Consider the following 72,089-nt stretch of genomic DNA (forward strand, 5'->3'; position numbering starts at 1 on the left):
ATCAGAATTCGGTAGGTTCTTTAGTGGGTTTTTTGTTTTGATTTTGGCTTTGGTTTTATTTGAGGGGGGGTTGTTTGGTTTGGTTTTGCCTTACAGTTTGTAAACATGAATTCCTTGTCCACTGATAGCACAATAAAAACCTAAATTTCTGGCTTCTCTCAAAAAAGTGAACACCTGGCAACAGTGAACTCTCATTTCTCCATGGTAATAATTGGCTGGTACATGTATCCCCCAGTTAGCCAAGATCCCTGTCTCACTGGTTTGATGCATTTCACATGCCTTCCTGATCTTTGGAGGCATTTTAGTTTGTGATTTTGTCTTCAACCTTCCCATTGAGATTTCACTTATACAAGAAATCATTCCTCTTATTTGTTCCCCCATAGCTAGTGCGAAGAAAAGCCCCAAGCTAGTAGTGCATGAAATATTATCCCACCTTCTAAGTGAAGAGAATTTTGAGTCAGCCTGATGGGAGAGGAGGCAGCTTTGATTTTAAGTACTGACATATGTAAATTCAAGTTCCTAAGCTGAAGAACTATCATGTCTTTTTCTCATATCTCAGTTTTCTCATATCTAAAATGGAGGTAAAAAGACATGGTTATATTGAGGATTTTTTTTAAACATTTATTTATTTATTTATTCATTTACTAAAGATTTATTTATTTATTCATGAGAGACAGACTGAGAGAGAGGCAGAGATATAGGCAGAGGGAGAAGCAGGCCCCTCTCTGGGAGCCTGATGCAGGACTCGATCTCGGATCCCGGGATTGTGACCTGAGCCAAAGGCAGGTGCTCAACCACTGAGCCACCCAGGCATCCCTATATTGAGGAGTTAAATAATAAGTTAATTGCCTGACATGTGATAAGCACTCAAATAAAATTACTTTCCTTTCCCTTCTCCATACTATACTATTGCATTAAATATCCTCATTTCCAGACACATTTTTTCTCATTCACATTTCTATATTTCAAGTAAAACAACTAAACAAAAAAACCATTTAATTTAGTTAATTCTAGATCTAATAAAAAGAACTCCTAAAATATAAATATAAAGGATAATTAGAATTAGACAATCACTATTGCAAGGTTCTTGTGAACTGAAAACAATATGCATTTACACTGTTTAAGAAATTTGACCCATCATAAAATGAGTACAGAACGTCCACCTTGTGATAACACAGTTCCGTGTCACATCTGGAGTCTCATCTCGCCCTATCACAATTGTTGTGATTTTCTATTCTCTTAGGAAATCTTGAGTGTAGTTATTGGTTGGACCATGGTCTTCTGACAGTTGGAATAGAAAACATTCTCTTCCTGTACATCCTCATATCTGCTCTTGAACTAATCTTTTCTTGGGTTTAATAGTAGCAACTGTAAGTAACATTAGACTCAATTCTGCACTGGCCATGAGGGCAAGGACTTTGCATTTCATGTCCTCATCTGAATTGCTAGACCCTAACCCCTGGGATATAGCTGAGAGTCAATCATTTTCTATTGGAAGGATGAATGAATGAATGAAAGTACGGATTGTCTATTCTAGTGTGAAATACTGAAAAATACAAAACAAACTGTAACTTTTCATGTAAAGATGCAGAATGTATTCCTTCTAAATACTATTATGGAATATTTTATAAACCATTAAAATGGTTATTGACTCGCATAATAATGACTCAAAAGTACATACGCCTGGCTCACAGGTGAGTTACATCAGATTTTCAAAATCCCATGATTTTCTGTTCTCAATATCTGGAGTTTCTTCTCTGGTTAGCTCTCTCTAGAAGAAATAAATGAAATTTTTTACTATAAGCCCACACAAAGCCTTGTTTCTCATTGGCCTACAATGGGCCATATAATCAGCCCTACTACCAAAGAGAAGACGGTTTTCTACTTTTGGTTTAGAAGATTATAAATTCTAAAATAAGATGAGTTGATTCACCTTCTCTGGGAGAAGGGGAAGGTACAGGATGTCTGAATAATATTGAAATTTTATTGGCAAGGAATAAAGGGAAATGGGTGTCAATCACACTAAGAAATAAATTAATCAGAAAATAGATTAGTGTTTTCATAAAATATCATTTCTTAAAAAGGTAATTATTTTGTTAAAATATTTAAACAGTCGATTCCAAAAGCAGTGTTTTTAAAATACAATATAAGGCCCCCCCCCCCGCCCTTGCTGTTTTCCTAAATTACAGTCTCTTGTAAGAACCAGAAAAAAAAAGTTTTTGAGAAAAATGTACACGGTTAGCCTTACTCAATCACAAGAGTCACAGATATCTGTTGCATGTGTTTGCTAAAAACACAAGATTTACTCAAGGCCTCCTCCTACTGCCATGTAAACAGAATTTACTGGGAATATACCATTGTAACTCCCTATTTTTTTATAGATGAGGAAATTGAGTATTGAAAAGCTTAATTACCTTGGTCAAGGTTGTACAGCTAATAATGAAGGAGTTAGCTTCTAAGACCAGAATGGCTTGGCTCTGAAATCTAAGGTCAGCAGCCTCTAAATGAAACATATGTATACAGAAGAATTCTTTGGGTCCACCGTGAAGTGTTTTCAAAAGGAAATAGCAGTCAAAAGAATTGCAAATAAAGGACATTAACATTTCAACAATTCTCATGTATTCTATAAATGTTTTTTTCAGCATCTATTCTGGTGTGAAATACTGAAAAATACAAAACTGTAACGTTTCTTTTCATGTGAAGATGCAGAATACATTCCTTTTCAAGCTAGAGAGATAATTTCCAGTATAGCAGATAAATCCGTGGGAAGTGTTGAAAGAAATATGTAGACGATCATGGGCAAAAGTTCAGCATAATGTCATGGAGTAAATTTTATCTGGTGAGCTTTATGAAAGTACAAAATAGAAATCTAAATTAAACTCTAGGACTCAATAGAATATCTTTGGATTTTATTTTATTTTTTTCTCTTTTTTCTATAAGATTTTAAAATTTAGACTTTTTTTCTCTAGACTTTGTGCTTTGTTTATTCGTGTGTCATCCTAAAAAAAAAAAAAATCTCTATGAGAAAATAATATAAATTAGCTTCAATGATAGGTAACATACTAAATGGAGATATTAGAAGCCAATAACTATTTGCTTCCATAAAACGTAAGAACTATTTAAGAATTAGAATGGAGAAAAAATAATCAAAGGAAATTTGGATAAAGAAAGAAGTAATTAACAGAAGAGAAAAATTACGCTGGGAAAATCAGCATACGAACAAGTGCTTAATCAGGGGGAAGACAATGAAAGCAGTGATTTTGTTTGTGGAAAGTGAATTCTCTCATTCATTATCAGATGTATAACCTTGACCAAGGTAATTAAGTTTTTCAATATACACAATATGCACATACACACACAGACATGCATTTATGGGTGCACAGAAATATACAGACACCTACATACATACACACATCATATAGGTTTATGTACAGCTATTTATGCCTATAACATAGTAACATATAATTGCATATGCCCTTAGATTGGCACCCAAAAGGACTAACAATATTAATTATTTGGACAAATATAAATTGGAATGAGCTCCCTCACAGTGCTGGAAGGAGTTTAAATATTGAATATTGGTCCTGACATGATGAATAGGAATTTGGCAGTTTCTAAGAATCTTAATATTTATATCTCCAATTTTGAGAAATTGTATCTCTGAGTATATATATATATATATGGGATATTTGCTGCAGCATTGCATATGGTAAAACAAAATAAGATGGGCACAATATAAATACGTTTATATAGAATAGTAATTCGAGGAGATGTAGTATGTTGAAAAAATAAAAATATCCATCGAAAAATGGATTCCATTGATTGGCAGCTAGTTGCGGACAGCCAGGAGTTGATAGGTCAGCAGTATTCCCCACTGAACATTAAGAAATTTTATGGCATATGAACAATATCCATGATGGAACCAGAGAGAGGTAAGGTCACTCTGAAATCATCACTGAGAGAGAATGAGAATCCCCTGCAACCACACAAGTAAGCAAGCGGACTTGTTTTTTGATCAACCAACTTGTTTCTTGAAATGAAACTCTATAAACTCGAGGAACATAATAAAAATGCTAGCTCCTCTTCAATTCTCCCACCTTCTGTATACAAAATAAAAGTTACCCAATCCCTGGACTGTTCTTGGTCTGTTTTGTGATGTTTTGTTTTGGACTGTTCTTCTTTTTTAAGCACACCCAACTCCAACTGGTCATTGTTTCCCTATTTTTTTTTTTCAATGACACTCTGCAAGAGACAAGCTGAATCTTTCCTCATCATCATCATCGGTCCATGCATTTATGTTAGTCGTGGCACCCCTCACACCTTTTTTCTTGTGTTTTTGTATTGCAAGCCTGCTTGCTTGAAGACCATGAGCTCCTGGAAGAAATGGACCCTGTGTTGGTTTGACATTTTATGCCCAGCATAGTGACAAGCACATATATGCTCAAGTAACATTTTATTCACTAAGTAAACAAAAGAACAGACTCACCAATGCACTAATAACCCAAACAAAATCACTTGGAAACAATTTGCATTTAATTCCATGCATAGAATATTGCATACAAAGATGGTAACATTAAAACTTAGTTAAAGGCTAAGGGAAAGTAAACTTTTTTTTTTTTTTTACCTGACATTTCCTTACCATCATCTCACCTCTCACCCTTCTCTAATCCCACAAAAGGAAGTGAAAAAAATGAAAAGCGAAAGGAAGAAAAACACCTCAGTTTATTGATTTTCAAACATGCAACCTCTATTTTCAACTTCCAGAGCCTTATTTTAAAAGTTGTGTGCACAGTAGTGTATTAATTATGGGGATTGTGAAATCCTGAGGCTTGATGTATTGAAACAGAAGAGGGTTTTAATTCTAGGGAAACTGTCTCTAGATTTTGATGTGAAATAAAATTTCTTGCATCGACCCTGCGCTAATGAAGATCAGAATGTTCTCTTGGTGTGATCAGAGTTACTCCCAGGTTGATTACCTCTTGGTGAGTTGAGAGGAAATAGAAAAGCAAAAGCATTGATTTTGGAGAAATTTCTTGTCTTGCAAACCACATATTACCCAAATAGATTTACTCTTAATCTTTTAATAAACTGAAAACAGTTAGAGAGTTCTGCAAATGGTACCTCGGTCTAATCTCACAGAAGACTCTGCAGTTCCGCGGTGGATTAGAAAAGTCTCCCATCTTTCAATATTTGTCTTTGCTCCTTTCAGTAGCTGAATTTAATTCTTATTATCCTCAACGACAAGGCAATTTCAGATCATGAAATTTCTCATATGAAACCTACACCTTTCAAATAATAATTCGCAGCTCCAGATTGGATCTGTTGTTTATGTGTGCGTGCTCACGTGTATGTGTGCACACACAGCTTACCTGAAGACAGTGTGATTTGTGAACGTAGAATTCATCTCATAGATTCAACTGTTTTTAGATATGAGAAATGAGGCATTATTGTTTGCAAGAAAAGATTAGATTCGTATTATCCTCAGGTTCGTCATCAGGGATGAATAAATTGGCAAAAGTAGAAAACTAAAAATCGCTCAATAACAAAAACCAAACAAATGGAAAAAAAAATTATGTCACGTCCTAATCAATGCAATGAGTCGGTTGTGCCAGACAGGTTTGAAAACCCTCTTGCACCTCCCCGGGCTCAGATGTGCTTTATCTCTCACCAAGGTTACTATGTCACCTTCTTAATTCATTTCTCCCTGTGAAATTCACCAGTCCATCTATTCATTCCCCTCATTTGTTCCAGAGTGATTTTTCTAAAACAATATTTAGGATAAAACACAGCAAACATGTACTTTGCCTGCTAAAGTCTAAAGTGTTAAAGCTCTTCACTGCGTATCAGGCATTGTGATGCATGTTGCCATCCGTCTCACGTTTGACTGTCGTGACTCCCAGGTCGATAGGACTCTCCTCTCTTAACAAATGAGAAATCTGAGATTCAGAAAAATTGATTTGATACATATAAGATTGACAACAAGTTATGTCCAACAAGGACGTGTTGTGAGATACTGTCCTGGGCATTGTAGGGTGTTTTGTACCTTCCTTGACCTCAGGAACACGCCCCTGACCCAGGGATACGGAAACCCAAGATGTATCTAGACCTTGGGAAATGTTCCCTGGGAAAACTGACAAAATTGCCCCCAGTTGGGAACCATTTGCCTATACCGTGTCTCTTTCATAGTAACTTAATCCACATACTTTAGTTGCCTCACAGATGTGGGTTTTATCATTCCTAAATATTCAGTAATTAATGTATTCCTTAATTCAGCTTTGGGATATCTTTAAGAACTTAAACTCAGTGCCAGTCTGCTTATGTTTTTATCCTAGCTTTATGACTGATTTTATGACTTCAGGCAAATCTTCAACTCCTCTCTGCTTTACGTCCCTCATCTGTATTTGGGAACGATAATTATATTTAATTTATAGGTATGTTATGAACACCAAGTAAGGTTTTCTAGGTAAAGATCTCAGAAACAGTGCTATTCTGGATTGATGGGTATGGTGACCAAAGTGAAACATTCACAATTTTCCATCAAGACTCTTTTGTTTTTGTTTTTTGCCCAATTCTAATACCTGGCTTACCATGTCAAAGGGCAGAGAACCCGTTCAGCAAAGCAATTCCATCGCAGACAGAGGATCAGGCAGCCCCTTGCTTTCCTATAGGCCCTTTACTAGAATTCTTCCTCTAAACATACCATCGCTACAATGCCTAAGTCACCGTATAATCTTCCGCAATTACTCTTTTTCTCTTACTGCTCATCACATCAATCAACAATAGGGTTGCCCAGTGTTGTCAGATCCCAAGAAACAGAGAACAAGAATCTGCTATCATGTTTTTTTCCTCCTCAGACTTCTCAATGAATGTCTTATTCTGTATTGCATTGTGAACCATTTTCTACAAGGTAATTTTTGTGTAAACACGTGTGATTTGTTTATGCTCCTGGTAGATTTTCTCCATTTCCTGGAACTAATTATCTACTAATTATGCTTTCATCATCATCATCATCATCATCATCATCAAGAACACAGCATGAGATCTATAAAACAAAAATGTTAAGTGTACAATACAGTATTATTAACCATAGATATGATGTTGTAAAGTAGAGCTTCAGAACTTACTCATCTTGATTAACTGAGACCTTATGCTCATTCATTAGTAACTCCACATTCTGCTTACCTTCAGACTCTGCCAACCAGCATTCCCCACTTTGATTCCACGATTATGGTTATTGTGGATATATCATATACGTGGGATCGTGCAGCATCTGTCTTTCTGTGACTTGCTTATTTCACTTAGCTTGATGTCTTCAACACCTATCCCTGCTGTCTCATATAGTGGAATCTCCTTCTTCCTACAAGGCTGAATAATATTCCATTGCATATTTATATTACATTTTCTTTATCCGTTCATTTGTTGATAGACATGTAGGTTGTTTACACACGTTGGCAATTGTGAATAGTGCTGTAGTGAATGTGGGAATACGAATATTTCTTCCTTACATATCTCGAATGCTGACACATATTTATCTATAGCTTAAATATGGGAATGAGGTCAATAGAAGAAAAAGAAGACTCGTATATCCTTATACTCAAGAGTCATAGAAATCTTCCAGAGTGCATGATATCTGAATGTATGCCTAAAAAAAAGAGGTAGGTATTAGCCAAAAATAAAGGACTGAGCAGGTAAGAAAATGTGTGAGCAAGGGAAAGCCAACGAAATACCACCTGCATGGTTCTAGAGGTAAGACAGTATGCATAATAAAGGAATTGAAGCAAATTCAATGCACATATGTTTGTGAAATACGTAAATGCTTTGTCATTTGACATGTAAGAATTTCCTAATAAATAAATGTCTGCTTTAATATTGAACTCTCGGAAGTAGTTCACTCTCAGCCTCTCTACCTCCATTTTCTACTCTTGATATCGTCAGCTCTTATCTCATCTTTCGGTTGTTAGGTCAAAGCCCACCTTCCTGGGAAGTCGGCTCCGACTACTCACCAATTTTGAATAAGTGTTACAGAGAAAATTTTATAAATAGAAAACCCAGGGCACCTGGCCGGCTCAGTTGGAAGAGCATATAATTCTTGATTTTGGGATTGTGGGTTCAATCCTCACATTGAGTGTAGAGATTACCTGAATGAATGAATGAATGAATGAAACCTAAGTTTAAAAGAAAGGAAAGAAAATCTTCTGACATAGACTCTTAACTCTTTGCTGTTCATTTTCCAGACAGTAGATGCATGTTTCCAGAGGAATTCTTTATTTAGTTCACCTTTGTACTACTCGGGTTTAGAATATTGCCTCACACACCGTTGGCGCTCAAAAAATAGTTACTGAATGAATGAATGGATAAAAGTTGTCCTTATAATATCATTTACCGATTGTATTCTAATACCCTGAGGCCTTACCAACAGCTCAGTACCCTGGATACTAAGTACTTGACCCTGCTCCGAAAGGGAATGAAGGAGAAGTCTTTCTTTCGTTAAGAGGTTTTGTTTTTATTTTTGTTTTTACTTACTTAGCCATTAATCTGGCTATATTCTATCTTTATCCAAGGCCAAGAATATGTGAGTACGAGGCCAAGAGTACAGAGGCTTACGTTGGAATTGTAAAATACTAAATAAGTATTAAGTACTAAATAAGTATTAAATACTAAATAAGTATTAAAAAGTACTAAATAAGTATTAAAAAGTACTAAGCTCTACTAAAATAGTAGAGCTAACCAGTTTCATAGCAGATTTCGGAACAAGCATACATTTTTTTTTCTAACAAAAACAAAAATTGTTTATACACTTGATTTGCATTGAAATAAACACACGCTTGTTATAAAAATTGGTTGCCTCATTTTTTGGCTGGAGGTGGGGGTTGTGTACTTTAATTTTTTAAGACAGCGGACATCAAGCAAAACATATCTGGAGAGAAGTGTTGGTTCTGTCTTAAGCATGGGTAGGAAGCAAGCTTTAATTTTTTACTATGAAGGACACTTTGGCTATACTAATTTGCTCAGTTTCATGGGTCTTGTTTCGTTCTAATTAGCATTAGGGGTGAGAAATAAAAGCATGTGGAGCACATCTCGCTATGCGTCCAGATTTCTAAGGGTCTAATATAGTAAAATATATCATTTAAAATGCTTTTTTCAGTTACAATAATTTGAAAGCTCCATGAATACTGTACAACAATGAATTTTTTTTCAGCTAAAAACCAGTTAAAGTCCAGTTCGTACATTTACCATTTTAATTTCTGACCCTTTCTGCAGCTGTGGGTCCATGAAGTCGTGGTTTTGAATTCATTTTCTGTTATGCTTCCTAGTACAATGTTTTGACCACGTCTGATTATATAGCTCAATTGGAGTGGAGAAAATTACCCAGTAATTTAGAAAAGAATTCTCTTTCAAAGCCTGCAGGAATCTGCTCTTCAATTTAGAAAGAAATTTACAGAATCAGGTTGTTTGTATGAGTTGTAAGTATTGTTTAGTGTTTTGACCCGGGGTGCTTGATACATCATTCAACCAACTATGATTTTATGTCTGTCTCTTTTTTTCTTTCTGTGATACGAATTCAGATGAACTCAAAGTATCTTCCCTGCCATTGAGTCTCTTACACCCTCTTTCTCTAGTTTTGTTATACATTTCTAGGATGTATTTTCAAGCAATAACCATAGTGAATAAAGCTCTTACTATAACCCTGCTTAAAATAAGAGATGGGTGCATGTTCTTCCATTTTTTAAGACTGCTTTTTAGAAGCATTTCCACTTTTAGAAAAAAGAAATAAAAATTTAAAATGTATATGTTAATGGCCTGTGATGATTGGAAATGCCTAAAGGTGTTTGTGAAACTGAGGTTTCTGAGATCAATCTTTCTTCCTTTTATGTCTTAAACTTCATCTTTATTGCAAATTGCCTGACCCTTTACAGAAGATTGCTGTTGGGCACATATATGAAGAAGTTAATTACTACCTTGAACCCTATATATTTCTCTATTTTAAAGCACCATTCTCCTCTCCTTTTTTTGGTTGTTGTTGTTTTTTTTTGTTGTTGTTGTTGTTGTTGTTTTTGGGTTTTTTTTGTTACTCAATGAGGAGGTCTTAGATTTCTTCCTTCAAATGCTGCGAATTTTTCTGGTTTTCCTTTATAATTAAATAAAAGAACTTCTGCAAATCATAATCACATTTTGGGCTTTTGCCCTGCTTCCAAAGCCAAACTTTTAACATGAAATGCTAGGTACTATGTATTCACAGGTACCTAAAACATACCTTCTATTTAATGAAGAGATAAGGTAGGTAGATAGACAAAAAAAAAAAAAAAAAAAAAAAAAACATTAAAATCCTATAGTGTAGGGGACACCTGGGTGGTTCAGTGGTTGAGTATCTGCTTTTGGCTCAGGGCCTGATCCCGGGGTCCTGGGATCCAGTCCCATGTCGGGCTCCCTGCATGGAGCCTGCTTGTCCCTCTGCCTGTGTCTCTGCCTGTCTCTGTGTGTCTCTCATGAATAAATAAAATCTTAAAAAAAAATCCCATAGTAGAAATAGGTATCTGGCACAGCAGACAGAGATAAATGGAGAAAGATAGTTATTTTTCTTCCTGAAGAACTCATAAAGCCTATCATCTAGAGAAAGATATCTTGAGATGGTACTAAATGATAGGCAAAGGGAAGAAGGACATTCTGGAGAAAGGACCTAACATATGTAAAAGTATGAAAGCATGAAAGATAATAAGGTACATTTCTGGAACTACAAGTATTTTAGGATCTCAGGGCTTAAGGGGAAATGAGAGTATCAAAATGGAGAGCAAGGACCATATATATCATGGGTATGGGTCATACAATGTCCAGTTCTTATCAATCCATATCCAGAGTAGACCCCCAAAAAATCATAATTTCTACTGCCTTGGTGTAATAAAAAGAACACAGGGCTTGGAATCAGATGTTTTGTGCTCCCACCTGCCTGCTGAATCACTTCGGACTCATTGTCTTCTAAATTGAGCCTTCATTTCCTCAAATGAAATTAAGGATAATAAGTATTAATCTCTTAAAGCTTTTTTTTTTTTTTTGATAATTTTGCATATGTTAAAAGAGCTTTGAAGTTTGAAAAAAATACCATGCAGATGAAGGAGCTTCTTCACACAGTCATTAATCTATTTTTGAATAATTGAGGGCTTACAACATAGCAGGCACTGGGCGAGCCGCAGGGCAACTGATCAGGAAGCAAGACAAAGAAGACCTTTTGTGTTATGGAGCTCAGGGTTCCCTTTACTGTGACACCTAATCTGCGATCCATAAGGAGCACAGGGAGAATGGAATTCAGGCGGAGGAAACAGCAAATCCAGCAATCCCAAAACATCATGATACGGGCTTAAAGCACACACGTATGCACGCTCCTTCACAGAGGGTGAGAGCTATTGGAGTAAGCCTTTCACCTGTTGAATTCCTCGGGGAAGGGAAGAGGCAGTGGGATTTTACGCTCAGGATGGCCAGTTCTCATAGTTGTAGAAACAGGGCACGTGGGCCAGGGGGCAAGCACATGTATGCCGTGGCTTTAGCCTTTAACACTCTCTCACCCAAAAAGAAGAGAAATCCTTCTGTGTTGCTAGGATACCTCCGCAATTCAGATTCTGCAGTGCACTGGGCTGTTGACCCTTGCCCTGTCATATCTTTTTTCATCTGTGAAGGTTCTAAGAAGGAAAAAAGAGTGTCCTGAAACCATGCAGTGGTCTCTGGCCTTGCAAGCTACAGGTTGACTTTCTAACTGCTCCTACTACTTACACATTATGCTTTCCTGTCTTCTAAATGGTCCTGGATTGTTTATGGACCTGTCATATTGGGTCAAGAACCGCACTTGTGCATGGCAGACTGGGGTGGCACTGATGAGGAGGACTGTCAGGTTCTGTCCTGGAGAGCTGCCTCTCACTCGGGGAAGGGACCCATGCCTGGACACCCTTCAGGGACCTGTTTGAGATGGCAAGTTGTGGAAGGAACCCAGGCTGGATCCCTCAGGGTCCTTGCAGGAAACAGGTGGTATGGCCAAATCAGGACCATTTGAGGGTTCATTTGCAAATGGATTAAAAAAAAAAAAAACGAAACTGCTGATGTAAGCGCAGGCTCTGCTCCACTGATGGTAGCTGGCAATGAAGGAACATTCCAGCTGAGGCAGGGAGCTCAGCAGAGCAACACAACAAAGTGGTCTACATCTTCCTTGGATTTGGTGAACAGCAAAGTGGCGGAATTGAGCTCCACTTTTCTTGAAGGCATTTCCCTTGTTATTCCGTTTAAGATTAAAACCACAATTGGATAATTCTTTTCTTTAACAAATATTCATTTTCAGTATCTTTTGCTAGGTGTCAGGTGAAAGAACATTTAGCATGGTTATCTGAAATAGCAAATATTAGTGCCAAGAGTGTGGCCTGAAAATTGTAGATAGCACCATCTGTGGCACTTTTTTTTTTCCCTCAGTAAATCCACATACACCACCACTGATATTCTCAGCTGCTTGGTTTTTATAAAAATGACTTAACAGCCTGTTTTCTTATCTCTACGATGAGACTAATAGAAGAGCTTATTTCCTAGGATTGTTGTAAAAATTCAATGAGAAAATTCCTCTCAAGTACTTTCACTATGCCCAACACATAAAAATTACTTGATAATTCTTTAATAAGAATTAAATGATGGTGATGATGAAAAGCAAATCTCCTATTCTTGTGAAAAAAACTGATTCTCAAATTCAACCCAGGAAGGGAAGGGAAGATCTAGGCATTTCTGAAGTCCAGTATCACACAATGAAATAATCCCATATCCTATTCACTTTGGTTATTTACTTTAAAGATACACTGAATGGCTCCATCTTGCTGTGTCATTGAAGACATGAACAAGATGTGTCTCACTTGTGCCACTCCTTGCCAATTTTATATATATAAATATACATATATTTATATATTTTGTGCCAATGTATATAACACACACACAAATTCAGCTTCCACTGCATCTCCTTCATATCTTTTAATGTCTTTTTTTCTCAGCTGTAACAGATGACACAAAGGGTTAAATAATCAGAATCAATATTTGAAAAAGGAAAAATAATAAAATAAAAAATAATTTGCAATCTAGTAATATTAGTGCAAATACAGATAAATTCAATCGCAGTTGAAACATATTTATAGGGACGCCTGAGTGGCTTAGTGGTTGAACATCTGCTTTCAACTCAGGGAGTGGTCTGGGGGTCCTGGAATTGAGTCCTGCATCAAGCTCCTGGTAGCAAGCCTGCTTCTCCCTCTGCCTGTGCCTCTGCTTCTCTCTCTGTGTCTCTCATGAATAAATAAATCTTAAAAAAAGAAAACAATATTTATAAATGAACCATTTATTTAAATGTATAATTTGCCATTCTTAAAAAAAAAAAAAAAAAATGGATGGGACGCCTGGGTGGCTCAGCAGTTGAGTGTCTACCTTCAACTCAAGGCCTGATCCCAGGGTCCTGGGATTGAGTCCCACATCAGGCTCCCTGCATGGAGCCTGCTTCTCCCTCTGCCTGTGCCTCTGTCTCTCTCTCTGTGTGTCTCATGAATAAATAACATCTTAAAAAAACCCTAAGATTTATAAATGAACAATTTATTTTAATGTATAATTTGCCAAATAATCATTTAGGAATGAATTGCCTTATTTCAGTCGGATGTTTTGATAGTGTCTACTTGAGGGCCAAGCAATAAAAATAATAATGCAAGATGAATATGTAATTTAAAAATTTTAGTAGTCACATTAAAGAAGTAGAAAAAAATATAATGCAGTGAATTATAAGAAGATATTGTATTTAGCTTAATATATCTAATAATTATCATTTTAATATGCATTCAATGTGTGAAAGTATTAATGGAATACTTTATTTTTGTTTATATTCTTGAGTATGCAGTATGTAATTTATTTTATTTTTTTATTTTATTTTTTTGCAGTATGTATTTTAAACTTGTGCAACTCTCAAGATGTTAAATTTTCTTCAAAAATACTTCATATATATTTAGATTTCATAAGATTTGCAGTTGACAAAGTAAATTCATACAATCCAGTGTTCCAATCATACTTAATAGTTTTCCAATATCTGAATATAGGAATTAATTTTCTTTTAATACTCACATAAACATTGACAAAACTTATTCAAATTTTAGAAGGATCAATTTGACTTCAAAGCAAAAGTATATTAATTTTAAGACTATAGCTGTCCAAGTTAATTAAATTGACTTAGCAGTTGAGTCAACTATTTTAAACATCAAATTCAACATGTTGTACAAAATGAAAACAATACTAAATTTATCAATATCAAAAAGGGTTTTTTTGCACGTGTGTGTGTTTTGTGGCCAGTTTGCATAGTGCTATAGTTTATAATTAAAATTGTCTCCATATTGATCTCTTTTAGAAAATGTCATAAATCATAATGAATGATGTTTTGTGAAAAGTTGTAATTTCCACATAGATTCCCTTTTCTGTCCAACTGTCACAAATTACTTTTTTTTTTTCCTCTTGGAGCTTCAAATTCAGTTCTTCCATATATAGTTAAATATTTGTGACATATGCATAATTCACACTGCCATTTTTATCTTTGATTATCGGGTATTTAGCAAACTTTTTTTATTTCAAGGAAATATTGAATTTGAATTAACAGCATAGTAAATCATTGTGAAACTCTTTAGCATTTGAACCAATGAGCATTGGTAAAGAACGTGAGACCATTAAATTCTTTGTTTTCTTTGGATATATATGCTGAAAGGTTTGAATAACTATATCTGCAAAGCTTCACAAAGTCTCAGGAAACTGGGCACATATATTTTCAACAAGTATCATGCAGTTGAATGAAACAATAAAGGGAACTTGAGGTTTCTAATTTAAATTAGAATAATTCTTGGCTATCTTTTCCTGATACAGCAGGAGTACAATTCATTTGCATAGGAACTTTTTTAAAAAGCTAAGATTTTTATTTTATTTTGCTCATTAGATTCTTAGTTTTCCCCATGTAGATCTTGTACATATTTTGTTAGATTTATACTTCAGTATGTCTTATTTTGAGTGTTTATATCAATAGTGTTTTCTTTATAGTTTCAAATTTTACTTGTCCGTGGCTGATGTAAAGGAAAATTATTGACATGTGTAATACTAACCTTGATATAACTGTTAGTTCCAGGAGTGTGTTCGTCAATTCTTTTTATTTTTACATAAATTATTATGTGTTTTCTGTCCAATCTGTATGCATATTATTTCCTTTTCTTATTGCATTGGCCAGGATTTCAGATATAATATTGAAAAGCATTGACTAGAGAGGACCTTCTTACCTTGTATCTGATCTTCATGGGAAAGCTTCTAGTTTATCCCCTTTAAGTGTAATGTTACTTTTATTAGATGTATTTGTAGACATTATTTATTAAGTGGAGAAAGCTCCATTTCCTTTATTTTCCTCTATTTCTATTACAGTGAAAGTTTTTATTGTGAGTAGATGTTGGATGTTGTCAAAACGTTTTTCTACTTCTATTGATAAGATCATGTGATTTTTCTTCTTTATCCTTTTGATGTAATGATTACATTAATTGATTTCTAAATGTTGACCCAGCCTTTCATACCTGGGATAAATTCCACTTGGTCATGGTATATAATTATTTTTATACATTGTTAGAGTTAATTTGTTAATATTTTGTTGAGGCTTTTGTATTTATGTTCAATGAGTAATATTTATCTATAATTTTCTTGTAATGTTTTCTGGTTTTGGTATTGGGATAATCTTGGCCTCATAAAATGTATCATGCTTCTATGATTCTGTCCTCTCAAAGAAATTATTGAGAATTGGTAAAATTTCTTCCTTAAAATTTCGGTGGAATTCGCGAGCAAATGCATCGGAGACTGGTGTTTCTGTTTTGGAAGATTATTCATAATTGATTTAATTTCTTTAATAGTTGTAGGCCTATCCAGATCATCTGTTTCTTATTGTGTGACTTTTGGAAAATTGCATCTTTTAAGAAATCGGTCCATTTCATCACCTAGGTTATCAAATTTGAGGGCATAGAGTTGTTCATGGTATTCCTTTGTTATCCTTTTCATTTCTATGGGATCTGTAGCGCTGACTTCTCATTTCTGATAGTAGTAATCTGTGTCTTCTCTCTTTTTTCTTAGCCTAGTTAAAGGCTAATTAATTTTATTGATCTTTTTAGTACCAGCTTTTACTTTTGTTGATTATGATTTCCTATTTTCCATTTCGTTAATGCCTGATCTAATTATTATAATTTCTTTTCTTGTGCTTATTTTTTTTCTTCTTTTTCTAGATCTCTAAGGTGGAAACTTAGATAATTGTGTTTAGATCTTTCTTATATTCTACTGTATGTATTCAGTGCTATAAATTTCCTATAACCAATGCTTTTGCTGCCTCGCACAAATTTTGGTGTTTTTATTTTCATTTAGTCCGATTTTTTTTTTAATATCTTGAGATTTCTTCTTTGAACCATGTGTTATTTAGAAGTGGATTGTTTAATCTCTATGTATTTTAGTACTTTTCAACTATCTCTTTGTTATCAACTTCTGGTTTATTTCCATTGGGGTCTAAGAGCAGTTATCATAGGACTTCTATTTTTAAACGTTTGCTAAAATGTGATTTATAGCCCAGATTATATTCTATCTTGGTGGATGTTTAATACAGTTTTATAAGAATGTATATTCTGCTGTTGGGTAAAGCAGTCTGTAGATGTCTATTATATATCTGATTAATAGTGTTACTGAGTTCAACTCAGTCATCTTACTGACTTTTTGCCTGCCTATCTGTCCATTTCTGATAAAGCAGTGTTGAAGTCTCCAAATATAATGATGGGCTATTCTCTTTCTGTTTGCCATTTTGTCAGTTTTTCCTTCATGTAATGTGACATTCTATTTTTAGCAATTTAAATATGAAGGATCCTTATGTTTTTTTTTTTTTTATGATAGTCACAGAGAGAGAGAGAGAGAGAGAGAGAGAGAGAGAGAGAGAGGCAGAGGGAGAAGCAGGCTCCATGCACCGGGAGCCCGACGTGGGATTCGATCCCGGGTCTCCAGGATCGCGCCCTGGGCCAAAGGCAGGCGCCAAACCACTGCGCCACCCAGGGATCCCAGATCCTTATGTTTTATTAGAAAATTGATCCCTTTGCCATGATGTAATACTCTTTTTAACCCTATTAATTTTCCTTGCTTTAAGTCTGCTAAGACTAATTTCTTTTGATTTATGTTAACATAGTATATTCTTAGCCCATTCATTTACTTTCAATTTATGTGTGTCTTTATATTTATATGTCTTGTAGACAATATATAATTGGGGCTTCTTTTTTGACCCAATATGACAATCTCCATTTTTTAACTTGTGTTTTATTTTATTGACATTCAAAGTACTCAGTATAGTTGGGTTGATCACTACTATATTTGTTACTGATTCTTTTTGTTGCCCTTTTTCTTTGTTATTCTCTATGTATTCAACTTTTTTTCTGCTTTGTGTGGTTTTAGTTGAGCATTTTCTATTTCATTTTTTATCTTTCCTTAGTGTATCAGTGACATTTACCTTTTATTTTTTAAATGGGTGCTGAAGAGTTGCATTATATATTTATTCTCATTTAAGTTCACTCTAAAACAACATGTACTGCTTCATGGGTGGTATGAGTAATATACATGCATCTATAAATATATATATATAAATGCATCTATAAAAATATATATAATCGAATGCATTGTATCTCTTAGTATTTTGAACAAACTTTTATGTGCTGGAACAATTGATGATGATAAAAATAAAGTTTTTATTTTACCTTCACTTATTTCTTCTTTGAGTGTCTTTATGTAGATAGAAACTTCTGACATATATGAGTTTTCTTCTCCCTTAAGAAATTCTTTAGTATTTCTTGTAAGGCAGATCTTTGTTTTTTTTTTGTTTTTTGTTTTTTTCTTAAAGTCTTATTTATTTATTCATGTGAGACACAGAGAGAGAGAGGCAGAGACACAGGCAGAGGGAGAAACAGGCCCCTCAAGGGGAGCCCGACGTGGGACTCTATCCCAAGACTGCGGGATCAGGCCCTGAGCCAAAGGAGACACAACCACTGAGCCACCCTGGCATCCCAAGGCTGATCTACTCACAACAAATTCTTCCATTTTTATTTGTCTGCTAAAGTACTTTTTTTCTTACACTTCTGAAGTATAATTTTTCAGAGTACAGAATTTTAGGCTCATCATTTATTTTCTGTCAACACTTTGAATATTTCACTCCACATTCCTCTTATTTGCATGGTGTGTGAGAAGTTATATGCAATTCTTATCTTTGTTCAACTGTAGATAAGTTTTTTTCCCCTCTCTCTTGCTTTCTTTAGGATTTTTTATTTATCGTTCATTTTCTGGATTTTGAAAATGATATGCCTAGGCATAGTTTTTTTGGCATTTATCATGCTGGGTGTTCTCTGAAATTTCTGGATCTGTGGTTCAGTGTCTGACATTAATTTGGGAGAAATTCTCTGTCATTTTTGTTCCAAATATTTTTACTGTCCCTTTCTCTCTTTCTTCTCCTTCTGTATTGCCATTGTATGTATGCTATCCTTTTTTTTTTTTTAATGTTATATCTTTTGTAGTTTTTCACAGTCCTTGAATTCTCTGTTGCATTTTTTTTTCAATTTTTATTTTCTTTGCTTTTCAACTTTGGGAGTTTCTGTTGTGGTTTTTCTGAAGCTCCGAGATTCATTCTTCTGCCAATTCCAGTCTACTAATAAGCCTATCAAATGCCTTATTTGTTTTTATTGCATTTTTACCTGCTAGTATTTATTTTTGCTTCTTTCTTAAGATTTCCAACTCTGCTTACATTGTTCAATTTCGTTCTTATACTCTGTCTACTTTATCCATTAGAGCTCTTAGCATATTAATCATAGTTGTTTTAAATCCCTGTTTTGATAATTCCAACATCTTTTGCATGCTTGCCCTGTCCTTTCAAATTGTATTTTTTTACCTTTTGGTATGCCTTGTAACTATTTCTTCATATCTGTATATGAGGTAAAAGGAACTGACATTAATATGCCTTTAATACTGTAGTAGTCAGTTGTGGGGGAAGAGGAAGCATTCTGTAGTCTTATGCTTAGGTCTTAGTTATTTTTTGTGCCACTGACTCGACTATAAAGCTTTCAAGCATTGCTTGTTTTTTGTTTTGTTTTGTTTTGTTTTATTTGTTTTGTTTTGTTTTGTTTTTTGTTTTCCTCCCACAAGTGTGTCAGGATGGATAGCATGGTCTGGAGTGGGCTGGAGTTAGGTATTTCCCTTCTGTGTGGGAGGCTAGAGGTGAGTGGAGTTGGCCATTTATCTTTGTCCACACAGTTAGGCTCCAATAGAACCCAACATGCTAGGCTCTGGTTAACTGGCTCCTGAGTGCAGCCTTTGTTAAGAAGAACAGAGTGTTCTGGCATATTTAAAAATTTCTCTTTTGCTTATCCTGCTGGAAGCCTGAGGAATTTTTCTCACTGATGCTTATTTGTGAGAACCTGGTTTATAAAACCAGATAGAACTCACAAAAATATGGGAGTTCCCCTATGACCAGGTACCCTGGGAATATTTAACTCTCAGACTGTCTGTACTGAGCCTCCAGCAATTCACCAATTACAGTTCAAATTTTCCTCCCCCAGCACTGATTCCTAGCGAGGTTTCTGCTATTGCGTCTCTGCTCAGGTAAGCCATGATTCCCTGTACTCACCTGCTCATCTCTCCACTATAGGGAGCAGTGATTTGCCCTCTGTCCTTATTTTTCTCATGGATCTAAGAACAGCTCTTGAATTTTTAGCCTTTTCAACCATTTACTTGTTTTCAGGACAGAGTGGCAATTTTTAAGCTCCGTAACACGAAGTACAGGAAACGAGAAGATCCTGTCAATTCTTTTCTTTTTCTTTTCTTTTCTATTTTTTTTGAACATTGAAAAGAAACATCTTGTAATATTTATTATTTCAAAAAATATTTAGGGGAACCTGAGTGGGTCAGTGGTTGAGCATCTGCCTTCAGCTCAGAGCATGATCCCGGGGTCCAGGGATCGAGTCCCACGTCGGGCTCCCTGCATGGAGCCTGCTTCTCCCTCTGCCTGTGTCTCTGCCTCTCTCTATGTCTCTCATGAGTAAATAAATAAAATATTTAAAAAATCTTTTATACAATAAACAAATGGAATTTTCACTCTACCACACTAAATCACTTTTGTTTTGTGAAATTACTTTCTTCTCCCTTCTTTTCTTTCCCCCCTTTCACCATCCTTGATGTATTATAGCTACTCTGCTACATTTACATCCAACTCTCCATCATTAGTTTGCTTTTGATTTTTGTGTAAAAATTTGTTTGTACTTATTTTATACCATAGAAATTGTATTTATAATAAGTATTCCAATTTAATTACCGGTAACAATTGCACTGGCATCATTTTAACTCCTGTTGTCTGCATAAAGCATTCAGGTAAACATATTACATCACAGTAGATCAATACATAGAAAAAGCAATTTGAGCTGAATCAATCTGTTGACACCACCGAGAACAGTGATGTGTTTTGTGTAATATTTGAAATGACATACATACTTAACATGCACACCCAAATGAAGGAATATCTTATGTGTTGCTTTAGATAAGTGAAATGCAGTCCTGATAGACCAATACAGTAATGTTCAATGTTCCAATGAGTTTTAAGTGGAAAAAGAAATCATCCTGCTTCACTTTTAAATGCTAATTTAACATAATTAGAATAAAAATAAAGTGAGAAAGCAACTTCTCAGGCGGCACACTTCTTGCATTTCAAGTGCTATAGAGTTACATGTGAATAGTAGCTATCTTATTGGACATTGCAGGTTAATACATTATCATAGTCAAATTATGAGGACTTTCAAATATTTACAATTATACGATATTTTACCTTCAATGTGTTTTACTATGGAGAACGATTGTAACCACTTATACTGAAGGAGAATCTCCAACCTATATTTGAATATTCATTTTTGTTATAAAGGGAAGCTTTCTCCACTGGATTAGACACACATACAGACACACACATGTATACATATACACACAGTCATATCCCTTTGTATGTGTGTATATTTGTACGTATATACATATCAACTTTTCAGCATGCAGCACTTATTATTTTAAAAATGTTAATCCATTCAATGGGTAGTTGAATATGTATTAAGCACCCAACATAGCTCCACTGAGCTTTCATGAATAATGTGCAGTGCTCAACCCTTCAGTAATCAATTTAAATAACCACAACTCTTAGAGATATAGCACGTAGTTACTCTAATCACATATTTGTTTTGTTCTTAACTGGAAAGCCTGATGCCATACAAATTCTTTCAACCCCTTCTTTAATTTATTCCATTCTTAGTAATTTCACTTTTTAAAAAAAGGGTTCTGTTTATTTATTTGAGAGAGAGAGAGAGAGAGACAGAGAGAGAGAGAGGGAGAGAGAGAGAGAGAGAGAGAGAGAGAGAGAGCATGAGTGAAGAGGAGAGGGAGAAGCAGGCTGAACAGGGAGCCTGATGTGGGGCTCAATCCCAGGACCCTGAGATCAGGACCTAAACTGAAAGCAGATATTTAACTGACTGAGCCATCCAGGTATACTGGTAATTTCATTTTTATAATAAGGTTTATCTTTGGACAAAAGTAGATACAATGAAGAGACTGGTTTTAGTCATTTTAAAAATCCCAACAACAAAGTCATACCTACCTTTAGATGAATTTGCCTTCTTGAGTGCTTTCAGCCTATCATGCTAGACACAGCACCTGAAAGTTAAGGTGAGAAAGAACATTACAGAATGCAGAGGTAGCTATGAGTGGAGTCTCTATAAGGCAGACTCTGCCACTTTATTTAGATCTATGCTCAAATGCCATCTGCTCAGAAGTATTACCTCTTTGCTCATTCCCTCACATGATAAGGTGTTCTTCATGTCAATGATCTACAGATTTTAATGTTATATGTATTTTTTCTCATTTTCACTTTATATGCAAAGTAAGCTAAAGAAAATAGGGAGCTTGAAGGTTGATATGTATATGCATATAACATAATATAAATAAATGGTCATATATTTCTATAAACTCATATATGTATATTATATACATATCTATATATGTTCATTGGGCATCCATTTTTGAAAGGTTTATTTATTTATTTAGATTTCATTTATTTATTCATGAGAGACACAGAGAGAAAAAGAGGCAGAGACACAGAGAGGGGGAGAAGCAGGCTCCATGCAGGGAGCCTTATGTGGGACTCGATCCCAGGACTCCAAGGGATCATGCCCTGGGCCGAAGGCAGGCACTAAACCACTGAGCCACTCAGGGATCCCAGTTGGGCATCCATTATATGAAAACACAATAATGAGATTAGAATGTTGAGCAAACACCAATAATGCTCCTTTGCCTTCAGGGATCTTAGAGACTAATAGTCTTAGAGACTATTATTCAAATTATCACTCAAAACAAGAATTTCTAACTATGGTAACTGCTATGAAAGAAAGTGTCAACACTTAATAAGAACACATAGGACCCTAGCATCATTTCATGTATCAAGGAAGCCTTCCCTCACTAATAATATTTGATCTGAAATATGAATAATGAAGATAAATAACTAGACAAAATGGAGAAAAGATTTTCCCAGAGAGTGAACGTCAGAAGCAAATGTTTTGTGAAGGGAGATCACCTGGTGATAAAAGCCTGAGAGAGCAGTGGGTAAAGCCCAGAAGCCAAAAGAACATTAAAAATGAGGCTGAGGAGTTAGGTCACTTATGTAGAGACTTGGAGGCCACACTAAATATGGTGATCTTTATTCTAAGAGAAATAGGAAGCTATGGAATGGTTTCATACAATGGGGGTGTAGAGTTTGTAAAACATAGAATTGACACAGACACTTTGGATTAGAGCAGAGATGGCATAGGTCTTTACGCTTTAAAACCATGTGTGCATAAAACTGCATAGACTGACTCCATGTTTTCAATAGGATTTTTAGCATATCAACCTGAAATTTTGCTTTCCTGACTTCATTTTCAACTTGAATCATTAAAACCAGACTCTCCTGTCTTCTCAACAACCATTCTGTAATGACCAGGTGACCCCAAATCTTACCTATTTCATTCTTTGTAGTTAATACTCATCTGGATTCAGTCATCGACTTTGATTTACCCTGAATTACAATTATGTTCAATATTTCCATAGTATTCACATAAAAGGCACTACCCTCAGTCCTTTACTTCATTAAGTAATTCAGTCTTCAACCGCCCCATGAGGTAGGTTATATTATTCTCATTTTACATATGATGAACTGAGGATGGTAATGACTATGTCCATCCACGCATCCCAAATTGGAAGGTGATTCCCACCCTTCAAAACTTCCATTCTTAGGGCAGCCCAGGTGGTTCAGTGGTTTAGCACCGCCTTCAGCCCAGGGTGTGATCCTGGAGACCCGGGATCGAGTCCCACGTCAGGCTCCCTGCATGGAGCCTGCTTCTCCCTCTGCCTGTGTCTCTGCCTCTCTCTCTCTCTCTCTGTCTCTGTCTCTCTCTCTCTCTGTCTCTCTCTGTCTCTCATGAATAAATAAATAAAATCTTTAAAAAAATTCCATTTTTAGCAGTGGAAATCCACAATATGCAACAATTCCTGAGTCTCATCTTTAAGGTGTAACATTTTTATCTTTCAATGGAAAATGTATAGAGTTGGTGGCATGATTATAAGTCTGTATTTCCTCAAATGCATGGAGAACTGAAGCAGTAGACAAAGCTATAAACTACCCTGGGATGTACTTAACCAGGCCACGGCCTCAGAATATAGGCCAGCTGATAAAGCCAGCCATCAGATGAGAACAGGAACAAAACATTAAAAGTATCCACTTTGTTCTTCATCTTTTAAAATGACCATGATAAAGTCTAGGGCTTGAAGGAAAACTTAGATGTGATATTCCATCAAGAGCAGCTTAAAGTCCCCCAGCTATTTTAAGGAAATACCAAAGAGACTAAAATAAAAATAATTACAAGTAGAATGGTTTCAGGTTAGGCATTAACTATAGTTAAGTACAGAATAATTGTTTTAGAATTACTGAGGGAATCTGTGAGGGCTGAAAATTAGATGACAAAGTCACAAGGTTGTATTCGGCTCTCATATGCTTTCTCTTCTCTGACTTTTTTGTTTTCACCTTTTTCTTTTCAAAGGAGGACTTATGGAAACTCATTAGCAGCTCTAGTGGAAATCTGAAGCCTCACACAACTTTGTTAAATCCTTGCTATTCCACACAATACTGTGACCATGAACTAGTGCTTCAAACTCTTAATTCCATCTTCAAAAGAGATGGTTGATTAAAAAAAAGAGACAAAACAAAACACTACCTTGAAAAATTGTGGAAGTTAAGTGAGATAATGTGTTATTAAATATCTAGAACACAATGAGCGCTCCTTAACAAATGAATAATTAAATGATTCCATGTATTTCTTCTTTCATGTCAGCTCTGTTTTATACAGGTAGCGGTTGGGACACAATGTTGTGAAAAAATACAAATAATGCTTGGGAAACCCACCCTTTGGTTTCATTTTTGCTGGACATTGCTATCTTTAAGTTTTAAGTTATGGAACTTTAGATTTAAGATAATAATAATAATAATAATAATTATTATTATTATTATTATTATTATTATTTAAGGAACAATATTATGCCTGAATACTGCCTGTCATATTCAGATACTTAATTCAGACAGGAAATATCTGACCCAAATCTTTTGCATGTAATTGGTAGGTTGAATAAAATGTCTTCCTAGGTGTAATTTTTCTTTAACAGCAGGTAGCTGGTTTTTGGATAATGTCCCATGTCTAGTTTCCAATTCTATGCTGAAATTTTGTGAGTACAAAACTACCTTCCATCAGGTAAAATTATAGTTATTATGTGGCATTAGAAAAAAAAATCCAAGTATTTTCAGCTAAAAATTTACATCAATTGCTAATAGCTCTTATATCCTTAATATATATATATATATATATATATACACCACCGCCCATTTTAGGATTTCTATTTCTAGTACATGAACCCACATACCAGATTCATTTAAAGAGCTGTAACCCCAGAAGGGCCTGGCTTATATTAATGAGGAGGAACACATTCTGGTTAGTTTTGATTAAATTAGGAAGACTGTATTGCTTTCTTGAGACATAATAAAGGGAGACCTTTTATAGGTAGTAAGACACTTAACTTTGCCCTTAACCAGCTGCTTGGCACTACTGGTTCTAATGGAATTTAGCGGTCTTTGGAAATTAACAGGGCTGGCTGAAATTATAGACATTTTCTTAAGAGAAAAAGACCGTGGATTTTTTTTTTGTTTAATTCTCAAAAATGACATTTTCATGATTCTTCCTTTATTATAGGATACTTAAGCAGGAATTATTATTTTCTTGACCCAGAAGCCCATAGAATTCTAGCTATGTTTTCTTTTGTTCCTAATAAGTATGAAGATTCACATACTATTAAAAAAAAAGTATTAAAGTAAGGTCAACATTCTGATAAAGAAGTAGAAACTTAGAGGGCACTCTTTCTAATTGAGTAACTCCAGAACACCTAAGAAGCTGGTATTAGAACATTTCCTTCTCCTCAAGTAATACTCCTTTCTTCTAAAACTACTAAGTCCTTTGAACACCTCCTGTGACTTTTCTGTGAGGACTTACAAATGTCCAATATGGCCACAGGTAACAATTTAATAGTTTTGCAAAGATGCCGCTGCATGCTTAATCCTACAGGATATCAACAGGTGGTATTTCCTCAGAATGAAAACTTTTACTTGTAGCTAATTATGAGCAATCATGGTTTAAGATGGTGCAGAGCGTGAATAACTTTGGAGAACATTCACTCTCCTTACAGTAGATGTCTGAGTCCCATTTTCCTCTGATGCCCTTTTCTCTTCTTCTCTCTCCTTGCTCCCCTCCTTATTTTCCATTATTTCCTCAATAACCCGGGGTGTCTCTTTCTTGAGAGATTTCTCAAGGTGTGTGGCTCTGTCACGGAAGATAGATCATTCTCGTCATTTATTCCGGATTCACTAGAATTGGTTCTCCATAAACAGCAAATGTACCTCTTTCTGATACTGGCAAACTTTATGTTAGATTGTAATAAAAATTAATTACATTAGTAGTATTTCTAAGTCTCGTTCTATATATCCACCCACTGAAGTTTTGTCTTCTAAGTGGGTTTTCTCAGATCCTCTGTTGTCTATTTGGTCCTTACTAATCACAGGGTCAATTATGTTGACTCTAGTCTTATTTTCTCTATTTGTGATGCTGTGGCATTTGTGGCCTCTCTGGGGAGAAATTGCCTTTTCTAGGACTAACTGATTCTTAGAGAAAGCAAAGGTCTCGGGGGGCATGTCTTTCCTGCATAAATCAGCCAACCCAAAGTGTACACAACCTAACACCCTCTGTCTTACTGTCATACACCAAACCAGTATTTCCCCTGCTCTAAATCAACCCAGAGTGAGGGACCAGATTTCTAGGAACCACCTGTGCAGCCCAGATCCCACAGACATTGTTCAGATTCTCCAGTTCTAAGCTATTTATCCTGCCCTGCCTTGTGTTTGCTGCAGAAACTTCAATGAAGGATTTAGCCTCAGCTTTCTGCTCACTCCTGCTTCTCCCTCCTGAGTAGATCATGATACTTCTTCAATGGCCCTGCAACATATCACATGCCCATCTCTTCAGAAATACAATAATAAAAATCTTCTTGTAAAGGCATTATCCTCTGTGTTACCACTCAGTCACCTTTACAAATTAAGAGCTACATAGGACATGTGGCCATGGGAAAAGGGAAGGGTGTCAGAAATAGAGAAAACCTAGTCCTGCTATGTTTCTGCAACTGACATGACCTCATTTGACATAAGCTCTGCTTCCCAAAAGGATATATTAAGATACCCCCAGTCTCACAAATTTGAGAGTCTATCACTTTATAATTTTTTTCAACAAATACATTCTAGAAAAATAATACCCTATTTATATATCCAACACCTTGACCCAGTGGCCACTGTTTACTTATTCGGCTGAATCATTTTGTAAAACCTCATAACTTATAACTTATTCTTGATCAGTGATCTTCCTTCAAGCCATATGTGTTCCTACCCCCTTCCCTCAATGTAGCCTATTTAAACATAATACAGAGAAATCTATAAATGAAAAATATAATACAAATGCATTATATAACCCATTATATAAATATATGATAATTCTCAAGTCTAAGCATTATATTCACTAAAGAATATAGAGACTGGAAATGTATTCTTTGATATTCTCTTTTACATATTTGTGAAGAGCCTAAAGTCATTTTTCAAAATATTTAGTGAGTGTAAAAAAATTAAAAAGAAAATCTTTATCCTAGAAGATTTGGATCCAGGAGGACCTTGGCTCAACTTCTCCTGACAAACACATCAATCCCAAAGCTACAGGGATTCCTGGTGACTAAGCTTCTACTTTGTACTAATTGCTCTACCCAGAAGGCAGAGTCAGCAGTGAAGGTGAGCCTGGGGTGGGTGTTTAAATGTCATGCTGCAGACTATAGTCTTTTCTGTCATCAAAGAGTAACTTTGAAGGGAACAGTGTCCAAAGCTGTTAGATTATACCCCAAGAACAGGCTCATTTAAGAATTAGTTATCCTGAAAAAATGTTTCTGAGGCACGGGGAAAGAGCAGATTGCTGACTTGAGGCTTGTTAACAGGAATCTTCTATGGAGACACAGAAGATCATGGCCCCCAGCTAATGAATATTGTAGCAGGGAAATGGCATGACAGGTTCCTTCTTGTTCCAATTGAGTCTGCTTCTGCAAGAACAAAAGGTCAGTTGTGCTAAAGATATTTAGAGAAGCACAGTTTGGACATGCCTTTCAGTGCACCAGAGTTCGATGGCTGCTGTGGAATTGATTTCTTACACCAAGTCCAGATGGTGACAGAGAAAAAAAAAAAAAAAAAAAAAAAAAAAAAAAAAAAAAACACCTCAGAATATACATTCTATTTACCAAAAAGGATTCAGAACAAAATCATTCGCAAGAGAAGATGTGGCTATTTGGTGGGTCACAGACGTAGCTTCTTATTTAAGAATAAAATTGCTCAGTGAAATGATCATCAACCTACAATTGATAATTCATTGCACTATACAGGGCTTTTTAATGATAAATAAATCATTACTTAAAGCACGCATATTTGAAAAACAAAATGAATCATTTTTAATACCCAACTGCTCTGCGGCATTCTGAATAGACTGCTTTTCCTCTACTTTAAGTACTGTAGGGGCCTGTGTATGTAAGTGTACATAGTCTATGTCATTGCTTCTTAATAATTGTTTCTTAAAAAGAACAAAAGAAAAAGGAAAAATAATTTCGCCACTCCCTACATCCAGAAGAAGCCGATGAAAATAATCTTCCCCACAGAGATCCCTTTCGTTTTTATTTATATCAATGTATCTATATTTTCCCTTTTTTTAAGTGTTATGTTGGTGAGGGGAACTGAAGCTTTAATGTAGATGATATTTAAAATTACTCTTGTTTTCTTTATGTTTATAGAACTCAAGGAAAATAACATATTTTTATGCATTCAATTGTTTTTATGTATTCAATTTTAACAGACTATTTGTCTTCTAGAAGCTACTATGTGCCCCAATTGTGTGTGTTGACACATGCATGTATATATGTGTGTGGTATGTGTGCATATACACACACATTCATCCTCATATGCAGTATTTTAGTGCTCAGTTGGGTCATTAGAAATTGCTAAGTCATACACTCTCCTTTTATAGAAGAAAATAAACTAAGAGGCCTAAGTATGTTGAATAATTTGTTTACAATAATGTGACCTTGAGCCTAAGAAAAATTGTCGATTTTCAGTATGTTCATCTTTTCCTTGCTGTGATAATATGAGTGGTAAACCTCTGAATTCATTACATCTTGGACCAGAAACCAGAAGTCAATCATTTTATTTTTCTTTAAAGATTTTATTTACTTATTTTAGAGATAGAGAAAAAAAAAAAGGAGAGAGAACACATGAGTTGGGGAAAGGGCAGAGAGAAATGGTCAAGCAGACTCCGCACTGAGCAGGGAACCTGAGGCAGGGCTCAATCTCATGACCCTTTTCTGTCCTCAAGAGTAACTTTGAAGAGAACAGTGTCCAAAACTCTTAGCAGATTATACCCCAAGAAGAGGCTCATTTAAGAATTAGTTATCCTGAAAAAATGTTTCTGAGGCACGGGGAAAGAGCAGATTGCTGACTTGAGGCTTGTTAACAGGAATCTTCTATAGAGACACAGAAGATCATGGCCCCCAGCTAATGAATATTTTATTTATTTATTCATGAGACACAGAGAGAGAGAGAGAGAGAGAGAGAGAGAGAGACAGGCAGAGACACAGGCAAGGGAGGAGCAGGCTCCATGCAGGGAGCCTGACGTGGGACTCGATCCCGGGACCTCGGGGATCACCACCTGAACCCAAAGCAGATGCTCAACCACTGAGCCACCCAGGTGCCCCCAATCAATTTACTTTTAATCTTTCTCTATCATTGTATTTAGGTTGTGACTTTTGGGAGGAGACACCTTTTATTTTCTTAACTGAAGCATTTATTAATTTATATTTTATTGATATGTTTGATTTAAATTTATCATCTATTTTTTTCTTTATTCCATCTTAACTTTGTTTCTTCCATTCTTTTTGATTAGTTAAGTCTGTATTTCACTATTTAGTATTCCTATTAGGTTCTTAAATTTGCACGCTTTTACTCTAGTATTTCTTATATTTTCTGGAAATTACACTGTGGACGCTTGACTCTCTAAGGTCTAATTTAAATTAGAATTTTTATCATTAACCAGAAAATGTAAGGATTTTGAGCATTTAATCTCCTTTGAAGCCTTTGAGTTAATTTGTGTCCTTTATTTCTACTATATTTTTGAACTCATGGGGCATTATGATGATCTTCTGTTAAAGCGAAAGAAAAATACAGGGATTTTCCATACACTCCCCCATACATGCACAGCCTCTCCTCTCTCATTATCAACACCAAATAGTACATTTGTTACCAGGGATGAACCTGCACTGACATATCGTAATCATCCAAAGTCCGTAATTCACACTGGGGTTCAGCTTTGGTATTGTCCATTCTGTTGGTTTCATGCGTAATGGCATATCCATCATTATAATAACTTACAGAATATATTCACAGCCCTAAAAGTTGTCTGTGTTCTAATTATTTGTCCCTCCCTCTGTCCCCCAAATCCTTGCAACCACTGACCCTTTTACTGTCTTCAAAATTTTGCCTTTTCCGGAATGTCATATCGTTGGGATTGTACGGCTTCTTTCACTTACTAATATGCATCTATGATTCCTCCATCACTCCTCTTGGCTTGATAGCTCATCTCATTGTAGTGTTGAATAATATTTCCTTGTCTGAAGCTACCACAATTTATTTATCCATATACCTGCTGAAGGACATGTCGCTTGCTTCCACATTTGGGTTATTATGAGTAAAGCTGCTGTAAACCTACATGTGCTGGTTATAATGTGTGCATGTGCTTTAATTTCATTTGGATACCTAGTAAGGAGTGCGATTGCTCCATCACACTTGATCTTAGCCAAAAGGCCGAGAAGCGATCGATTGCTAGATCAAACCATAAGAATATGTTTAGTTATATACTTGAGAATATGTAATATTTTTAGCATTTTTTAAAGGGTTGGCCAAACTGTCTTCCAAAGCATCTCTAAAATTTTGCATTCCCATCAGCAGTGTTGCTCCACATCTTCACTAGCATTTGATGTTGTTAATGTTTCAGATTTGGGCCATTGCAATGGATGTGCATGGGTGTTTCATTATTATTTTGATTTGCATTTTCCTGATAACATTTGAGGTAAAACATGTTTGTTTGTTTGTTTGTTTTTAATATTTCTTAATTCATTTGAGAGAGAAAGGGTGAGTGACAGCACAAGCAGGAGGGAGGGTCAGAGAGAGAGGGAGATGTAGACTCCTCCCTGAGCAGGGAGCCCGATATGGGGCCCAACCCCAAGACCCCAAGATCTTGAGCCAAAGGCAGACGCCTAACTAACTGAGCCAGCCAGGCGCCCCTGTAGAACGTGTTTTTATCCGCATATTTGCCATCTGCATATCTTTTTTGGTAAGGTGTCTGCTAAGGTCTTTGGCCCACTTTTCTATTGGGTTGCTTATTTTCTTATTGAGTATCAAGAGTTCTTTGTATATTTTGAATAACATTCCTTATCAGAATTATCTTTTGCAAGTGTTTTATCCAAGTCTATGGCTTCTATGCGCATTCTCTTGAGCAGAGCATTTGTAATTCACAGAGCAGAGTTTGTAGTTTAATGAAGTATAATTTATTAATTATTTTTTTCCAGATTCACATGCTTGGTGTTATATCCAAAAGGATATAACCATACACATCATCAAAAGGTGATATAACCAAAAAGGCATCACCATAGGCAGAGTCATCTAGATTTTATCCTATGTTATCTTCTAAGAATCTTTTTTTTTTTCATTTTAAATTCAGATGTATAATCTGTTTTGAATCAATATTTATAAGGGTGTAGGGTCCGTGTTTTGATTCATTTTGTGGCATGTGGATATCCAGTTGTTCCAGCATACTTTATTGAAGAGTCTGTCTTTGTTCCATGGTATTGTATTTGCTCCTTTGTCAAGATAAGTTGATTAAATTTATAGGATTCTATTTCTGAGCTTTCTGTTCTGTTCCATTGATCTATTTGTCTAGTCTTTCACCAATATCACACTGCCTTGATTCCTATAGCTTAATAGTAAGTCTTGAAGTTAGGTTAGTGTCGATCCTCCAACTCTGTTCTTTTTCAACATTGTATTGGATATTCTGGGTTTTTTGCCTCAGCATATAAACTTTAGAATTGGTTTATCAATATATACAAAATAGCACATTGGGATTTTGTTTATGGTGCATCGAATCTATAAAGTTGGGAAGAAATGACATCTTTACGATAGAGTCTTGCCGTCTATGAATATGAAACGGCTCTCTAGTCCTTTAATTTCATTCGTTAGAATTTTGTAAGTTTTCCTCACATAGATCTCATACATATTTTGTTAGACTTATACTGAAGTATTTAATTTTGGGGGGTGCTAATATAAGTGCGTTTTAAATTTCAAATTCCCCTTGTTCATTGCTACTATATAAGTAAATTACTGGCATTTGTTTACTAACCTTGTATCTTGCAACTTTTCCCTAATTACTTCTCAGTTCCAGAGGATGTTGTTATTGTTTTATTTTTTAAAATTTTCTACATAGGCTGTCATGACATCTCTGCTAAAGTCTATGATGATGATGGTGAATTCATCTGTTTTTTTTTTTTTCCTCCTTGCAATACTATCATTTTTTGCCTCTTCTATTTTGTTGTCAGGCACATACTTATTAAGCAGTGTTATATTGTCTTGGAGAATTGACCCCTTTATCATTATGTGATGCACTTCTTTCTCTCTAAAAAATTTCCTTACTTTGAAGTTTTCTGCATCGGAAATTAATATGACTATTCCTGCATTGTTTTGATTAGTGTTAGTATGGTATATTTTTCTTGTAGACAAAATATAGTTTGATCTTGTTTCTTCATCACTCTGACATTCTTTATCTTTAATTGGCACATTCATTTTACTGACATTCAATTTGATTATTTATATAGTTGGACTAATACCCACCACATTGTTACTGTTTTCTATTTGCTGTATTTGTTTTTTCCTATTTTTATCTTTGATATTCAGTAGAATTATTTCCCCATGCTTTGATTTTCTTTTTCCCTCTTTGGATTTCTGAAAATATGTTAAAACTGAGGGTTTGCAGGTTTACTGATGCCGCAAAAGTCTAATGTGTTATCTTTTCAAATCCTGCTTCTTCACAAATCCTTCTTCTTCCCCTTTTGTGGCCCTGTTTACATTTATTAGTACCTGGACCAATTACCCTTTCATATCTTTTACTCTATTTCATGCTGTCATTTTTGCTCTTTAAAAAAAAAAAGATTTTATTTATTTATTCATGAGAGACAGACAGAGAGAGAGGCAGGGACACAGGCAGAGGGAGAAGCAGGCTCCATGCAGGGAGCCCGATGTGGGACTTGATTCCAGGTCTCCAGGGTCACACCCTGAACTGAAAGCAGACGCTCAACTGCTGAGCCACCCAGGGATCCTCATTTTTGCTCTTTATGATTTAATCTGAATATATTCTTTTGCCAGATTTTTAAATTCACTATTTAAAAAAAAATCTACTATGTCCTCTCTGTTGGGAAATCTATCAATTTGAAACTTATTTTTCAACTGTTATATTTGTTTTTGATTTTCAAATTCCCCTTTCATTAAACAAATTATAATTTCCTGGTTAAATTCTCCATTTTGTCATTTATTTAACACTTTCATATTAAAATTAAATCTGATTATTAAGGTCATGTAGATCTACCTCTTGGCTTTTTCTGTGAAGTCTTTGCTAGTTCATATTTATCCATGCACATCAAGAAGTTCAGAAGATGAAAAGAAAGTAATCACCTAGAGGTTGGAAACGAAGTTGAGATTTCAGCAATGACCTACTGCTAGAGAGAAATATAAGTGGAACTCAGAGTCTACTCAGGGTGAGGAGTCCTGATAAATGCCCTAAATACATAGTAAATAGTAAATATTTATTAAATCTTAGGGATTAAAATACCTTTCCTTTAAGACAACACAGGTCTTCAAAATGTTCATAAAGTTTTGTTTTCCTTTAATTCCAGTCGCTATTGTAAAATATTTTTATTTTGTTTTCAGTGTCTTTCTTCTATTGATCCTGAGCCTCAAGTCAGTAGAGCAATGACATATTAGTGATATATAGGCATTTCTTTGGACTTAGAAACTGTATAGATTATCCATTAATGAGAAGCAGATAAATCAGTTCCATTAATAAATGGAGGAATCTATGTAAAGAGATTTAATCTACTAATAGTCCTTGGTTTATTTCCTCAAATAATAAAAATTAAAGACAAAATATTATATTTTTGTCTTGAATTTGACACTAGACGTACCATAACATTTATGACCAGTCACATAACTTGGAAATCTGATTTCTACCTTTAATACAATAAGTAAAATAGTATTATGCTTTTAAATAACCATTTACCAAATAGAAATATGAAGTTGAACTTCTTTAAATGCCCATATTTGCATTCCATGTACAGGTTGAAAGAAGAAACAAAATCCTGCTACATCGGTTATGTGAACTCTTAGGCCATTATGACCTGAGAGATTCAGATCCTACTTGTGTAAATTCATCCAGAGACTGTTCAAAATCTAAGTAAATGAGGACTATCCTACCAAAGAATATATGTGTGTGTGTGTGTGTATTAAATTTATGTATGTATAAAAGCTTAAAAATGCTTATCACTTTGTATTTAGTCTTACCACTTTTAGAAATTAAACTGAAATATGAACAGAGATTTAGAGGAAAATGTCTGCTGCTATGTTAAAAGGTGCTAGTATCTGTCTGAACCAACCTAAATAAGCAACAAGAAACTAGCTGCAGTGTATCCGTGTAATGTATTGTAGATCCAGTACTGTGTCTATATTAAAGAGTGATTCTTTTGAATATAAATGGTTATGGGACAAAATTTAGCAGATAAAGTAAAATAGCTTATTTACGTAATTACAAGCACTTTACATGAAATTTGCATGGAGTGGTTTATTATTTAGTTATCGTACCAGTCATTGCTCTGTGGCTTTGTACAGGAAAGGCCATGTAGCATTGAGAAAAAAGAGATATATACTTCTAGTTTGGAACCAAGAAGAAAGCAATTATTTCATCAAGGAAGACTTAAATTTTTTTTTTAAATTTTATTTATTTATGATAGTCATACAGAGAGAAAGAGAGAGGCAGAGACACAGGCAGAGGAAGAAGCAGGCTCCATGCGTCAGGAACCCGAGGTGGGATTCGATCCCGGGTCTCCAGGATCGCCCCGGGCCAAAGGCAGGCGCCAAACCGCTGTGCCACCCAGGGATCCCTCCTCAAGGAAGACTTATAATGGTTCCCATTCTCACAGTCGACAAAATGTAGCTATTATAGTTGTATGACACTATAGTTTTTGGATTTTATTCAGAGCCTAAGTATCAGAGACCTATTCTAGATCATTTAAACCAAAGCCATGTTCTACAGCCATACCATAAAACAGTGTGCCGAAACTAACTAAATTTTCTTGAAAACAATTAAGTGGTCAATGATCATGAGAACTACATTGTTTTAAGTTAACTTTGTGTCTTTTTTTACCTATTAAATGTATTGAAAACCAAAGACTTGCAAATTGTTCAAAGGCCAAAAGAAAACTGAAGGCACCAAATTTGGAAATATGACAACGTATTAAGTTTAAAATGTGTGACCAAATATCTAAAATACATAATTTTATAGCCATCAACTGAAACTCATATCTTAGTTACATTTAGCATAGGATGTGAATACATTCAATATGGTTTTCACAACATAAGGTAGAACAAAGTGAAGTGATTACTAAAAGTAAATATATATTTATTTGTGGATTCACACAGTGTAGGTTCGATTATTGTTAAGGACTGTGGTACTTGACATGTTATAAAGAGTTGCCACTTTCAGGTTCCTGAATTGAGTAGATGCTTTTTAACTGTACGAGACAAAGTGTTTTGATGAGAGTAGCTTATTCAAGTTGAATAACTTCCTTGCAAATTTTGACTTAAGTTAGATTTCCTAGCAGCAATGATTCACAAATCTTACATGGGAAAAAAATTTAAAAATATATTAACAGTCACATATTAAAAACTAGTAAAGCAGCCCTCTCTGCATAGTAGTGCAGAGCCATAAACATATCCATGTAACTACATAGAAACTGAAAAGTTATCTTAAAAAAAATCCATTGGAAAAATTATATAAACTTTATTTCTTTTGTCTAAACATTAAAAAACTCTCTTACTGTCAGCTATAGATGGATGGGGAAGTGAAATAATTAAAAAATGAGTATTTAGTATGCTTTAAAAATTAAAAATTTATTTAAATCTTCGATTTCTTGGTAAAAAGTCATATCAGGAGTAGTGCTTCAAAGTGCAAAATTTCTTCTCATTGTATTACATAGTGAACAGAATGTCCCATAAACCTTAGTTTGGATCTTCTTCCAACACTTTGTCTTTTGTACTTCCAACACCATGAAATATCTTTGAGATTTCCTCACACTTTTGCATCTTTCCTCTGGGTGATCTTCATCTTCTTCTTCACAACAGCTTTCTTCACTTGTGTCAGTAACTTCACGTTCACTAAATTCTCAGGCTGTCCACCCAGACTCTCTTGAACAGTGGCAATGCCGATTCCCGAGGTCAGCTATTTATTCTGAAACTCCATTTCTGTTCAGTTCAAGCCCTGCAAGATATTTGTACGGTATATTAAATGTTTCTGTCCTGTTACATAAATGCTACCCGTTAACTTCTTTACACAGTGATCCTAACTTCCCTGTCACTCTTTTCACGTGTTCTAATCATATCCAGTTTCCCTTCCACTGTTATCATTTCTTGCTTCCTTTTGCACATCCATCTTCATTGGCCAATTCTCTCAGTTATCCAATTTTGTGAGATGTTACATGGGTTCATCTTTGGGAGACAAGGAGGCAATACAGCTACATGCTTTGCTTTCTATGCATAAAGTGAAAATGCATATGTAGTATCCAGTCATTAACAGATTTTGAAAGAAGTATTGTGACTGGTCATTGATCATGATGCACATTTATTTATGTAGTGATTTGTGGACTCAAGAAATGAGAGGGAAGTATATAATTTTTGCGACTGCTTATAGGAATACACCATGATAAGTGACACTTGAGCTATGTTACAGGGAACCTAGTAGGTAATTTAAGAAGCCATTGTAACTGAAATTTGTGACTTTTTAAAAAGTTTTTATTTATTTATTCATGAGAGACACACAGAGAGAGGCAGGGACACAGGCAGAGGGAGAAGCAGGCTCCATGTAGGGAGCCCGACGCAGGACTCGATCCTGGTTCTCCAGGATCAGGTCCTGGGCTGAAAGCGGTGCTAAACCGCTGAGCCACCTGGGTGTCCCAAAATTTGTGACTTTTGAAACCATACAAAGTAAGGACCACCTTTAGTTTGTTCTGCATGGTGGGATTTGGCTGATTATCATTTTCATCTTTATGTATTAATGTATTTTACATATTCTTAAAATTGGGCACTTAAGAAGAATATAAGTACATTAGCATAAATAACACCCATTGTATGTATTTTTTTTCCAGAAACTTTGACTAAATCTTACCATTTGTAATATTCAGAAGCTTCTTTTTAGAAAATCTCACCTATAACTCAAAAGCATGGATTTTGTAATTTGACATGTTATTCTAATAATTTAATTGATTCACTTTATTCTTCTGTAATACTGTAATAACATTATTTACTTTTTATGGTTGGTATGAGAATGAAATGAAATTACAGAGGGATAGCACAGTACCTAGCTCGTAGTAGGCACCTGATAAACACCAATGGATACCCCAGCATGTTCTGCAAAAGAAGGAAAAGGATGTCAAAAGAAATTAGTCCACCTCCCATCCCCTCATATTGTTGTGCAGTGGCTTCTACAAAGCAAAAATTAAAGGTCTTCTCTCACAGGACCATGTGAGAAATTACCACTATAATAAAAAGCCTTGGCTCTCACACAAAAATCCCCTTGGCAAGTCTTCTAACTGTCTGAGAAATTCAATAAAAAGGCTTCCAAGCTATGTTAGTTTAGTCATCAAAAACAATCTAATGGAGCTCAAAGCACCAGACAGGAATTAATCTGTTAGAGTATAACAGCCACAAGGAAGGGAGGCAGGACAGGGCTGCCACTAGGCAGGCACATGATTCTTAGGAGATTCCACGTAACAGTGATACTAACAGAGATCGCTCCTTTTCTTCCAGTGCTTAAAAGCTAATAAATGCCAACTGGTAAATGTCACAGTGGCCACATTTCCTGACACATTCTGACACCTTTACTACCTGGGTATCCATTCAATTTATTGAGCAGTGTGGGTCACCCTTTATCTATCTATCTATCTATCTATCTATCTATCTATCTATCTATCATCTATCTATCATCTATCTATCTATCATCTATTTATCTATCATCAATCTATCATCTATCTATCATCTATCTATCTATCTATCTATCTATCTATCTATCTATCATCTATCTATCATCTATCTATCTATCTATCTATCTATCTATCTATCTATCATCTATCTATCTATATTATGTGCTGTAATATGGGAACCAAGGCCAGTAAGACACTGTTCCTTCCTTCCTATGAGTTCATGTTTAATAGGAGAGTACTGTTACGTAAATAATACCCTAATATAAGGCAAATGTGAAAGCATCCTGTATTAATAAGAAGCAAGGATTTAAGAATGCTCACTAGAAGGACTTTCTTCTTCTGAGAGAGAAAGGAGAACAGAGAGAGGGTAAGATTTAAATGAACTTCAATAAAGGAGAGGGAAAGAAGGACAGAAAAGACTAGGAGAACAGCGTAAGTGAAGATTTTGGAGGCATCAAATTTTAGTGTTTGCTTCAGGACTGATATATTCTGGTATGTTTGGAGTTCTAATGATATAGTGGGAAGAGGATATAATAAGGATTGTGGGCCTAGAAGGAAAAGCTACTTTGGTCACTAAACATGTAACATTCATGTATTGGTGTCAGACAGTCCTAAGTCTCAGCATCGAAAACACCACTAAATAGCATTATGATCATCCCAAAATGTATTCTAAGATATGCTCCAATATTTCATGGTGATTATTATGATCATCCCAGGTATAAGGCACTGCCGCTTGATAATTACTGTGATCAAGTTGATATAAATGTCTAACATTCTTTGAATGGCTAGCAAGGTTAGCATGTACCAGGTACCTTTTAAAGCACTTTGTAGGTATAATTTCGTTTTATACTTAAAAATGGATTATGTAGAATTATAATTTCTATTGTACAAATCAAAAAAACTGAGGCTTATGAAAAGCTAATTGCCCAGGATTCATGCAAGTAGTAAATCTTGGAGCCTAAATTCAAGCTCAAGGTACCATAAGTGTAAAAACAAAACAAGAAGCAAAATAAAGCTATCCCACATTTTGCAAGGACCCCATCCATAAATCAAGCATGGCTATATGCCATTTAGCAGATTGTATATCTGGAGAAGCAACAGAGACCGAGAAAGATGAATAATATAAGAAAAATGTAAAGGAGCTGTCAAGTTCAAATGAGTCAGCGATTGCTTCTGATTGTGTGGTGAGAAAGAACTTGAGGCAGAGTCTAAACTGGAACTTGAAAAAGCAGTAGTTTTAATTTCAATTTCTTAAAAATGATTAGTAAAATACCAGAACAAAATCATGCTAAGAGATCATCTTTGCTTACCTTTAGTTCTCTAACTCTAGAGAAAATATTTTGAGTGATAAAGGCAGGAACATTGCCCATCTTCACATCACTTCTATTACCAAGAACAACGGGGGACACTTGGTAGGCTCTTTGTTTCTTTGTTTGAATGAGTCCGTATATTCAGTGAAGACTGACTTGTTCTTTCTGCAATACTAGTCATTTTCTTGACTTTAAAACAGCTTAACTGATATTCAAAGAACTGCACGTATTTAATGGGTACTATTTATGAGTCTGGACATACGTAGTCAGCTGTGACACCGCAATCAAGGGAATGGACATGACCAACACCTCCCACATATCCTTTGCGCCGCTTTGCTTTTGTAGGAGAAAGGAAGAGTTGTTCCTTTGATACCAACTTTCTATTATGCTGGATGGATAAATTCTAGAAGTCTTCTGTACAACATAGTGCCTATAGTCTTCTTGACTTTTGAAGATGTCACTTCTTCCCAGAGAAGTTAGCATGTTTGTTGTCAATGACATGTTAAGTATCAAGTAGCTAATGTCACTATTGTCATTTTCTAACAAAACTTGAGACCCTAAAATCATCCAGAAGGGAATCCCTGATGAAGCAAAGCGCAACTCTTCGGTTTTACCTCGGACTTCTCTATTGCAAACTTGAAAAATCTCCTTATCTGTAAAACAAGGCAAGTAAAAGCGATTTAAATTCTCTTTCTTACAGGTCCAGATGCTTAAGAATTCAGGTCCCAAATTGAATGCAACCTGCCTGGCCTCTTGCTTTAATAGAGCCATTTAGTTAGGTTGTTTCTTTAATAGTGAGAACAATTCTGTAAAACTTTGCATCCTGCTGCGTCCATTGCAATTGCTTCCTATTTTCCCTCTGAAGGGAAGATTTAGCAAATTGGACTTTAGGCTTAATACCCTTCAGAAGATAACTCCTCTATATTTTTTCTGTGACAACTATTTCAGAACTACTTAATATACCACAAACCAACAATCATTAGTATCTGCTTTACTGTTATACGGTGCCAAGAGAATAAAACGGTCGCATGCATTTAGTTTGAAATGTTTTACTAGTTGCTTTAACAGTTTTTGAGTAGTTGAACAGTATCATTATTATTAAGAGGATAGAAAATAATATTGATGAGAGATACATTCCCCTGAATATTAACTCAGGGGCAGTTAACATTTGCAGTAAGGAAGTAACCTAGTGAAAGGAAATACTTAGTAATTATTTCCAAAGTTGAGAGGCATCCAACTTTCTTCTTTGGTTACCTGTGAGCCTCCTAAGAGGCCTGTTCAAGCTAAATTTCCTACTGGAGCGTCAAAGAATGAGGCTGCCCATTTCCTGCCTGTGTGAGAAAGAGCAAGAGAACCCAAGACTCCTGTGCCCTCAGAGCCATCCAGTGTTTAATCACAGCGCCATATGCCACTGTTTTCCTGAATCTCGAACAGCAAATTTTCGTCTTGAACTACTCCTAATTTACTTTTTCTTTTGGTCCTTTATGTTTATTTTTGACCTCTACTAGTCCTCTAAGAGCTACATACTCAACCCAATGTATTGAATGGCTGAAGTTGATAGAAGAGTGATCAGTCCTGTGAATGACAAAGGCTTCTTACACTTTCCCTTGACCTGTTAGCATTTATTAACCTGGTACATTTATTAGCCACTTGTTGTGGCTAATGAGCAACAGGGGCTTCTTGTCTCAGGGCCTTCTGATCACTGCTACCAGATTCTTGAGCAGTAAATGGTTACTGCTTTAAGCCACTAAACTGGGACACCCGGGTGGCTCAGCGGTGGAGCATCTGCATTCAGCCCAGTCGTGACCCCGGGGTCCTGGGATCGAGTCCCAGTTGGGCTCCCTGCATGGGGCCTGCTTCTCCCTCTGCCTGTGTCTCTGCCTCTCTCTCTGTGTGTGTGTCTCTCATGAATAAATAAATTTAAAAAAAAATTAAAAAGCCATTAAGTTTTGAGGTGCCTTGTTACTGATACTCCCACCAATGCAGAAGTCTATGAACTTCTACCACGATTGAGTTTATATTTCTGCCACTTGCAACCAGATAGTTCTAACTTGAATAAATCTATTTACCCATTTACTATCTTGACAGCTGACTGTCTGTGTTTTCACCTGTGAGAGGGTAGCCATATTGTTGCATTGTGGGGGTGATATAAAGGTTGGAATAATGCATTTGAATGCCTCATACAAATAACAAATTTGACAAAATATAGTTGTTATTATAAATCATTTTTATCTTAATAGTTCCAAAAAAATGACAGGGTATTTAGTACAAAATAGATACTGCAATGAATGAATAAATAGTTTTTAGTTGACAGGTTAATACTGACTCAGATTTGTTTTAGGAAGACAAGAATCTGATCTGAAGAGAGAATTTACACACGCACAGGTACACACATCTATGTATATCGAATCCAATGTTCTTGAAAAATATTTAAAATTAAACAATGCCTATAGTTTGATATAGTTAGGATTTGCCTACTTTAGGTATTCAAATTAATTAAGGCAACCATATTTAAGGTAAACATACTTAACGACAAACACTTATTTACATGATATAATAGAAATCTGATATATTTTACTGACTTTAGCTAGATAGTTCATTTTTGTTCTCTCATATTAATTCAAGCAATTTCAAATGTTATTCAGCAAAAAGAAATGGGCAAATGGAAATGCAAATGAACATAGATTATTTTTTCTCACAGACTACTTGTTACACCCACCATCTCTTTAGATTCATAAAGGGATGAGTCACCTTTGAATTTAAGGATGTAGACAGGATAACCCTTATAGTCCTAGTACAGATTAATGATTTAGAAGTGTTAAAATGCAAATCTATTTTGATCAGGTACATTTCTGTAGCCTGACAGGTAGATGGGTTGGGAAGTCCTGGAACCATAGAATTTAATCAATATTACTGAATATTAATTTTGTCAGATACATATGTCTTATGGCTTAGACCTTACATTTTAAGTATTAAAAAAAAAAAAAGTCCAGAGGTGCCTGGGTGGCTCAGTCAGCTTGGCATCTGACTATTGATTTGGGTTCAGGTCATAATCTCAGGGTTATGAGATTGAGACCCACATCAGGCCCCACACTGAATACGGAGCCTGGTTAAGATTCTCTCCTTCATGCTCTGCCCTCCCTGCTCACTCTCTCTCTATCAGTCTCTCTCTTTCTCTTAAAAAACAAGGAAGTCTAATACCTTTGACTCAGTCATTTCCTATCAAGAAAGCCATCTGAAATAATCTAAAATGCAAAAAAGCTTTATATAAAAATATCATTATTATATCATTGTCCTTGATACGAAACAAAAGGAAAACAAGCAAAATGGCCAAAATATAAATTAGGCAAATTAAAGTATATGCATTTGGGTTTTTAGTGTGTATTATTAATAACAAAGGTAGAGATCATATAATAACCTAGGTAATTAAATAGCAGATGATTAAGAAATTAAGAACGAAAGTCAATATGTAATGTCGCAGGAAGTTTAAAATAAAACTGAACAAAACAAACATGCAAATGAGAAAAATACATATTTAACGGAGAAAAGTGACTTAAAAGCCACTTCCTACAGTAAAAGCCTAAGTAAAGTAGTTCTTGTTTTAAATCTTAGTTTTCTGCCTTTATGGCGCTGTGATACCTCTGACAAGTAATTGAATCCCTCTGAGCACTTTTCCTCATACATAAAAAGAGGATATTAGTTACAACATATATTAAGGTGGGTAAAAGGATTATAAATAGTTTATTTGAAACACCAGGTCCATATAGTACCCAGTGAATTCCAGTTATTATTGCTGCTGATGCTATTGCTGTTATTTCTCTTAGCTGTGATTACGTGGAGGGATCAAGGGTGATTTGTTCTCTCTCTTTTTTAGCAGTTCTATGGTTATTATCTTTATAGTGTAAAGCTTTTTTTTTTTTTTTTTATAAAGTAAGAAATCAGAACTCAGGCCTTCATAGCCCATCTTGTGACAACTCCATCATGTTCCAGAGATTAAGGATGCCATTTTTTTTTTTTTAAAGGATGCCATTCTTTGTACACCAGGTGACCAGTTACATCCCCAACTACACACATGTACTTTTTTCTCTCCTATCAATAAAGGACAAATTCCTGCCAGGGAGCCAAACCTGAACTACAGAGAGTACTTAAGGAGAAAGTCTTTAAACATCCTTAATCCTATCAAACTAAAAAAAAATAATAACAGATTTTATTTATTTATTTGAGAGAGAAAGAGAGAGAGAGAGAGAGACAGCATGAACAGGGGGCGGGAGCAGAGGGAGAAGCAGACTCCTTGCTGAGCAGGGAGCTGGACCTGGGGACCTGAGCTATAAAGGCAGATACTTAACCAACTGAGCCACCCTGGAACCCCTCAAATTTAAATTTTAAAAGTTTTTTTTTTAAGATTTATTTATTTATTTAGAGAGAGAGTGTGTGTGTGTGTGCAGTGGGGCAGAGGCAGAGGGAGGGAGAGAGAGAGAGAGAATCCCTAAGCAAATTCTGAGCTGAGTGTGGAGCCCTCTGGGGGGGCTCAATCCCATAACCTCGAGATTGCAACCCGAGCCAAAACCATGAATCAGATGCCCGGCTCATTACATCACGAAGGTGCACCAAACTTTTAAAGGTTTAATTCCAATTGCATTACTTTACATCTTAGATACACCTATATCAATGTAAATAGCACAACATAAAATATTAGAACTAACCATATAAATAACAGCCAGGAGAATAAAGAGGCTGGGGGATAGATTCACTAAGTTGAATCATAAGAGTTTTTGTCCTTCCTGGTCAATTTTTCCTTATATTGTACTGATGAATTGCAATTCTTATTTGACATGTATTTGGTGAATGGGAGCTTTATTTTCCCATCATCTGCCATTAGTTGTGTGTTCCTGACCAGTGAACAACCCAGCAAACACCCTTGGTAGACCATATAGAAGGAAATTTATTTTTACAGCTTTTCTTTCTTTCCTTCTCTTTCTAAGTCTCTCCTTTGGCTGGTCTGAGCTTTCCAAAAATATCTAATGTCACATAAATCCCAGGGCTTTTACTCGGAACAGCATATTATGAAGGGGTTTATGAACACCCACAATTTTATTACATTATTCCTAGGACTTCTTTCACTGCACAATTAGTTTGCTTATACACTGTGTGTTGAAATTAGTTTTCAGTTTTGTCCTGATACTTTTTTTAAAAAGTAAAATAGGAAAAAAGGTATCATTAAATGCCACTTCTCAATTTAAATGGTATTTCCACAAAGAACCCTTTTCTGATCCTAGAGAATAGACTTTTTCTTCCTGTTACACTGTGTCATGACAATCTATATTGTTTCTTCCATCCTCTCCCTATCATTTAGCTCAACTTGTTCCCTCTTATCCAGACTTCTTTCCCATTCTCCCCCCTCTATGAAAGTCCCCACCCCTATTCTTCAGTGAATTAACTTTGTTAATTCTTAATCTCAGTCCCATCACTGGGACTCAAGCAAACCCTCTCTGCTCTCTGATTAGGGAAAATCTTCTTTTAAAAGGCACTCAAACCAACATCTCCATTATCACAACACTTTTGTAGTTGAATTTTATACTTGTGTATAGTTACTTGATTAGTATCTTTATTACTATTAAGCTATAGTGAATGAAGGCCAAGCTAGGTCTATTTTTGCTAGTAATTGTATCCCTGTGATCTAGAACAGTGCCGGAAACAAGGAAGCTACTCTGAATATTTATCGAATGAGGAGATGAATATCTTAGAATTAAGTAAAGCAATATATGTAGTGAGTCTTGTACATACTAAGTGGTCTTTTATAATTAGAATAGCTGCTGCTTTTTTGCGAGTAGCTCTGGAATTTGCAAAGTAACAAATGTCTCTCGCTGTAATTAAGATGAATAACTAAGGGTCAATCACTCTTTTTTTTTTTTTTTTTTTTTTTTTAGAAAAGAGCTGATATCAGTGAGAGAAACTATTGGTTCCTAATGCATAAGAAATAAGTCTATGCAGCACATGGATACTGGCTACTTCACTGCAAGTATGTGACCTTTTCAATGGAATTTGTTGAAAAAAAAAAGCCCTAATTTTTCAGTTTAAATAGTTCTAGAAGATTTATTAAACAGGAACATGCTATTTTATTTTTCTGGCATTTAAAACACTTTGGCTATACTTTCCATAGAGAATGATATTGTATATTGAATAAATGCTTTGGAGCAAGACAGATGTGCTTTTGAACCTGAGTTCCAACACTTCTCAACTGTGTGACAGTCTACTCCTCTGTAAAATTAAACTATGATACTTGTCATCAAGAATTACTTCCAAAATTAATGAATATTTTTAGCAAGTATTCTATGCTATATAGTAACATAGATAGTGATATTCCCCACCCCTCTAAAACCAAACATACACACAAAAGCAGGCCTACCGATGATGGTTAGCTATCTTACAAACAAGGTAAAAGGGCAAAGTGATATTTCTTTTTTTTTTTTTTTCAAAGTGATATTTCTTAAGTGACTCTGACATGCAAACTACATTCATATGAATTAGCTAATATCCTCCCAAATAGCCTAAGAGGTTGATACAAGAAAGGAAACTGAGGGCAAGATAATTAAGCGTATCACTGCAAAATCACAAAGCCACAACAGGCTTTCTTTTCAGAAGAAAGATGTGAAGGTATAATAACCTCTGAAGCATGTTCTAATGCTGTTGACACGAAGGTTTAAGTAGATGGACCAGAGCAGCCTATAGAGATGAAATGACTTTGAAACTCTGGAAGAGGAACACACAGCATTTTTAAAAATATTCTTGTGTTTTGAATTCTTCTAGCGGATCAGTCTGTTAATTACCTAGCAAACAAAAAACAGAATATGAAAGAAAGATTCAACATCAAAGCTACGCAGGTTAAGGCATCATCTTAGTGAACTTTCCAACGAGGAAATTGCCAGTAATTCAAGAAAAGACTTTACCTGGTTGAAGGCATGAAAGCATCCCGTTGAGCAAATGCCAAAATGAGTTCATATGATGCAATGCAACTGGGTTTTGACAACAAAATGATGTATTTTCCAAGATGATTTTAGAAACTTCTAGCTGTATGATCTTAGCATTATTGTAACCACTATTTTTTAAAATTTATTCATCAAAAGAGTAAGAATTAGGATGATTTGGGGTGAGGATTTCAGATGTTGTACATATGTACGAGGTCTCTTGTATTGTCAGAGTGCTGAATAGTATAGCGATTATGCTTCATGTTAAAATCTCTCTAAGACGTTGTCGGGCATACTGTGAGTGCTCACAATGATAATTTTCTTTTTTTTTTTTCAATGATAATTTTCTTTGCAAGTGTCAAATTTAAAGTTTATTTTTCTTTTGCAAAATTACTACCTGTCTCCTAGCCCCTAAAATGGACTAAGGCACTTAAAATAAATGAAGACTAATAATATAATTATTAGTTAAGTCACCAAAAGCAATTTACTTGTTGCTGTTGCGATTTAGAAAGAAAAACACTTCAATAGAAAACAACCTGGGGGCAAGGGACAGGGAGCTCTGTATCTAAAATGAAGTGATTGGACTACAATATGCAGGCACAGAAAACATCTAGTAGAGCTGTTGGTTAAACCAGAAATGTAGCATAATGCAGGGTATTATTTAAATTCCATTGAAAGGAATTACCTTATACAAATTGCTTTAGCAAACACTCTCAACCGTGTTTGTCTAATAACAGAGAGTTACTTTCTCTATTTCTTCAACAAATATTTTCTCAATACATGCATGGTGTCTAATTCTTTGCAAAGGGCCAGAGATAACTATATAAATGAGAGAGAATGAGTCTCAAAAAGAGTCCAGGTCCCTACTTTCTGAGCATCTAGACCCAGAAGGTACATCTTGGGATTCCATAGAGGAGACAGTCTATAAATAAGGAAACTTTAAACCCACATATAACTCTCCCTCTAATCAGAGAAAGATAACTAGATTTGTTAAACAAAGCTTGAAATGAACTTTAGGACCCTGGACTTCCTTGATTATTCTTTCACTTAAAATAGAAATTTTAATGTATTTCATTACTCATGTATTATTTGCACTGTTGGCCATTGTTAAACAGTTGTAGTCCATGTCTGCTTATGAGAATACTTTGGGATTAGTCTGTAATAATTAGTATCATATGATCTGTTTTGCAAAGCATCTTGCAAATACCAAGAGATTTACTATAGGAAATTGGCTTACCTGATTATAGAGGCCGAGAAGATTAAGATCTTAATTGGCAAACTGGAGACCCAAGAGAGCCAGTGGTGTAAGTCCAGTCTGAGTCCAAATACTAAAATCCAGGAGAGGTAATAGTGTAAACTCCAATGTGAGTTTGAGTCCACAGGTAGGAGAAGACTGATGTCCCAGTTCCACAACAGGCAGAAAGAATTTTTCCTTACTCAGTCTTTGACTCCTTTTAGGCCTTCAATGGATTGGATGCAATCCGTCCACATGGGAGAAGACAATTTGCTTTACATAGCTTGTCCATTCAAATGCTAATCTCATCATAAAGTGACCAGAGAATTTTTTAAATGTTAATCTCATCAAGAAACACCCTCACAGACACATCCAGAAATAATGTTTAGCCAAATATTTATGTGCCGCATGGCACTGTCAAGATGACACATAAGATTAACCATTCATAGAATTGAGATCTCAATAGAAATTTTAACACAATTAATACTTTCAGATTAATATGTGCTTTTGTTTTTGTTTTTTAAAGGGGGGGGGTATAGGAGAGTGAGATGAGAGAGAATCTTTTTTTTTTTTTTTTTAGATGAGACAGAATCTTAAGCATGTTCCATGCCCAGCACAGAGCCAGACACAAGACTCACTCTCATACCCTTAGATTGTGACCTGAGCCAAAATCAAAAGTCAGATGCTTAGCCAATTGAGCCACCCAGGAACCCCAATATGTGTGCGTTTTGAAGTCACAGATGCACAGAAAAACTTACTGACAATTTCATATTTACAAATTGATTCCTGCAGGGAAAGTCTCTCTTATTGGTTGCCTTAGTGATGGGAAGGCCACAGTCACTGAATTTCTACTACGTGCCTTTCCCTAATGCATTATATTCATCGCATTGTAGAGCTGAAGATTGCTTATTTAACCTTGGCCATATTTCTTCTATTATCATGCACTTGGCCATATGGGAAATACATAGCTAACTAGATAAATCATCCAAAGATCTTGGAAAAGATGTTTTAAAAATAGAGGTCTGTCAACATTATAGATTCAATGCCCCTTTAAATCTTTGAAGAAAATGCACATTTGTCTAATTGTCTCCCAATATTTGTTCATCAAACATTCATTCAAAAGATACTTAGTGAATATGCGCTTAGTGAATTTATAATGTGGCATGTTGTTGGTGTTGGAGGACAAAATAGGATTCACTGCCCCTGGGAAAGTTAAGTGTGTTAGGATGGTTCCCTTTAGGATTGCTCTGAATAGAGATATTGTCTGCCAGCTACCTGCTAGATTCCCTAAGAAACACTCAGCTTGCTCACTTACACTGTGGCATCTGGTGCCCATTAGATAATATCTACTGATTGGATATTCTTGATCTTTTCTAAATTTAAACTTTCTGGCAGGTCCCTTTACCATCATATTAGCTTAGTTATATGTCAGAGGGCATTGTATTATATGATTATAAAATATATTTTCCATGTACACACATATCCCCGGTAGAAATCAATAAAAGTCCCCAGTTGAGGGGGAATCAGAGAAATCATAAAAAACCTTTTAGAAAAAGCTGTATTTTATAGACATTTTTGTGGTTGGAAAAATAATACCTATTCATTAGAAAGTGTTAGAAAACTCCGAAGGAAAATATAGGTAAAGGGAAATAACAAAACCAACCACTTAAATATAACTATTGACAGCCATAGTCAATAAAATAATACTTTAGTCTTTATACTAAATTTTTTTTTACTAAATTCTCTTCTGGCTATGTTTCTGTTCATAATATTTTGCATGCACAATTTCATTCCACTTTCAAAATAATAAAAAAAAAATGAAGCAAAGAGAGATGCAGTGACTTTCTTTGATTAGTAGTATCTAGTTAGTAAATATACGTGGCCCTTGGCTTATAATGGTTCAACTTACATTTTTTTTTTTTTTACCTTAGCATGGTGTGAAAGCGATATACAATCAGAAGAAGCTGTCCTTCAAAGTTTGAATTTTGATCTTTTCATAATAATAGCAGTATGCCACATGATCTTGTCTTGTGATGCCACGTGATCATGAGGTTCAACGACCAATACATTTATAACCATTCTGTTTTTCACTTTCAGTACAGTATTCAATAAATTACATGAGATGATCAGTACTTTATGGTAAAATAGGCTTTGTGTCAGATGATTCTGCTCAGCTGTAGGCTGCTGTAAGTGTTCTGAGCATGCTTAATGAGATGAGGCGAAACCATGATGTTTGGTCCGTTAGGTATGTTAAATGCATTTCCACTTAATGAAATTTTGATGTTAGGATGCGTTTATCAAGATATAACCTCATCGTAAGTCAGGGAACATCTGTAACTTTCTCTGGTTACTATATGTCTAATCCAATATGTGCTTTTATTACATTCTAGTGAATATTCATACTCACACATACTCAGAGTTGTCTTTTTTTTATCATGTACCATTTCTGTTTATAATATGCTTTTTAGCTTCACAACATAGTACAAAAACATTATTTCATTAGTATGCTCCTGTATTCCTATATTTGAAGTTCACGTGGTATTCCATTGTTTTAAAGGATGAGCAAGAGCTTTTATATAATATATGTAGCTTCTGTCTTTGTTGTTGTTTTTATTTTTTTTTACTGTGATTTTCAAGATTTATTTTATCCTGAATAATATTTCTATTGCCACTGTTTTGGGTAGGCAGATAATCCTGGGGAATGCTTGCTAACTCCATGGTGAACCCAAAATACCTTTTGAGGAAGAAAATTCATGCTATCCCAAACTAAGGATAACTTCTCAGGGCTAGTGTGGTCTAAATGCAATTGGTCCTGATTCTGAGAATTGGCACATATAAAGGGAAATTACCTTTGTGTGCACAATATTGGTAGAGAGATAAAGGGAGCCTCAAATTATCTGTGTATCCATGCTGTTTATCCAATGTTCAGGATTCTCGAGCTACGCAGTTCTTAACTGCTGTAAGTTCTGGTAAGAGAGAGAAGATTGCCAACCAAGTAACTGTCTCCAAAGGTAAAAACCGCCTTATATAAAAGAGAGGGAGAAACACGCTGTGCGAGTTCAGAGGAGGGCAGCATGGCTTTCAGGTGAGCTGAAAAGCAGGGACAAGAGGCAGAGACATTTAAACTTGGCTTTAAGAATGGAAAGATGCTTCTCTTCAGTAGAGCTGTACTGGGTGATATAGGTGACATAGAATCATTTCCATTATTACAAATGAATGTGCTTATTGAGCTAAGAAAATCTGTTATCATTGAGGCCCAGGAAAGTACAAAGTGTTTACAGAAGCACAGCTACATCAAGTTGAATTCCATTTGTCATTAACAACACTTGGAGATTTTACTCTAAAGTTTATACTTCGCTTTAGACAGCACAATATTGAACTACCTCCCTCAACTAATTTTTAAAATGCAACATAAATCACTTCCGCATGCATCGTGTAACAGATTAACATATTGTTATATGCAATTTAAATAATGATGGAACAAGCCAAATGAAAATCCGACAGCCACAAATCCCATTTGATCTTATTTAATCTAAGAAGCTGCTTGCAGCCGATCAATTGATAAAAACTGACAGCATTAAATATTTTCAAAGCACCACTATTTTGCCAGTAGTTTAGGGGGCGATGATAAAACCTAACTGTGCCTTCCGATTTAGCAAATAATTTAGCAGTATTTATAGAGAGCTATTAGTGCATACTGCAGATAAAATTGTGGACTGAGCAGTTACAGAACTATCTAGAAGCATTTTATTTTCCAAAAGCACTATGCCTTGTCAATTTCAGCTCTAAGACAGATTTAAGTAGATATGTCAACAGGCTGAAGGGGAGTTAGAGTAATTGACTGAACTGTAGAATTCTCTTTGCCCTCTTGGATTTTGGTATCTTTTCCTCTTCTCTCTCCCCCAAAAATACAGAAAGAGAGACTGTAATATTAAGATCATTTTTTTTTCAGAGAGTATTTTTTTTTTTTATAATTTAGTTTCTTGACACTTTAGGATTTAGATTCTAGATCCTGTATCTATTTATTTGCCCAGAACATTAGGTGGAGGCTATGTCTCAATTTGTTGATTTTCCTACTCCCACATCTATCTCTGTAGTAATGAGATTGACTTGGAGGTTTTCCCAGTAAATGATTATGAACGTTCCACAAATATTGCAAGTCAGACATCAGAACCACACATACATCACAAATACCTCTAGTCTGTCAGCCGTTCAACAAACATTAGTCTCATGTGTAAGTCATATCCAGGCCTGACTTTTCTAAACTGCATCCAGGCAGGACTTTCCTTGTACTATGAAGCAGAAAAGAGGATAAAGGAGACCGCTCTTCTTCCAAAGCTGTAGAAGAAGATATTAATAATAAAGATACGAATAATAAACCATTTTCTGCGAAGTATCAAGAGAAAGCCTACTTCGTTGGGGATACCAGGTACAAATCTGAGTATTTCCTTTCTTTTGTCAGTAAGGACTTTACTGAGTGTATATTTGTTCCAGATATTATGATTAGTGCTTGGAGATAAAAAAAAAATGAGCATGTTTATTTGGGGACCCTTACAGACTCACGGGAGGATTTACTTTAGTATATATTCATCTTAATAACTAAAGATTTATAATGTTGATCAGCACTTGAAGAAAACAAATGATGCTATGGAAGTATGCAGTGGATTATTATATATAATAATATTATTAGTATTCTCATAAGAAGAGTCCATGAAACTTCATGGAGGAAGTGATTTTCCTGGTGAGATCCACAAGTGGAGTAAAAATCGATTGAGTTACAACTAGAGACCAGGAACACATGTTAAACAGGATGAAAGATGGGACAAGGCCCCGCAACAAAGCAAACAGGCCTCTTCAAGGAATTTGAATAAGTTTGAGTTGCTGGGAAGTTTAAAAGTTTCATTCAGCGTAGTGGGAGGTTTAGCTGGACAGGAGGTTGGTGGCAAGAAAACAGGGTCCAGTGGTGAGCATTTGCTACCTCCTATGTGTAGACATGAGAGCTTCTGCTATAACAATGCCCCCCCCCCTTTTTTGTTGAGTCCTTATTCTGGACTCACTGGAAGTATAATGCCTGTTCTGTGTATTTGGGTACATTCTGTCTCACTGCAAAGCCACATCCTTTCTTCTCTGCTCCAACATTTCTTAGTTTCTGTGGATTTCGGTTTTTCATCTATCTTCAGAATCCCTGGTCATTACCAAATAGCTAATGTGCATTATGATCCAGACAGTTTCATACACTTTTTCACATTTCAACTATACATCACTGTTCCTCGGTGCAGGCATCATTGCTCCAATCTACAGAAGAGAGTTTCTCACATACATTAAGTGGGTAGACATATGACATCCACGCCATGAACTTTGTATTGCCTCACCTGCAAATTCAGTCATCCACAGAATGTGTTTTTGTGAGGAAGCACCCTGTAAATTACTGACCATCTAGTAGTGTTTATACAAGTGGTGCATACTAAGTAATGTATAAAATAGATACATGTGGGGGAACCTGGTTGGCCCAGTGGTTGAATGTCTGCCTTCGGCCCAGGGCGGTATCCTGGAGACCTGGGATCAAGTCCTGTACTGGGCTCCCCGGGTGAAGCCTGCTTCTCCCTCTTCCTGTGTCTCTGCCTCTCTCTGTGTCTCTCATGAATAAATAAATACAATATTTTTTAAAAATAGATACATCATATAGTATGTCTAGTACAGATGAGGAATTTTACAATATTACCTTTATTTAGGTATTTATATTTCACACAGCAAAAATTTCGCAATTTTAAAAAGGAATCTCAACCAGTAATCTCTTATTTGGTCTTAAACAACTAAGTATGTGTTTGTCTGTATTGTCTTCCTTTCGATTCGATGGGTGTGGAATCTAAATAATGGCTGTCATGAATTTATAGACAGGTGTAAAATACACTATAACTGAATACATTATAAGCTATCCTAGTATGATATGCACCCCCAAGAAAGAAAGAAAGAAAGGAGGAAATAAAGAAGAAAGAAAGAAAAAGAAAGAAAGAAGAAAGAAAGAAAGAAAGAAAGAAAGAAAGAAAGAAAGAAGAGAAAGAAAGAAAGAAAGAAAGAAAGAAGAGAGAAAGAAAGAAAGAGAAAGAAAGAAAGAAAGAAAGAAAGAAAGAAAGAAAGAAAGAAAGAAAGAAAGAAAGAAAGAAAGAAAGAAAGAAAGAAAGAAAGAAAGAAAGAAAGAAAGAAAGAAAGAAAGAAAGAAAGAAAGAAAGAAAGAAAGAAAGAAAAAGGGACGGGACCCAGTGTTTTTCTCTCCTTGGGAGAGTGTAGGCAGCAGAATCCTACAGATCATACTCTGTCTCTGCCACTAATTACACGATGTTGGGTGAATAATTTCCCCACCTAAGAGTTAGTAATTTGTAAAATTTATAAATTTTTAAAATTAGGGCAATTGTTAGGCTGATCTGTGGTTTATGGTTGTTACCCAGTGCCTACCTCTAACACAGGCTCAAGAAAATAAAACTTCGGAAACATTATTACTGTACAATATTGAGTTGGACGTATTTTCAAGGTGACTTTTTTCTTCTTAGAAATTCTGTGTTGTAATTAAGTCCGATCTCCGATTTATCAGAATATCCCTTAGCTTAGAGAAGCTCCCTTGTTAACTCTTATATTAAAAAAGGTTGAGCCTGCTTCCCTCCAAGCCATATTGTAGCTAACCATTTTTTTTTTCTTTCCTACATGGTTTATTTACAGTATATACATTGGCTTTTGTTAATTCTTCATTCCGCGACTGGGACAGACATTGCTGTCTACACTACGCTAATACAGCAGCTGGCTAGGATTTTTTTTCTGATGCCCAAAGGAGCTAATGTCTGAAGGTCACCACATGCACTTTTGTTCCTAACATTTGTTTTGGTTTTGTGATGTTGTTTTAAATCCTTCCACTCATAACTGGGAACCAGGAAGCCCATATTCTAACTCTGACTCTGCTTTTGTTTTGTGGTACTTTGCTGTTTGCCCCCAGGGAACAGATTATCCCTTTATTGGAATTTTCGACTATACCATGTGCAGGTTGGATCAGTTTGGTATATCAGGTTGGTATTATTTGTTCGGCTTTCTAAAGGAGGAGTCATAACGCCTGAAGTCCTGCATGGAGAAGTAGAAAGTAAGTATGGAGGAGAATATGTAAAGATGGATGAGCGGTCTGCCATGAGAAGAAAAGAGAACAGCGAGATGTGTATTTTGCATTTTCCCCATCTTGCACTAGATGCTTCTAATGGCCCTTTGAGCACAGACATTTTGTGATTAGGTTAATCTGTGAGTATGATTAGCACTTTGTCACATCTCTAAGGGCTTTCAGCAGAAATCATACTAATGATGTTGAATATTTGCAATTTTGTGTGTCCCAGATGCATAAGAGTTACCCCCTTTGCATATTTTTGCCTCCTCTCCTTTTTTTTCTCTAAGTACATTTCACTTATTTCGAGAAAGAGAAGCATGGTAAAGGACATTTGTAAATCTGCACCAGGCACGTCAAACTATTCAAGACATAAATAACATGTGAGGGAAAATAGGAATTAAAATTTTTACCCAGAATCTTGAGATTCATAAAAGTACCCCTAATCTATGCATACAGTGTTATAATTCTCTTCTCTTTTTTATTAGTACTATCCCTTTCTGATAGCAATTCCATTAGGCAGTTTTACTGATGAAGAACTATGCCAGTAAGAGTTGAAATGACTTCTCATAGTAACATAACCGGTAAAAGGAAGAATTGAGACTAGGCTCTATTTTAATAACTGGCCCATGATTTTATAATCTCCAGTTCTCCTGCTTCCAAACCAAAACTTGACTATCTGACCAATATATATTAAAGATATTTCAGTGTGAAATGATTGAATATAGTTCCTTAAGTAGCTTTCACTAACATCATTATCAGTCTTAAAAAATAAATGACATGCCCACATGATAATAGGCCCAAGTAGGTATGTTGAATATTGACCAAGGTGGCATATGTTTTTAAACTGAACAATCTCTCATTATAGGACATTTTCTCTCTGACATTTTGGAAAGCTCTGAATATGTACAGCAAAAATTTACTCTGTGTTTATGAGTTCATCTGTGCATGTGTGTTTCTGCATGTGGGGGTTGGGGATGCCCTCTATAAGAATTTGTGGGTTTGGGAAACTTTTGATTGGGACAAAAACATCTTTTGTCTTTAGATTCCTATCTCCAACTATCGTCCTTTTGAAATTAAAACCATTCTAATCTCTAACTGTCCAGGTTGGGGCCAGCATGAACTGAAGATAAGATCCCAACTAGTTAATCACTGAGAGAGTGATAGTCTTGGCCTTATTTCCTCTTCTTCCCTTCCGCATTGTTGTACCACACATGTCAGGTGCTTTATCAATCACCAGAGATACCTGGTGAAACACTACCTTTCATCACTTCCAAAGATGAAACTCTCGTCATCTCAACCATCATGACCTTAGAGGAACTGCCATTTCTCCACTTCTTAAACATCAGGGATAGGTACATAATCTTGGGATGGTTTCTGCAGTTAGGATAGCCCAAGCTGTGCCAACTGCATTTTCCCTGGGAAGGTAGCACCACGATTGTAGGGAAAATGAATCTTTCTAAGAAAGCTTTTAAACTGTGAGTAGATGAATACAGGTTTGTTGAGGGATATCTTCTCATCCATGCAGAAAGATCCTGTCTAAGCAATAAAGTGAACCAAAGGTATGGGAGTTGAGATGGAAAAAAAAGCACCAGAGCTTCTCCTTGTGGCGCTCAATACGGTAATGAATTTTTTTGTACCAACTCCAAATTTCCCAGATGAGTCAAGAACTTTGCTGTATAAATTGACTATTGCTTGTGACCAAAAAATACCCTGAACAATGCAGGATACAAAGGTATATAACATTACTTTCCTGCCTTTATCACTTTCAGTCTACTGGGGGGAAATAGGAGATTCTGAACCTGAATCTTCTATCACTGGACTCCAAAAGATGAGAAGCTATTAAGCAGAGTGAATTAGAGGAGGCAGAGGATTATTACATTTATTTTTCACAACCCCCACATTTCGCAGTCATTTTCAGATGGCTCCTTTGGTCCTCTAGAGAGCAATGGTGTGTCAACAGTATGTGTATTATCATTTTCATATTTTCACCAATCAGCACACTCAGTGAATGTTTCGTATATGCCAGATACTGTGTTCCAGTGATGAATTAATTAAACAAGAGTTCTGCTCTGGAAATAAATGCACCCTACTGAGGGGGACAATAATGTCCACAGAAACCAGAATAATCAGTGATAAGCACTCTGGTGGAAATCTACACGGAAATTGTGAGAACACAAAAGGCAGAAGCATTTCTGTGCCTCATTGATTTATCTTAGCTAGACAAAGCCTGAGAGGGACTTTGTGTAAAGGGTTTATGATTGGAAGCCAGAAGGAACATTAACATTTTGATATATATTTATACATCGGTATATTTGGAGTTGAGAGATAGGGAGGTGGTGTTAGGAGGAGAGACGAGAGAAGTAGGGAAGCACATGATATTGAAGAGCCACAGTAAGTACAAGTAGAGCCATGGAAGTATTTAAACCACAGGACCAGGGATCCCTGGGTGGCGCAGCGGTTTGGCGCCTGCCTTTGGCCCAGGGCGCGATCCTGGAGACCCGGGATCGAATCCCACGTCAGGCTCCCGGTGCATGGAGCCTGCTTCTCCCTCTGCCTGTGTCTCTGCCTCTCTCTCTCTCTGTGACTATCATAAATAAATAAAAAAAATTAAAAAAAAAATTAAAACAAACAAACAAACAAAAAAAAAGAATTAGTTAAACCACAGGACCAGCATTAGTACTTAGTACAATACGGAGAATGGATTGGAGAATAATGAACCTGAAATTGGTTTGAAGTCTTAGGAATCCTAATGCATTGTGGTAAAGCCTACCATTACATAGTAGGGTAAAATGTTGGGAAGGTCACTCTTTGCAAGAACCTCTGATGACATCACATTTGTTATGTACCTGTGATAAAGTCATTTCCCATTTCTGAATCTCCATCTGCCTACATGGGCTATGGGATCGGCTGGGCTAAATAGGCCGTAAAGCTCCTTCCTTCTCTAAACTGTAATGACTCTATGAACCCAGGCATCTGGAATGAGGAAAATCCCAAATATCTCACAGACAGACTTGAGCCTAAAAACCTAATTGAAGTGATCAGTCACTTCCAACAATGCAAGAGACAGTTTGAGCTATACATAAAGACGTGCTCTGATCTGTCATTCCAAAGCCACCTTCTCTGTGCAAAGATCTCCGTCCATCAATGTTTAATATAAATAAAGTGCTTATTTTCATGAGGAAAAAATAGTTTGCAGGGTACAGTTAATCAATACTCTGATGTGAAAAAGATTGTGTCTAATATTGTATAATCTGATCCAAATGTTAAAATGTCTGATGTCAAAAACAAAAAAGGAAAAAGAAAACGTCAACGTGCATTCAGAATCCACTACTCTCAGAATCAACTGCTCTCTTTGAATCAATGACCTTTCGACATTCACTTTCCTTTTAGGCTGCCATTTTCCACTGCAGTAAGAGAGTGGGAGTTAATCAGAAGATTGGGACATGATTAACTCCTACTTGTACCATGTGGACATTACTGCCATTCAGGATTCTCAGTGGTATCTCTGATAGCTACAAAACGATCTGTTAGATGTCAGGTGTCATATATGGAGAGTAGCCCAGGGACCTGGGGGAAAGACTCCCTGTTCTTAATTCAGTCCAGCAGGTTGGTCCTGACCTAGGTTGTGTAACTTAGGGAAATTGGCTACCTACTTTGAAGCTCAGGCCCCTTTCTGGAAAATATGGGTTATAACATAGTAACTACATAAAAGATTATAATATGGTACATCCCACCCCACCACCACCACTCAGTCACCTAGAAATCATTTTATTTTCTGAAAATTCAATATACCTAATAGTGGAACTTGGCTGGTACCTCACTCAGATCCATGAGATCCATTTTTTCACTTCTGAACCCATGACTCAGCTTCTCTGTGCTTTGCTGTTAACAGGCTTGCACCCGGAACCTCTGAGGCTGCCTCTTAGACACAGGAACCTACATAATCAAGAGAAGACCCAGCAGTATCTGAGAGTTTTATTTCTATCCCCTCCGCAATTCAGGATATCCCATAACCAAGACTAGTGGGGGCAGTACAAAAGCCACCTCCTTTACGTTAAAGTGGGACAAAGTCAGGTGTCATTTCTTCTTCAGAGCTCCACTGGGGATCACGTTGTATCTGAGATTTCCCTGAATTCACACCTTTGGCTTCTCCCCTTCCTATTCTGCTCCTCCATACCCCGTTTCTCGTTCCTCCTGGGAGCATTCCCTTAATACATGTCACTAGTACCTGAATCTTTCAATCAGGATCTGCTTCTGCTAGAGCCCAACCTACGACGCATAGAAACGCTCAGTGTTAGTCTCCCGAGGAGCTCTTGCTGACGACAGTATGGGAGGGCGCGAGTGACTGAATTTCAAAGATGGTTTTCTGGTGTCTTAGAAGATGATGCTGAACCGGAAAGAGATCGGGGGTAAGAAAGCAGAAAAACAGTCATTCTGTTTAGAAAGACTCCATTAACCGTAGGAAAGAAGCCAAGTGGAAGTCAGAGAACAAGAACTTATCAATGTTTATTCAGGACGAAGCAGAGCGCACTGGCCTTGGTGAAAAATAAGGCTGCAGACACTTTTATTTAAATAGTCCTTATGCTGTTCTGGATGGGAGGAATATCACTCAAAACCAGTTGCTCTTGTTTACACTCTGTGATTCTCAAACAGATGACTGAGTGGTATAGCAAAAGGGGATGATGGTGTCAGAAAAAAGTTGAGAGACTAGTTTTTTCTAGTTCTAAGACATTGTCTGGTTTCCTATTTCCCGCTTGGACATTATTTTTGGAAAACCCCTTGCTTTTTATTGCAGTTATTTGGTTTTGTATTTTGGTCAAAGATCTTTTGATTACCCTCTTCCCTCCAAATCTCTCTAATCCAGACGGACTCAGATGAACACTAGGATGTCACGTCTTAGCCCCGGCTCCTGGGATCTAGCCTTTGGCACCAGAGCACTTACCTGGGTCTGGAGAGGCCCATCCTAGGAGGACTCTGCCAGTCGTTCCCAGATGTGTTACCAGAACTACTTCATAGGACTTTATGTACATGCTTTCTGGGGAAAAGGAGTTTCTTAGCATATCTCTCAGTCCTGATACACCCCCCGTTTGTTAAAAGAGATGAAACAAAAATGAAAGCAAGACAACAACAACAACAACAACAACAACAACAAAACATGACTTGCAGCAATGCTGCCAAAGCCGTGGTCTACTTTCTTTTTAGGCTTAGACACGTCTATTCCACTGCAAGTTAAAGACCTAGAGCCTTACAGGGCTATTTCAGTAAGTAAATGTATTCATGACCGAAGCAAGTAAGTAACGATGCACTGATCACAGGTTGGCAGCCGAGTTAATGGTAAATTCATGGCCAGTATTTTTTTTTCTTTCTTTTTAAAAGAAGATTGAGCACATTCATTGGGTCATTTCACAGAAATTAACTCATATATCTACCAGCATTCTAATCAGTGTACACATACTTTCTTACACATTCAATTTGAGTATACATTTTTGGGCAAATGTCTACATTGACACAACACAATTCAGACTCTACTGCATCATCACAATCCATAGGAAATCATTAAATGTGTAATAATATTGTAATCCTGAAAGAAAATCACTTACAAATCTTAAATAGATCCATTTGGAGTATCTGGATATTTTGAGTCAATACAAATGAGCTATTTTTTTAAAGGCTTTTATGATCAAAGAGTCACTATTTAGCCTCAGAGTCTGGATATGGTATAGCTTACATTAACTATTTAAACATGACTTCTCTAAAACGTCTGTTCTCATATCAAGATGTCTTAACACTATAAATGAATTTTGTTTGGGGCTGGATTAGGGCATCAATCTCTATGCACTGTGAATTGTGGCGAGGACATACGTCTACAGAGAATGTTAGATAAGACCTATTAGGTAGCAGACTTTCAAAAGAAGCAAGATACTTATTAGATGTCATGTGTACACTTTTCAGTGATATATGAGTGTACACATAATGATAATATACATTTCAGAATGCTTTGCTCCTCATATAATATGTATGGTTAGAAATAGGGAGTATAGAAAGACTGTAAACTCAAGAAAAATCACTTTGTAATCATTTAATACGCCACACCACCCCTATCTTAAAGTAATAGGCAGTTAAAAAGTGTGCAGAGTATTCCATTTCTCTCAGTGCTCAGCTATGAAAAAAAAAATTGGTTGCTTCCATTTTTCAACATTATGTTAATGGAATGCAAATAGAAATAGTAGAAAGGAAAACTGGATGGCGAGATGAGACTTTCTGCTGGGTTCAACATTTCAGAAAAAAGTCCACGGCACAAATCTCATTTTCTGTGTGAGGCAAGAAGGTTAAAATTTGTATTTAATCATGGATTGGACTTGCTACAGCTCTGAAAAGCCATCATAAAGCATTGCTAGCATGGGCACATTTGTTGACCGGATAGTAGCATATGAATCAATTTTCCACTTTTTGCAGTTCAACACAGATAAAAAAAAAAAGGAGTGAAATGTATAAATTCTTTTCCACAAAATGATATTTCTAGTTGATGATATTCAGCTGTATTCGAATCTGCAAAATTTCTTGGCTTTCCAAACGCAATGACTAAAAAAAAAAATGTTCAAAGTTGACAAGTTGACATTCTTAAATAAATACAGATAAAAACTAAAACTAAAAATAGATAAAGAGGGAAGGTGTATAGCCAAAGTGTAAATTGTCCCACTTTTCAGTTGTGCAGCCCTTGACTCAGCAATGACCTGACCAGTGAAGGCTAGGTCATGGGCATGGCTTGGTGAGAAGTCCTGACTTAGCAGGTGTTCTTATCTGAAATAGCACAAAGTGCCAATAATGCAAAGTGAATCCATGTCATTAGGAGAAGCCAAGTATCCTGGCCCCAAAATCATAGGCAGGATCAAATGCAGGACCCTCAGTGTGTTGACATCAGTGAAAAAAGTCCCAAAGAATAGAGTAAGAGCAGACTGGCATAAAGAACAAGCAGCGGGCAGGCGGTTAGTGATACCATCAAAGGGAGGCCTAATGGCTACTTGACATTGGACGATCTGGTGACAATCTCCGTAAGCAGGCTGATGGCAAGAGCCTGGGTTTTGAGCTACACATTAATTTGAAATACAGTTCTTTTACTTTATGGGCTGGGTAACCTAAACTTTATAATTTTCCAAGATCTGGGGATCCCTGGGTGGCTCAGAGGTTTAGCGCCTGCCTTTGGCCCAGAGCGCAAACCTAGAGTCCTGGGATCAAGTCCCATGTCGGGCTCCTGGCATGGAGCCTGCTTCTCCCTCTGCCTGTGTCTCTGCCTCTCTCTCTCTCTTTCTATCATACATTAAAAAAAAAAAAAATCGTATAATTTTCCAAGATCTTAGTTTCATCACCTGTAAAGCAGGTTTATAATTTACTTTATGTGAAGATTAGAGAAAGAATATTTATCATAGATTTGGCTGATCCTTATCACACAGGATATCTTAAATAAATATTTTTACTACAAAGGACAACACAAGCTTCGGTTAGAGGGAATCTCACAGATTTGCATTTTGACCTAGAACATCAATTTGGAAACTTCAAATTGCAAAGTGCAATGTCTATTCATTACTGAAACAGCTGGGAATATTCAAAGCTTTCTCCTGATTTTATCCACAAGCAAAAAGCAACATCTTCGGAGAAAAAAAAATAAAATCAATGTTAAATATGTGTAAGAATAGTCTTCAATTCAAACCTAGAAGCCAAAAGCAGAACTAAGTTGGGGCTCATGGGGATAGGAGATAAAAATGATGCGAGGGGGTGGGTGAGTGTTACCATAGTTGCCAAGACGTCAGCTGAAAGCCTATGGTACGGTCGGTGCATGGTTTGAGAGTGTATCAAGCTTTATTGTGGACGTATCGTCGAACATCTATAAAATAGGAGGCGCGACCTACTTCATCTTGCCTGCTGAACAAACAAACGCAGACCCATTGGTGGAGACCTCTGCGTTTAATTTGTTCCTGTTTCCACCTGTGCTGTCTAGTTGAGCTTCCCATTTAGATACCAGGCTTGCAACGTCGTGAACATAGAAGACAACCTGCGTTTAAGAACATGAGTGCCTCCTTGGCCTCTTCTGAAATAAGCTCGAGTACTATGAAACCCTATATCTGGAGTCAGCAGTGAGTTCCTTTTCCTAAGAATTTTAATTTGAAAGAGGTACAGAAGAAAGTGTGACTACTAAGCCCCTGTGTGTGTCTGTGCGTGTGCGTATGTGTGTTTTGTAGCTGTTTAGTGCAGCATTTCCTTACTTAGTCAGTGTGGAATAACCTCAAGCCCTAGGGACTCAAATCCAAGTCAGTTTTCAACATGAGAAAACTCATTTTGATTCCCCCATTTGACAGAGGTGATGAACCTGCGTTGACCTTGGTGACAATTACAGGCAGGAGCTGGGCACACAGTGTAAAAACAGCAGGCTTCAGTGAGCAGGCTCTCAGAGGTAATGAGCCAAAGACGAGACTCTCAATTCTTCTGGGAAATTGCTAAAAATAGACCCTTCGCTGACGCTAAGTATGAAGTGAGAATAAGGACTGGGGGATATTGAGACCATGAGGTATAGACATGAATCTAAGACATCCCAAGTGAAACAAAGTTCCAAAAGTGAAGAGAGAGACTCTTGAAGAAAATTAAACTTGATTGAATGTGACAACAAAAATCCATGTATCCATGTAGTGTCATAGCTGAGAGGCCACAGGGGATCCTAACTCATCCCTGGATTTTACAGATGAGGAAACAGGCACCAGAGAGTTTGTCTAATTTGCCTGAGGGATAGAATAAGTTGGAGGCAGAGGCAAGTCCAGAGCCTGCAGTTTGGAGTACCTCTTTACAGTTGTGTCCCTCTGTGTGGGACCTGAGAGCCTGTAGTCGTTCTCTTAGAGCTAGTAAAGTTTATTTAGGACATTTTAAACGATACTAATTACCTCAAATACCCGGAAACCTTCTTCTTCTTGAATAACATTCAGTTCTATCCTTAGCAAATAAGGAATTGGGACATTCAAAGAATTAAATGTACGGGTGTGTCAGGGGTGGAGGGTTTCGGAGAATTTTGCTGCGTGCCCCGGATGCTGTGGAATGATAATGTAAGGAAATTACTGATTCATATTCAAGGTTAAGCCGTGTTGCCCAATCTATACATTTTTAACTAAATTAAGCATGCTCTACCTCTGGGCATAAAAAAAAATTAAATAAAAATAAAAAAATAAAATAGAAAACAAATACTTGATTTATGGACAAAGAAGGAAAGACACAATTTGCCCAGATTTACTAGCTGGCAATTCCCATCCTCGGCCCAAGGGAAGAGCACTACTTGACCTTAGGATGTGATCATGTAGGATGGACGTGGCTAACAAGATTGTGATGCGGAGCTCCACGTCAACCACAGGTTCACTGGCTAACTCTCCATCCTCCGCATTCAAGGGGAAGCCAGAACTGTAGAACGGTAGGCCCAGGACTGCTTTGCATTGCTATTTGTTGCCAACACATTTATTTGCCTCAAGATTTGTTTTACTCTTCTTTAATAGTAATAAAATGTTTGAAGGCCTACTAGGTTGTGGCTGCCCACAGGCCAATCACGAACAAAGACTGTATCTTCCATCTAGTTTTGTCTCAGTAATTGAGTTTTCCCTAATGAGATGAAAGTGGAAGTGTCATTGGGTTTCTGATTCTTGGGTAGGGAAATCACTTGACCTCTTTTTGTCATATTTGTTTGTCTTTTCCTTCTTCCATTATGCTGCTGAAAACACGGACGCCATGGTTGGAGTTCTCACAGTCACCTTGAATGAGGAGTTTAAAATCCATAGTCAGGCTCTCGAAGCCTTCTTGGATCCACCGCATCAGACCTAACCTGCCTGTAGCTGGCTGGCCAGGCTCCTTTTCAACAAAGGAGAGTAACACGCTGCCTATTTAACCTATTTTTACAAGTCATATATCACAAAGTTGAAAGTTCTAACATATCTGCCATGATTCAGGAAGACAGAGGATCTTTCTTAGGAATTCAGGTTTTGGGGCGCCTGGGTAGCTTGGTGGTAGAGGGTCTGCCTTCGGCTCAGGGTGCGATCCCGATGCCGGGGATCCCAGGGTCCTACATGGGGCTCCCTGCAGGGAGCCTGCTTCTCCCTCTGCCTATGTCTCTGCGTCTCTGTGTCTCTGATGAATAAATAAATAAAAATCTTTAAAAAAAAAAAGGAATTCAGGTTTTTGTGCCTATTAATTTGTTTAAAGAAATAAAAGGTAGCTTTGGTTCATGAAACATTTTGTAATGTAGTATGTGAACAACACACTTAGTTCTCAACAAAAGGACAACTATTAGCAGACAAATGTGACTATTTAAATTATTCTCTGCCTTTATATTTCAATTAAAATGGTAGATCAAAACCCATAGTACATAAAATAGTCAATCGCAAGACTTTACCCTGAACTCCATCAATACTTTATCATTATTTATTTTATTGAATATTTTGTGCTGTGCCAAGCATTGGACTCTGTCTTTAGATATTTTTCCTTCTTCAATACCCCTGACAATCTAGCAGATAAGTGTCTTGGCTAGCTTTTGATTTAGTCTACTTTTCAGTGGATCCTAATTAAGTTTTTTTTTTTTTCTCGAAACTGTGTCCTCATTTGTTTTCAGAAATTTTATGTGCTTAAGGCTGTGTGCTTTTCCATTTCACTTTGGCCCTTAAGAGATGCTGTAAGAGAGGGGAAGAGGAAAATGGAGAGAGAAAGAGCGGACACTGGCAGGTGTTTGTATGTGGTTGTATGGGGACATGTGTCCGTGTGCATGGTAAACCTTACACAGCGCTCTTTCAGACCGTGATAAACAACATTTACAGAAATCCTGAAGGTACTGTTAGTGGGTCATAGACTACTTTAGATTTGTCAGACCAGTTACCGGCTTGCTCAGCCCCCAGGCCCCCAGGAGTGGTTTTCTTAATTGCCTGGCACTGTGTCTCCACCTCCCAGTCAACTTTAACACTATCAATAACTTCACCAAAGCCCCAAAGCATTCGTGAATTTTAGTTTTGCAAGGGATCAATGTCATTTTAAGACTTCTATGCTATCCTCCCCTCCTCCGCAACCAGTGCTTCCAATAAATGAATTTGCCCAGCGTCAAAAAAAAAAAAAAGAAAAGAAAAGAAAAGAAAAGAAAAAAAAAAAAAAAAAGACTTCTATGCTATCCGTGCTGGAAATATATTCTTGTTGTAGTCTTTGCATCTTCCACAAATAAGTATATGATTTAAAGGGTATGTGAAGGACTGGGTGTCCTGGTGTTTCCCTTACACATGTTATCATTGGTGGGATTTGGTGGACTATTAGCAAGGCCATGAAGGATTCTTGCTAACGAATCACAGATACTTGAATAAACTCCACTAATTTAGAATAATTATGTCTTAAGAGCTGGCTGTTGGAAGCAATAAAATAGCCAAATTATTAAATATCTTAACATATTTAAATATGGATTTTGCTTTGGAAAGAAGATATGATGCTTTATCTCCCTCAACAGCACAGTAACTCCAGTGAATTGCTAGCATGATGTGGTGAGAATCAAATTTAATTTTTAGATGAGGACTGCGAGGCTGCCTTACAGAATAGATAAGACCAACCATGTATATTTATGTGGAGCAATAATGTGTTTCAACATTTAGTTCGCTTTTATCTAGGATCTACCATGCAGAGGGCCGTGTGATAAGTGCTTTGGTTAGATACAGAAATCAATTGCTTCATAGTTCCAGCCCACGGGCAGCATGATGGCAAAATTAAAATGAATAGCATTTGAAGTCAAATCTCAATCCTTGAATTTTTTTTTAAAATGTGGATGATTGTGTTATCTGACTGAGTCTTATTGGAGTATCAGATAATGTAATGGTCAAAAGGAACATTAAAGTCAATTCCAGGCTTGAGGTATTTGTTTAAAATGCTTTTATTCCCTTCTCGTTCATAGAAAGAGGAGAACATACTGATTTAGAAATTTGAAAGACAGTATGATTCCTTTTGGGTGCATAAGGAAGGAAAGGCTGTTAGAGGCTCCAGTGCTGGGCTGGGTCTTGCGATACAGACGGTGCTCAGAGTAGCAAAGGTGTAAATTGTGCTTGAAAAGACAAATTTTGTTTGGCGATGGGGAACCATTTGAGCAAAGTAGTCAAAGTAGGATGGCATGATACTTGTATAGAACGTATGGATTACTAATGTGGTTGAAGTATAATTTAATTTATAAAATATTTTTTCTGAAATCCTTGTTTATTATTAACTTTCTCTCCGCCCACCCTCTCTCTCTCTCTCTTTTTCTGACATCATTAGAATAGGGCACTTAAAATCACCAGGATTTGAATGGTCACAATAATGAATTAATGGAATTCCAAAGAACACAAGATGAATACTGATCTTCTGACTCTACTGTGCAAACAAACGTATCACCTTCACTTTCTTCAGTGGGTATTTGACACACAGGATCCCACAGAGACATAACACAATGTCTATGTCACTGCTTCTGTTTTTGTTTGCTTTCTTGTTTTTAACTTGACCTTTCTTTCAGATACATAGGCAGAGAATTGTTTATAAGATAAGATAACCTTACTCTCTTTTAAGTATTTTGAGCAAAGATTTCCCAAGCTGCTAAGGAAGGAAGATTACAAAGACTTTTGAAGTCTTGTTAACAATCATCAATAATACCATGGCTTGGTTCATCTTGTGTTAATCTAAACAAAATTTCGAGATCCAAGGTCAGCCTTTCATCTTGGTTAGACCATCAAACTAGTAATAAAAATTCATTTCAGGAATAACTGAGTTACTTGGGCATTGGCGTCAGAAAGATCTTGATTTGAATCTTAGTTTCACCATTACTAGTAATATATTTTTTTTACAAGTTCTGTTTTCTTATCTATAAAATGAGAATCAGAACCTGAGTTCTCATAGCATAATTGTATGAACAGTGTCAAGATATATTTATTTTTTTTTCAATGTGCTTAAGAGTAAGGTTTTATTTATTTATTTTTTAATTTTTATCTTACCATATAAAGTATATTTAGTATACACAAATGTATGCCAGAACTATTCACTATCTTAATGGAACTTTATGGTAGGGTGAAGACTGATTTATTAGCGATAAATTATGGTAGAGTAAAATTAATCTTTAATCAATTCATAAGCATAATTCTGAGTGCAAATAAAAGAATGATTAATATGGGCTTGAGAGATTAGGGGATGCCTCTCAGCAGCATTGACATTTGAGTTTAGCCATGAAGGATGAATATTCTAATAATCTGAGAATGAAAGTAAAGATGCTGTGCATGAAAGCTGCATGGACCCCAGAGGCAACGATAGAAGTCCTCATGGAATTTGGAGTGAAGGAAGAACTATTAATTTTTCGGTCTTTGAGAGACTTTATCTTTATTTCCATCAAGAGTCCATTGCTACTACAGTACTTCATCATTTTGCTTTTCCTCCTATTTCTCCAATCTATCCTTTCCTCTTTGTATTTCTGAAAGTCCTGCCAGAGCCCTATTTCCATAAGACCCTATGGGCAAAGGGGTCACTGATATGCATCACTTGCGCCCATAAGGTCTTTTGGGAAAACAGACAAACATAAATGTAAAGAAGTAACAGAGTGTACACAGTCCACTCAAACTGATTAAACCACGACTGCACTGAACTGTAGATGTTCATACAAAGTTCTAGTGGAGAGTGACCCTGCATTCACGATGTTTATATAAAAGACAAGAGTCAGGGAACATTTATGTGTTGATATGATGATGAAAGCTCATTGTTCACAAAACCAAAACAGAAACAAAACAAAACAAAATGCTTGCTAAGAAAGGACACTCTGGAGTTCATGGGCTGCTGTTAGCCTGTTTGCTGGTTTAGATAAATTAGAACTGCCAAATCAATATTGGCCTAAGCAACAGGATCTTCAGATTTGTCTCACACACACCTTACAGCTCTAGTCCCAAACATGGATTAACTGAATGTCTGTGACCCAAATCTAGATCTTGTAAAGAAAGCCCCGATTGTCTCAGGCTGGATCAGGTGAATATTCAGCACTCACACTGTGGACTTGGCACCGCAACGAACTTCAGGGGCATAAATATTTTGATATGACAAGAAAGGTGAGCCAGTATGTAATTCAAGACTCTCTACAACAATGGAAAATTTGTCTAAAAGGAAAAGCTATCATGATAAATTCTAGAGTAATTCTAGATCAGTAGCAGAACTCACGGGCATAAAGGGATAGACCAGAAACTGACAGTAAAGTCTGAGACTGCCAGATATCTGGCACAAACATGGCAAATATTATTAACTCTTCATGATACTCTATTCTTGAATACTCTTGAGCCTTACCACCTTTCTCAAGCTAGTGCAATATGCAGCCACCACAGACTTTTGCCCCAAGTTGATATATGAGGTAAAATCTATCTGACATTCTAGAATTCTGCATTCTAGCCACAGAGGAAGCTTACGTCTACCAACATTGCAGATATGAAAAGGTCTTTAGATGCTGGGCCCTTCCCCTAGTTCCTACATCCTCAATGCTTACATCGGCCAAAGATCTTCCTAGATGGATCATAATACATGCTGTGGCAAAGGGGGGCCTATACACATTTTTGTATCTATCAGCACATTGTCTTATCTCAATTTGTAACAATAGTGTGAAGGATGGAAAATAAAGCAGAGATGCCTGAGGACATCCAGACTAAACAAACAAAGCAACAAAAACCCAAAACAAGCAAACAAATAAAAAACAATTAAAAGAGAGGATGGAATAATAATATAGCTTGAAGGCCTTGGAAAATGAATTTCCTACAAAGATGGTATAGATAAATACTTTAATCAAAAACTTTTAAGAACATACTTTGACTTAATTAATATGCTTTATTTTTTAGGCTTCTAAGCCATACTTATTAAGGTGACATAATGGGGTAATATATAAGCTCCTGTGAGCAAAATGGACTCCCTATCTCTGGAATAATCCATTCAATAAGGAGCCATGGAACATGGGACAGAATACACGTGTTGATATTTTCTCCTTTATTCTCCAAATACAGGTCATAAATAAAGATTTCAATTCCAGCATAGTGCAGTCTGTAGATGTGGAGTCTTTAGAATGTATGAATTTGTGAAGTCACTAATCAATGGAGGGTTTGGTAATGCAACATAGAATATGTGCCCATATTCAAGTCAAATAGAGGATTGTCTCATATATCTCCAGCATTCATTGTTTAATTATATGTAATCATTATCATTGATTAAAAATTGTCAATCATAAATTAACCACTGAATCAGTCTTATTTGTTATGTTTGTTAAGAAAGAATTATTAATAGAAATTTTCTTTCTGTTCCCCCTGGATTGTTGTCTCTACATGGCTATGACTTGGTACAAATTTAAATATTCACACTTTCAGCTGCTATCTGCACAAATCATTCCAGGCCATCAAGATTTAAGTAGACTTTCATGGTCTCATGGAATACTTTATTAATCTACTTAACCATCCATTTCGTCAACTTAAAAAATAATAAATGAAAGAGGTATAAGGGAAGATTAGATTGTCCTAACTATTATTTAAAGCTCCTTCTAGATTTAAAATCATTCAAAGTTGATACGTTATTTTCTTTTTATTTTCCAAGGTATGGAGAAGCCTACGAGAAGTAATCTGTGTATATTCAAATTGCTTGTGGAGTTATTTTTGTATGTGAACAGCCAAAGAGTTGAAATTGGATTGCCATATTGATTGTTCCTGAATCCATTGGTTCCCTAAAAAAGTGAGGCAGTAGGATTTGTTCTGCAGTTTCCTGGCTGCTCTGATCAGGCTTAGAAGATGGCCAAGGCTGGGTACTATATTCAGTAATTGGGGCTATGAATTAGCTGCCTTGCACAACTGATTGTTTCAGGACCTGAATTAGGCCAGAGTGTACACTGAATTCCTGGTCAAGTGAGGCCACTGGTTTTGCTCTGCAGATGGAGGAAACAATGGGCTGTGGTTTCCGTTCAAGTGGCACTGCATGCAGGCCTTTTGGGCGTGCTCTGTGTCGGCTCTCTGGTGGGGCTGGCTGAAGGCTGTATCCGGCAACGGACGGGGATGTGAGCCTGACTCCCTGTCCTGGGGCAGCAGAAGCAGCAGCTCTCTGTTGTCCTACCTCAAACCAGCTCACACCCCAAACAGGCTGACCGGCTTTGCTTGGCAAACTATCTGCTCGGCCTCCTGTTGTGTAGGCTAGATCAGTGCTGGGCTCACAGCTTCTGGGTTGTCACTGGCCCTTGTGGTCGGATGAAGCGAGAAGACTCTGCAGTGAGTGGAGCTGTGAGTCAACCTTGCCTGGGCAAACTAGGCTCTAGGGCCAGCAAAACTCCCCACTGGGGAGTCTGAATTAGGCAGATCTTCGCCCTGCTGAGTTCCCTGGTTAAGGTGTCCCCCTCAACTTGGTTCTGTAGATGAGTAGAACTGCGGGTTCCGATTACTTCTGGGGTGTTACAGGTTAGAACTCAATCTGCCAAAATCTACGTTGGCTGGTTGATGCAAGCCACCCTCTTCCCTTCTCTATCATAGTCACATTCCCAGTGCCTGAGCCCCTCAGGTTCCCCTGCAGTATCTGATGTGAGATCAAGAGTAGGGGATCCTAGGGGAGGTGGACGGGGGGTGGGAGTGACTGGGTGACTGGCACTGAGGGGGGGCACTTGACGGGATGAGCACTGGGTGTTATTCTATATGTTGGCAAATTGAACACCAATAAAAAATACATTTATATATATATAAAAAAAGAGTAGGGGATCCTGCAAATGTTGGGAGCCACAACACTGGGTGGGAGAGAGCTAGTTTTGCCCCCTGGGTTGCCTTGTCCCATGGAGAACAGAGGCTAGGGAAGACCTTTCTACCTGGGGCTGCGCTGGCCTGGGGGAGAAATGCTGCGGCCCACGGGTAGCTGTTTCCCTTGCCCTCCTAATGTGGACTGTCTGGGTCTCTGAGGCTCAGAGGGTGCTGCAGCCTTCGCCCTGTGTTCTAGGATTGTCTCGGTGGTGTCTCACTCTTGAACAGCTCTTAGTTGTTCTTCTAGTGGAGGAGAATGAAGTCAGCAACTATGTCGTCACTTGGTGATGTAACTCCTTGCTGAATCCATTAGGAAAGCACGACATGCACTTGCAATTTAAATAGCATTACTTCGTGGTGTTGATCTAATTCGTCCTATAAATAAGGTTTAACAGACTTCAAAGAGAAAGGGCATAAGTGGGTAATAACACATATGGAATTTAAAATTACTCACATCCCACCCACAGATGGATTAGATCAAGGGAGCATGGGAAGGCTCCCTCAGAACTGCTCTCTGAAAATAGAAAACAGATATTA

This window comes from Vulpes vulpes, chromosome 12 (genome assembly GCF_048418805.1).
Source record: "Vulpes vulpes isolate BD-2025 chromosome 12, VulVul3, whole genome shotgun sequence".
Lineage (NCBI taxonomy): Eukaryota > Metazoa > Chordata > Mammalia > Carnivora > Canidae > Vulpes > Vulpes vulpes.